Here is a 60,948-nt window from a genome sequence, read left to right as displayed (position 1 = left end):
TCTCACTGTTGTGGCCTCTCCCGTTGCGGAGCACAGGCTCCGGACGCACAGGCTCAGCAGCCATGGCTCACGGGCCCAGCCGCTCCGCAGCATGTGGGATCTTCCCGGACTGGGACACGAACCCACGTCCCCTAGCATCGGCAGGCGGACTCCCAACCACTGCGCCACCAGGGAAACCCTCTTATTTATTCTTTATAAGACATCTCAGTCATCATTTCTTCTAAGAAGCCTTCCTTGATCTCCCTCCCCAAGCTGGGTTAGCAGCCTCTCTAAGTGGTCCCATGGTTATGTGTATATATTTCTCATAATACTTAACCCTTAAAGCTACCTTGTTACATATGTGGCCCCCAAGTTTACAAGTGAACCTTTCAATGACCAGAACTTGTGTCTTTCATCTTTATATTTCTTAGCACATAATAGGAGCTCCAAAAATGTTTGTTAAACTAAAATAATTTCTTTCCTTCTCCAGTCAATTTGCAATATAGTTGCTAGTTTTCCCATCTGATTTTGTCCCTCTTCTCCTTAAAGATTTGCCAATAGCTTCTGGAGAATAAAGTCAACATAGAGGAAATCAGAGCCAAGAGATAGAGAAAAAGAGATGGAGGAGGAACATGCCTTGTCTGTGACTCGCCTACTTGCTAGCTACTCCCTGACACAGGAGTCATTATGTGACACATCCCCCAGGGACTGATTCAAGGATGGACATGAACAGGACACAAATGGAGCGGGAAGAAGTGTGAGGAAGGCCATTTGGACTCACTTGAAACACACAAAATAATGGGGTTCCCGTAAGAAAGAGGGATTCTATCACCCAAAGAAGTAGTAAAGGAAAGAATTGGAGTAGATAAAAATTATAGCTAATCTACTGTGAGGGAGCAGTGTGTCTAGAATCCCCTTGTTCCCCACTTATCCACCTGGCAAAGTCTGACTCGTGCTTCATGATCTATCCCAAAATTCTTGACTCTGTAGTGTTTCCTGACTCCCCATGACAAAAATTGTTTCCCTTTTTAAGTTCCTATAATTTCACCCTCAGTAGCAGGTATAATGAAGTTAGATAGGCCTGGCTTCAATTCTTCAAACTTTGACTCCTCATCTTTAAAACAGGGATACCACCATCAACCTCAAAGGACTGTGGCTGTGATTAACGATGTCAGTATAAAGTGACTGCATATATTAGGCACTCAGATGTTAATCTTGCTCCCTCCTCCTCCCCACCTTATGCCGTATTAGAATGAATTCTTTGGAGAATTAAGTTGGTTTTTTTTGTTTGTTTTTTTTTTTTTTGCGGTATGCGGGCCTCTCACTATTGTGGCCTCTCCCGTTGCGGAGCACAGGCTCCGGACGCGCAGGCTCAGCAGCCATGGCTCATGGGCCCAGCCGCTCTGCGGCATGTGGGATCCTCCCGGACCGGGGCACGAACCCGCGTCCCCTACATCGGCAGGCGGACTCTCAACCACTGCGCCACCAGGGAAGCCCCTGGAGAATTAAGTTTTTACTCTTCTGTATTCCCAGCACCTAGGCAGAGCTTGGCATATATTGGGTTCATGATAAATGTTTGATAATAGACAAATATGGACAGGGGGATACTGTACTGATGGAAAAAACAATTACCTGTGGTAAAGTTGGCTGTATGTAGGACTTGCTCCTCTGGTAAACTATAAATTCCCTGAGTATAAGGGCCACATTGTGCAAATCTCTGCATTATACTTGCCATGACTTAACAAAAGGGCTTTGCTAGTAAGAATTAAAAGACTTGAGATTGGATAGTCCCAGGATGGGTGAATTTGGGCAGCTCTTCCTCTGAAGAAGTCAGTCTTATAAAGTACGTAGCTATACTGCCCTCTGAAGACTACGGATTTTTCTCAGAACATCACTGAAATAGATCTCCCTATTAAGAGCTATACCCAGAACTCTGCTGAAGCTTTAAGTTTTCACATGTGAAATGTTGCAAGAAGCTCTTCTAAATTTCCCAAATAACAATTTCTAAAAATAGGGAGACCCAGGAGTTAAAAACACAGTTTTCTCATTGTTCTTCTTTCTCAAATTTCTTATACTGAGGAAACTGTTTTTAAAAAGCAAGCATGGGGAATTCCACGGTGGCCCAGTGGTTAGGACTCTGTGCTTTCACTGCCGAAGGTGTGGGTTCAATTCCTGGTTGAGAAACAAAGATCCCACAAGCTGTGCGGTGTGGCCAAAAAAAGTAACCATGTGTATTGCTATTATAGTATACGCTATATTTATTAGACAATTGACAAGAAAAACAATGTTTGGCACAAGAATGCCAATTTATTCTTTTATGGACACATGAACACAAAATATCCCTGCAGGCCAAAAAAAATTGCAAAATTTAAACAACCATCATCTTATCTCAACTCGGGGATACCACCCCTCCCTTAATAGTTTAGAAAGTACCTCGTATTGCTAGAGACGTACATCCAGTCCAAATTTAATAAAATACATTTTAGAACATTACAGGCCTAACAATATAGAAACAAAAATGACACCATTAGTCAAATGAACAAATGCAAACATTTTTCAGCTACTAGACATAGAAAGAGCATGAATATGTCAATAGCAAGGGGTAAGAAAATGGTTAATCGATAACAAGCTCTTCCCTTTAATTTTACAAGGAAAAATCCTTGGAGTTGAAGCAGTATTGATACAATGCCCTCGGCCTCCACTTTCTTAAAATGAAAGCAGAGCTACCACCTTGCTATTGAGCAAGAAAATCTTACAGCACATCCACAAAGGGTTGCTAGGGCAGGGCAGAGAGGGTGAGCCTGGTTAAACAGTGGATTACCTTTTCCCACAGGAAGGGTAGGTAGCTGAGCCAGGTAGGTAAGCTCTGATATAGGCAGGGCACCAGATCCTAAAATACAGACCATATAGAATATGTCTGCTTGTACATCATCACCTTTGGAAGCAGCAAATAGAATTTACAGTAAGAATGAGTATGTCCTGCCTGCCCAGACAGCTGGGCAGCTAGTTCACTCTACAGCTAACGACGACGACAGAACACAATTGGTTCAACATTTGGATTTTCACCACTCTTTTAATGTCCCCGTGCCTTATCCCAAAATTGTTAACTCTTTAGCATTGCTACATTTAAATCTTTCACACCACATGACAGTGCCTGAACAGGCTGCATTAAAAAAAAAACCAAACAGCCTACACCTACTTCTAGAGAATGCACACCTCCCATTGATTGACACATGCATAATGATTCAGTCAGTCCCAAGGGGTTAACGTGTTCAAATTGTCAAGCCGAATTAAAACTATGCATTCAGACCTGCTTGCAATAAGTATTGCTGCAACTCGGATTCTGCAGTAATTACCTCTTAAAGATTCACCGCTCAGCAAGTTTTTTCCAACAATCCTAATTCTTCTATATTTCTTTCCTTTTGTCCAAAACGGCAGCATTAAACCCTCAAAGGTACTGTTTTCCTATAAAAATAGGCCTCCCGGCTTTTCCTCCACCACGACACTGATTTGCCCCAGTGTACTAGGACTGACTGAGGTCTTACAAACTACAGTTCAAGGTCGAGTGTACAGCCCATCTGCAAGCACGTCAGGGCTTCCTGGCACTCCGCCTTGCTCCCTGCTCCATACATGCCAGGAGACGGTGAGAAGTGACGCTTCTTCTGTGCATTGTTAACAAGCAAGTCCGAGGCACTCTAGTGCAGATGGGGTGCCCACTGGCCAGCCAGCCAGCCACCAAGAGTTCTTCACATCCTGGACTCCAGCAAGTCATCCTTTTCCTAGAGGAAACTTCCGTTTTTCCTCCTCTTGTATCCAGGGTGGCCAAGCTGAAGGGTATTTTCTGTGCTCTCCCTGAACAAGTGTGAATAAAAAGCAGCAGCCAGCCCCTCACCAACGTGTCCCGATTTGTAGTGTCCAAGTGAGGTATTTGCAAAAAAGGAAAATCTTAAGAAATGAACATCTGCCATCTTCTTCACTCCTGCCTATGTTGTGCCTCAATTACAGACCTTGCTTTCATCCCACTCTATGGAGAGAACAAGGACGTCTGCACTTGTATCTTAATGAGCTTTAGGACTCCATATACATTATAAAACTCTCAGAGACCAGTCTCAGCAAACACGGGTGGCGCCGCTGATCAACAGCACATGGAAATGTAAACTTTAATGTATTTACAAGCTTGTTTAAAAGACTGAAGAAAAACAGTGCTTTATATTGCTGGGATTTTGAGAAGGCGGGTTTAAGAGATTTGGACCAGCTAACGAGTTCAAGCAACATCCTTCACCATTAGATCCAGCGTTTCCCCCACCAGCAGTTTCCAGACAGAGGTGGCAAAACCGTTTTACCACACTGCATCTATCTCTTGCCCCAGCACCTTCCTCAGCCACGTGGAGTGGCTCTGGGCCTTTTATCCCTCCTTTCAGCTCTCACTCCTGAGGTTCCAGGACAGAGAATTCCAAGTCAGTAAAATTTGGGCTGGGAAACACTGGCTGGAACTATCAAGACTCTATGTAACTGTTGTCCATTCACAAAGTATTATCTACACTAAATACAAAATACCTTTTCCCCCACATTTTAACTGATGCTTGCTTTAGATCAACTCCCTTTGTTTGGACAAGAAAGGAATCCTCTCTCCCTGTGAACGCAATCCAGAATCTATTAAGAAAAATCAACCTTTTCTATGCAGTTTTAGTTTAATAAAAGGAAGGAAACCCCACCAAATACATTTCAGGTTGAAAGAGAAGCAAAAAATTTCCATTACAAGTAATTGTGTGAGTAACCTTGATTCCCAGGGAATAAAGTTTTAAATGCTGGTACATTTTTGCAAGTTGCAGCATCACTCAAGGTACCTTAAGGACTAGCAAAGCCTATTCAATAAGGAAGCATCCTGGTTCTAGCTTAGTTTAAAACAAAGTGACAGGACACCAACTGTGACTATAAAACAGATAAAAAGAATTCTTTAAAAAGGCATGGAGGGCTTCCCTGGTAGCGCAGTGGTTGAGAGTCCGCCTGCCGATGCAGGGGATGCGGGTTCACGCCCCGGTCTGGGAAGATCCCACATGCCGCGGAGCGGCTGGGCCCGTGAGCCATGGCCGCTGAGCCTGTGCGTCCGGAGCCTGTGCTCCGCAACGGGAGAGGCCACAACAGTGAGAGGCCCGCGTACCGCAAAAAAAAAAAAAAAAAAAAAAAAAGGCATGGAAATATATGCCTTTTCTGACCAGTTTCAAAAATTGCCAGATTATGATCTATAAGAAATAGCTGATAAAAATCATACCGAAATCTCATCTAAAAAACTACACTGTCAGGGGGAGGAAGAGGAGGGACTTTAAAAAATGTTTATTGCCAAAGTTAACTTGCTATGAGAAAAGTTAAAAAATCATTTAGATCTAATAAACCACACAGCAGCATAAAATGGGCATTTTTGAAGACTCTGAAAAATACTAAAAGCTGATTTTTTTCAAAGGGGGGAAACACGAGTACTTTTTACCATGGCAGTGTTATCTGTCACCATGACATGCATCACATGTGTTACACATTCACAAAAGTCAACCAAATAAGAGAACTGCCTGTCTGAATCTGCAGCCAGATATAGTGCAATTGCCTGGCAGCCTGTACTTGCCCCAGCACAAGTCTGTAGAGATCAATACATAAAGTAGTAAAACTAATAAAACTCTGTAAAACTTTCAAAAATTAATGCTCGTTGAAGGCATTTACAGTGGCGAAGTCAGAAATCTCCATTAAAAAGCCTATTGACCCACACAATTAAATAGTTACACTGAACTGAAGTAGATTGGTTTTTCTCTCCCGTTTATGCATATACCCCACTCGACGAATACAGAAAAAAGGAATAAGCTTCTCTTGTAAGACTAGAGGGATGCGGTGAACACCACAGCTAGCAAAATAGTCCATAGACACCTTTCTCATAAAGTCCTTTAGAAAGTTCAGGCTGATTAGCCTTTGCATGATGAGGTAAAAATTCAGTCCAGTGCATCAGAAAAGATAATCAATGAGTATCTATTACTTTAAAAAAAATGGCTCAATTTTGTTGATGCATCAGACAGTGCTGCGAAGTATAGATTCAGTGCAACTATTCTGAGTTGCTGGTAGAGGACCACCTGAAGTCAACTTGGCTCTCTCTAGAGGCAGTAGGCGTTTGAAACATTTTGAGCCTGCATGGGGTGCCAAACTGGTTGAGTTCTTTTTCTGAGACTCTCAGGCAAAATACATCGTGTGCTGGGTATCATGGTGGATCTGCACAGCTTTAGCCAAGGCCTGAGGATCTCGGCCATTGCTCTGTCCTGACACATGACTGCCTTCCGCACTGTGAAGAAAAGAAAGCAGAAAAAACAAGAGTAACAAAAGACCACTTCAAACTCCACGTTTCAAGTAGCACGAATAGTACTAGATTCAAGACCTTGGGCTCAAGGTGTGGCTCCTTAAATAATTTGTAACGTCTCTCTAAACATCAGTTTGCTCAACTGAAAATGCAATCTAACTTATTTAATGGGCTGCTGCAATTAATTAGAATAATGTCTGCAAAGACCCAAATCTTCAACAGTGCCTACACAAGGACTTCCATGTGTCTGCTATGTCTGGCTAATGTCTACTTGTCCTTTAGCCTTCAATCAAATGTCATTTCCCCCAAAGAAATCTTCCCTGATTCTGAAGTTCAGGTCAGAGCCACCTGGAATATACTTTCTCAGAATCCTCTACATTTATTTTATTTGAAAGATTATTATTTGGATAATTATTTATTTCCCTTACTGGGATGTAACCTCCAAGAAAGCAGCAACTTTGTCTGTCTTACTCACCACTAAATCCCTAGTGCCTGCCACATAGCATTGCCTCAATAACCGTTTGTTGAATGGATGAATGAATGAATGTGCCCACCACAGTGCTGGAACATAACAGATACTCAGCAAATGTTACTATGCCACCAGCCTTTCTTGTCTTCCCCTCACTAGCTATATGACCCTGGACAAGTAACAACTCCTCTGAACTTGATCTTTTAGGGTAACAGTAACAACTTCGGAACATACCTTTTAAGGGCACCATGTGATAAAAGGCTTAGTAAATGGGAAATCACCATCCCTCTTCTGACTTCTCTACTTAAATTATTATTACCCTTATCATCTAGGCTCAAAATCTTAGTCATTTTTTACTTCATCCCCTTCTCTGTCACTCACATCCAATTAACTGTTGAGTAATGTCTATTTTATCCCAGGATTAGCCTTTTACGTTAAACAAAGGTAATCTTGCTCTAACATATTCTTCCAGCTTCATGCCTGCTATTCCCCTTTCAAATGCTCCAACCAAAGAAAACTTGCTATTGTTCAAACATGTCACTTGTCTTCTCTTCTTCGTGTCCATTATTCCCTCTGCCTGGAAAATTCTTTTCTCTTCTTTGTAGAGCCAAATCCTACCCATCCAGCTATGAAATCTCTAACAGACTTTCCTCTGATGTCCAATTGCACTTTCATCTATACTGCTATGGGCTAATTGTCAGTTTTATGTTTGCCTGTATTGTATCCCATACTGAAGCATAAAATCCCAGGAAACATGTCTTCCTCAACTTACAGTTTTTAGTACCTAGTACAGTGTTGGGCACACAGGCAATACCTAGTAAATGTGTTGAATGAATATGTATATTACAGAATGGAAGGTACAAAGCCACAGCTGGGCATTTTCCATCATAGCGTACTTTCAACCCGTACAGAAATAGACTTGTAGTGGAATGTCTACTATTTAGCAGCTGAATTCGGACTTGGGGAAGAGCCCAGAAACTGCTACACTTCACAGATGGTCATTTGGAAAAAAAAAATTTAACGCAGAAAGCTTGTTTAGTTATTTAAGAGTAGCTCAATAACAGGTCAATATGTCTGATTCTCCTGAGATCCTTATTTGGGGGTGAGAATGGTCTGGTACCCTACCTGTTCCCGACACAAACCCAGGTTCCCTCTGATACATCCTCCAAGATTGTACTGAAAGTAAAGTGAACTGGTCAGGACTTCCCCCTTGCATGAAGTGGAATCCACAGGCCTGTGACTGCTCTGACTGGAGCCAGGGCACTGGGCTGGACATCTTTTGAGGCTGCTTAGGACCTGAGCAGAACTGAAATGCATTTGGCTCTATGGGAAATCCACAGGCAGTTTCAAATGAGACTGCTTTTTGGGGCAGACTTTAGACACATCATACAAGTATGAACAAGCCTGGGCAATTTTTGGACCAAAAGTCACACTATCAGCTCTTAAAGGCACATGCAATTTTATCTGCTCCTTGAAATGTAAACCCTAAAAGGAAGTTTAACTCTTCCTAAAGGTTTTCTATAGTAGCTCATTTTTTTTTAATATGCTGCTAACACAGACAGAAAGATTTTATTTGCCTGAGAAACTTGCCTGTCATGATCTTTATCCACCAGATGATACCTTGCTCTGAATGCTACAAGGCGGGCATAATAGGCAGGGGCTGGAATAGAGACTGAGCGTGTACACCGCACATAGGTATGACATAGCTGGTAAGTTAGTAACTGGAGCTCATCTGCGGTGAAGCAGTTGTCATCCCACAAGACCTGGTAATGTGAAGGACGGCTGGTTCCCTGGAGAAAGAGTTTTATGATTAATGTCTCTGACATGGGTTGACGACCTGAGAGAATTGAAACCTACTTAAATTCAGAAATATTCCTGTCTAGCACATCTGCAAGCAGATACCTAGACCAAAAGATAACAGTTCTAGGATACAAGCATTAACAAAGTTATGTACAGTGTTTAATAACAAGTCTACTCAAGCTAGTTGCTGAATTTGCAAACACCTCCCTATCAAATCAAAGACCTGGACCAGCTTCCAAATTACCTGAATTCCTGCATGACTACAGAGGTAAAAGTCAAACTCAGATGGATGTGTGATGGTGCTATCCACGGTAGTGCCTGCTGGTACATTGCCACTTTTCCCCACCTTAAAAAAAAAAAAAAAAAAAAGTGTCATTAGTCATCAAAGTGCTAAATTGAACTCAAGCCATTAGTAACAAGTTAGTATACTGCTCTTAAGGGAACTCTTGAAAATCAGTTTAATTCAAGATGTTGAATTTTCTGTAACTTTCCGTTAGCCCAGCTATTTCAACCTTATTTTCTCAAATATACTCCACTGATTCTCTAAGGGAATCCAGACAAAGAATTATTTTACCTGTGGCTTTGGGCTACATTATTGTCATCTATTTTACAGATGACACTTCAGTGTGTTCACAGAGGGGGGAAAAAAAGACATTTAAGATGGATAAGCTTCCTGAGGGGAAAAAAAAATCAGTTTTATTCCTTATTTGGAGTAAAAAAAAAAAAACAACCTACAACTTTCAATAAAAGTTAAGATGAAGGGGCTTCCCTGGTGGCGCAGTGGTTGAGAGTCCGCCTGCCGATGCAGGGGACACGGGTTCGTGCCCCGGTCCGGGAGGATCCCACATGCTGCGGAGCAGCTGGGCCCGTGAGCCATGGCCGCTGAGCCTGCGCGTCCGCAACGGGAGAGGCCACAACAGTGAGAGGCCCGCATACCACAAAAAAAAAAAAAAAAGTTAAGATGAAGGAATCTGTGAACTGGTTCACCAGGTTCAACAAAATTAATACTTTTACAGGATCAATAAAAGAATTCACTGGCACATGTATTGTCAGGAAGAGTGCATTGAAATGAGAGTTAGGAAAGCCACAGTTTCTGTTCTAAGCCCAGCCTTGTAACTACATACCTTGAACAAAGCCTCAATCTAATCATCCATAAAATTAGGTGATGATCTCTGATACTTTTAAAATTCTAAAGTTCTTCTATAGCCAAATTCTAAAATCAAACTTCTAGAAAAGCAGAGAGGAGAACTTCAAGGAAAGGAATTAAATCTTGCTATTTGGTCAGTTTTCATCCACTTCTGCTGTACACGTGGGTTCCACACGAGGTAGTACATTTAGCATATTGGCACAAATTTGATGGGAATTTATTTGGCTCCATTCTAACTATTGTTAACTTCAGCTGAAGATCATGCCCCAATGCATGTAATAACAACATACATGAGTATAGAAAAGTCTCATTCCATGAAATTCATATGTGACCTGGGGTACTTAGCTGGACAAGAGGAAATGTAACTGAGCTACAATCATTCTAGTATTGTTTCCCAAAGTGTATGCTTTAGAAATATTAGTTCTGCAGGATGTGTTTAGGTGTTTTATGGTCAAATAAATTTGAGTGATATGGGGTTAAACCACAGCTGAAAGGTTTTTCTATTGTATGACTTCTCAGAACCTTTATCTGGTAATGTATAATCTTTAAGAGGGAGATGGAGTATACAGCATTTCCCAAACTTATTTGACCATAGAATCCCTTTTTAAAAATCTCTTGGGGGCTTCCCTGGTGGCGCAGTGGTTGAGAGTCCGCCTGCCGATGCAGAGGACGTGGGTTCGTGCCACGGTCCGGGAGGATCCCACATGCCGTGGAGCGGCTGGGCCCGTGAGCCATGGCCGCTGAGCCTGCGCGTCCGTAGCCTGTGCTCCGCAACGGGAGAGGCCACAAGAGTGAGAGGCCCGCGTACCGCAAAAAAAAAAAAAAACAAACAAACAAACAAACAAAAAAAAAAAAAAAAAAAAAATCTCTTGGAATCTACAGATGAGAACCTAAAGAGGTGCTGCCCTGGGGAAAAGGGGGTCCAGGCATGTTCATTTCAATAATTATTGCTTGAGCACCATGTGCAAGGCTCTGCAACAGATGTTGGGGATGAGAGACAGAGTCACAGAGAGAACTAAAGAACCTGCCCTCCTGCTCTTCATGAAAGTCACAGGCAATGCACTGCAATGCAATGTACTAAGGGCCTTATGGAAGGCACTGGGAAAAGCTGGTGGGAGGAAATGGTTGAGCCACGCCTTATAGGATAAGTACAGGTTGGATGCAGGCGATAGAATGAAAATGGAAACATTCCAATACCCCTTGCAGTCAGGAATGGATAAACAAACTGTGGTTCATCTACATCACAAAATACTACTCAGCAGTAAAAAAGGAACAAACTACTGATACACACAATAACGTGGATGAATCTCAAATGCATTATGCTAAGTAAAAGAAGCCAGACCAAAGGCTATGACTTCTTTTCATATGACATACCGGGAAAAGAATATACATCAGTGGTTGTCAGGGGCTGTAGGTAAGGGAAAGGGTTGACTACAAAAGGGCATAAGAGAGTTTTTATGTGTGACAGAATCATTCTAAATATTAAGGTGGTAGTTTTACATAACTGTATGCATTTGTCAAGACACGCAGAACAGTGTGCTAAAAACAGTGAATTTTACTGTGTCTACGTTATATCTTATTATAAAAATAATGGGGAAAAAAAGGTGGGATGGATGTGGTCATTCCAGGGATAAAAATACACAATGTATATGGGAAATGGAAACAGTCACATTGCTAATGGAAGGTGTATGGGGGCATGGTGAAAGAGATCAAACTAAATGTGCTTTGGCTACCGTGGTAAAACACTGAGCACCATAAGGAAGCATCTGGTAGGCAACAGGGGTAACATGAAGATTTTTGAGCAGTGGAGTGGCAGGATAAGATCTGTATTTTAAAAACCTAGCCCTCAGAGTGGCCATCATCAAAAAATCTACAAACAATAAATGCTGGAGAGGGTGTGGAGAAAAGGGAACCCTCTTGCACTGTTGGTGGGAATGTAAATTGATACAGCCACTGTGGAGAACAGTATGGAGGTTCCTTAAAAAACTACAAATAGAACTACCATACGACCCAGGAATCCCACTACTGGGCATACACCCTGAGAAAACCATAATTCAAAAAGACACATGTACCACAATGTTCATTGCAGCTCTATTTACAATAGCCCGGAGATGGAAACAACCTAAGTGTCCATCATCGGATGAATGGATAAATTAGATGTGGCACATATATACAATGGAATATTACTCAGCCATAAAAAGAAACGAAATTGAGCTATTTGTAATGAGGTGGATAGACCTAGAGTCTGTCATACAGAGTGAAGTAATCAGAAAGAGAGAGACAAGTACCGTATGCTAACACATATATATGGAATTTAAGAAAAAAAGATGTCATGAAGAACCTAGGGGTAAGACAGGAATAAAGACACAGACCTACTAGAGAATGGACTTGAGGATATGGGGAGGGGGAAGGGTAAGCTGTGACAAAGTGAGAGAGTGGCATGGACATATATACACTACCAAACGTAAGGCAGATAGCTAGTGGGAAGCGGCTGCATAGCACAGGGAGATCAGCTCGGTGCTTTGTGACCGCCTGGAGAGGTGGGATAGGAAGGGTGGGAGGAAGGGAGACGCAAGAGGGAAAAAAAAAAAAAAAAGAAAGATCTAATTTAAAACAAACAAACAAACAAAACCTAGCCCTGACAGTAGGTGGAGGATGCATTTGTGAAGGAGGAATGGAGACAGGGAGACTGCTAGGAGTCTCCTGCAATACTGAAGAGTTCTGCCTAGGGCAGATGGAACACACAAGACGAAGAGTTGAGCCAAGAGATTTCAGGGCAGAACACAGAGAATTGTTTGACCCACTGAACACGGGAAGTGGGGACAGGAGGAGAGGAGAAGAATTTAAAGACAACTCCAAAGTTTCTCACTTGGCTGACTAATATATAGTGATGCCAAGCAATAGAATAGTAAATTTGGGGGAGGAATAGCTTTTAGATGCGGATAAAACAATAAGGAGAAGGTTTAGATGTGCTTTGCTTGAAATGCCTGTGGTAGATTGTATCACTGGTGCCAAATATTCCCATGCCCCTCCCTGGGGGAGGATTATACATCCCTACCCAATTAACTCAGAAGTGGCCATGTAACTTCCTTTGGCTAATAAAATGTGATGTGAAATGTGCTACTTCTGGGCAGAAGCTTTAACAGCCAGCATATGGCTTGTCATGTATCTTTTTTCCCCTCTACTACAATGACTGGTGAAGTTCCAGACAGATGCTTCTTCTCTGTCAGCCTAGGTTCCAAAGGGAGGACAGCGAGGTCCCAGCCGTAACAGTGCCACAATGAATGTGTAATGTGAACAAGAAATAAATCTTATCAAGCCACTAAGACTTTGGAGTCTTTTGTTACCACAGCACAGCCTAGCCTATCTTGCCTGATACAATGCCTACAGAGCATCTAAGTAAACTGGTAGACAGTTAGAAGTGCAGATCAGGAGCTGCATAGAAAATCTGGGGCTGGAAATACAGATTTAGGAATCTATAAGCAAGTAAGTGAATCTGGAAAAGTAGGTGAGACTAAGGGAGTTGAAATTGAGAAGAGAAGAGAGAAATATGAAATGCCAGGAAGCATCAATGTTTAATGGACAGAGGAAGAAGAGGCGTCAAAGAAAGCCTAATTACAGAGGTAGGTAGTGAGCCTGGAAAATCATATTGCTAAGGCCAAAGAAGGCAAACATCCATACGTGCTTCAAAGAGGTCAGTGTGGGAATTTGACAAGATATCGCTGGATTCAAAATGAGCAAGTCATTGAGAGAACGACCTCAGTGGAGTCAGTGAAATAAAAGTCAGGCAACAGAGAACGGAAGTATTATGTGAGAAGATACAAAAAGAAAATCAAGTCTTTTTTTCCTATAAGTTTGGTCATGAAAGGGAGGAAAGAAAAAATGGCAGGTAGATTGAGGGAGAAGGGAAGTTTTGAGGAAGACTGAGGAAGAGTTGAGAAACTTTAAAAGGTGAGGAGAGGGAAGCAACGGCATGGGGAAAACTGAAATTTTGAAAAAAAATGCATAATTGATGAAGTGAGGCTCTAAAGAAGACAGAAAGCATTAAAAGCAAAAGCATAGGTGGAGGGAAAGAAAGCACAGGTGGAGAGATTAGCCTCTGAGATTCAAGGAAGAAGATAAGAAAACACAGATTTAGCTAAATTTGAAAGTAAAGGGGAGGAAGCTGAGAAAATTCATGCCTTCTCTATTTTGTTTTCTGGAGGAAACAGAAGGTTATTCTATTGTTGGCAATGTAAATTGTTGGCAACGAATGCTTCATGGATGGGGTTGGGGACTTGAGAAGAGTATAAAGGTTTAGAACAGATGTTATGGGGAATACGATAAATGAAAAGAAATTGCAGCATCAAAGGCCTGGCTGAGATTTGCTGTCAAGAACTTGTATTATGGTTCATTATTAAATAAATGACTTTTTTCCTCAGCAACCTCAATCAGCCTAAGACTAGCAGCAAAAGAAATGGGCAAGTACACTAATTCAGAGTTGGAGACTGGCAAGAGGCATGTTTAGAGAATTGAAGATGCTGGTGTCAGGGGTGCAAAGTAGACCAAGGATTGGGACTGTCAATCTTCAAAGGTCAGGAGTGACACTGGATGGTCAAGAACAAAGCTATGAGATAGCTTGGGGGTTTAGAAAGAGAGTCCAGGTCCTAAAGTTACATGAATAGCAAGTCAACAGCGGGATGGAGTGTGACTGTGCAGTTAGGGAGGGGATGGCAGGATGTTTTGTGTCCAGAGCTTGGTTAAGAGCTCAGAGAATTTGAATTAGCAGAATTTAATAAGTATTACCAAGTCAGAGTTTGGCAATTTGGAAGACAGTATTTTGAATCTGAGCTGATTGGTGGACCTGTGGCCCAAGGGTAAAACCTTAGTTCTCTAATGATTCAGAAAACAAGAAGAAACAGCTCAGCCTTGGATTAGAGACAGAAACTCTAATGTGGGAGCATGTGGGACTTCCCTGGTGGTGCAGTGGTTAAGAATCTGCCTGCCAATGCAGGGGACACAGGTTTGAGCCCTAGTCCAGGAAGATCCCACTTGCTGCGGAGCAACTAAGCCTGTGCGCCACAACTACTGAAGTCCGCGCACCTAGACCTCCTGTTCCGCAGCAAGAGAAGCCACGGCAATGAGAAGCCCTCGCACTGCCACGAAGAGTAGCCCCCGCTCACCGCAACTAGAGAAAAGCCGCGTGCAGCAACAAAGACCCAACGCAGCCAAAAAGTAATTAATTAATTAATTAAAAAGAAAAATCTAATCCTTAAAAAAATAAAACAAACTAAGCGTGTACTAGAAAACAGTGGGAGTGACCCACAAGACGACAAGATCAGGAAACAGAAAGAACTGGTCTCTCTGGGAGTGGATCAGGGAGGGCCTGAAAAAGTTGAAGTAATGTCATAGAAAAGATCATAGAAGTAAAGTCATCCAACACCGTGTACCTAAAATTTACCTAGTTTACACATTAATATCAGATTATAAAAAGGTTACACAAAATGCCTTTTATCAAATGCTGGAAATTGTACCCCAAATTAACATTCATTTACTAAGTTAATCCTTAACAACAACCTTGTGAAATAGGTATTGTTCTTACCACACTTTACAGTTAGAACATTATGGCTTAGAGAAGTTAACCTGCCCATGGTTAGTAAACGTGACATCACAGGCATTCAAAGTGTGTACCCTAAGAATCCCCTGCACTGATGTAAAATCATTTGAAAGAGAAATTTTCTTTATACCCTAGAACCATGCCTTAGGCGCTGGTAGCAAAAAATAGCAAATGGCAATAAAGTCCAAGTAGTAAACCTTCCCTTTGGAGGTTTCCTGTATCACCATAGTGTACATAGCTTTTTTTAACTTCTCCCTCTAAAAACTCTAGAAACCAGTATTGCTGTCACATAAGAGAAATATTCAGTCTTGAAACCTGTATCATTCAAAATTGCTCATCTAAGCTCAATTGGAGTTAGCATGCTTATTAAATTATTATTAGGCACTTCTGCTTTAAAAAAAAAAAAAAACTATATGTATGCCTACTCAAAAACACATTCACAGGACTTCCCTGGTGGTCCAGTCAGTAAGACTCTGCGCTCCCAATGCAGGGGGGCTGGGTTCGATCCCTGGACGGGGAACTAGATCCTGCATGCATGTGCAACTAAGAGCTTGCATGCTGCAGTGAAGATCCTGCATGCCGCAACAAAGACCCGGCACAGCCAAAATAAATAAATAAATATTTTTTAAAAACCGAAAACATAGTCACTTGCATCAGATAATAAAGCTTATCCTATGTGTTCTTACCCTCTCTGTTTTATCTGCACAGAAGAGTCGTGTGTGATGTCTTTTCTGCACCACAATATAGGTTATTCCTGGCCGGTAATCTTCTTCCAAACTAATACATGCCTTTCGAATTGCTATTAGTTCTGGCCAAGCTACCTAGGAGTTAGAAATAAAATGATGTATAATTGAGAACTTGCCAATCTCTCAGGCATCGCTCAGATCTGATGTACTTGGAGTGGCAGATGGGAGGAAACTCCATCAGATACCTAGAAGCCCCAGAAGGCAACTATGGGATTAAGAGAGTACCTGTTTCATCTGTCCCTCGGATACCCCTCCACGGTAATAGATGATTCGAGTGGGTTTGAAGCGTGTGGATTTGTAGAACTGGATCAGCAGCTCTCGAACCATGTTAGTAAGGTCCTGGATTACCTCCTGACTATAGAGGAGCTCCTGGGAGATCTCCTGGCGGGACGTCTGCACCCGAACAGTGGCACAGTACCGGCTGGGGTGGCCGTCCATACTGCCAACGACAGCAGCAATGGAAGGCTTCTTCCCGTCCCCTGCTGGGGGGTGCGTGACATCCGCTCCCAGGAAGATGACAGGCTGCTGGAACACCGAGGGCCTGCTCAGATTTAAGGAGACATTGCCACTCAGACATATGGATGAAAATGTTTTCGTTTAGCAAGATCACCAGACATAATCACAGGCATAATCTTATGAGAATAAAGACGTGCCCGTTGGGAGAGAACTCTAATGCCCACTGAGTATCTGTGCCACCCAGTACAATGAATCTGAACTGACTAAAGAAGACAACATGGTTCTTCTGCAATAGTGGGAAGGGTAGAGTCCAGAAGAGGACCCAACCCAAATTTAACAAAATCTCTATGTGTAAAGGGAAAACTTTCCCAGAACAGGCTTTCTTGGGATCCCGGGATTTCTACAATGGATACCGAATACATGGAACTGGGACAAACCCCCCAGTATATGAGACTTAGGGAAGAGAATAAAGTCTATCTCCTTCCCTATTTTATTTTCTCCATGTATTTATCACTTTTACCACATATTTTACTTATTTATTTTATTTATTGTATACACACACACACATACACACACGAATGTAAGCTCCATGAAGGCAGGAATTTTGTTTTGCTTTGTCTTGTTCACTGCTGTATCCCTAGTGCCTAAAACACTGCCTTGCTCACAGTTGGCACTCAACTAATATTTGCTAAAATAATGAATTCATTTATTTGGTACTAATTTATCTATGGAATTAAGGAGAAAAATATCATGCATATATTACTTCTCTGGTATATTCTTTTTTTTTTTCAGCGGCACGCGGGCCTCTCACTGTTGTGGCCTCTCCCGCTGCGGAGCACAGGCTCCGGACGCGCAGGCTCAGCAGTCATGGCTCCCGGGCCCAGCCGCTCCGCGGCATGTGGGATCTTCCCGGACCGGGACACGAACCCGTGTCCCCTGCATCGGCAGGCGGACTCTCAACCACTGCGCCACCAAGGAAGCCCGACTTTTAAAGTATATCTAGGAGGCATCCCAAATCTGACAATCTCATGTAATAGGTACTAAAGATGAGGTTCCACGTGGGCAGAGCCTGGGTTGTATTTCTCTCTATATATCATCATACAACATGGGTTTGGCATAGTAGGGTATAAGAGCAAATGTATATACATAAGATACATACACAGAACATAATAACAGCTTACATATATTATGTACCAACCACTGTGCTAAGGACTTTACACGTATGAATTCATTTAGTCCTCACAACAATTCTATGAGGGTAGTACAATTATTATCTCAGATTTCCAGGTTTACAAAATGAGATATAAGAGGATAAGGAACTTGCTCAAGATTACACAGTTAGGAAGTGATAAAGCTGGAATCCAAACCCAGGAAGCCTGACAAAAAGGTCTGTACTCGGGCTTCCCTGGTGGTGCATTGGTTGAGAGTCCGCCTGCCGATGCAGGGGACACGGGTTCGTGCCCCGGTTCGGGAGGATCCCGCATGCCGCGGAGCGGCTGGACCCGCGAGCCATGGCCGCTGAGCCTGTGCGTCCGGAGCCTGTGCTCCGCAACGGGAGAGGCCACAACGGTGAGAGGCCCCTGTACCGCAAAAAAAAAAAAAAAAAAAAGGTCTGTACTCTATGCCACTATGCTACATTGTTTGGGGTAAAATTAAATCATGCTTTAGGTTAACTTCCCCCATGGTCTGTATACCTCATCTACCAATGTTGCAGGAAGGATTTATTTACCTAGAAGTTTCATTCAAGGACAAAAATGAGAACTGTGATACAACTGTGTAAGAGTAAGGCACTCAAATTCACCTTCTTCTCAAGTATGAAAATGACTAATATCACAGACAAAATTTAACTTCCCAAATCACTTCCACATACAGGATTTCACATAAAAACATCGTAGAGTAGACAAGTCAGATATTACCTCAACAGACAAGGGAACTACAAATTAACAAGGAGCCGCCCAATCTAAGAAATGGGCAAAGGACTGAACAGGCCCATCACAAAAGAGGATGTCCACTTAGCCCATAAACATATGAAAATGTGCTTAACATGATTAGTCATCAGAGGATTGCAAATTAAAACCATCATGAGATACTATTACCCCCGGCCAAAATGGCTAAAATTAAAAGGACTGATACCACCAAGTGTTGGCAAGAATATGAGCAACTAGAGCTCTCAGTGGAAATATAAATTGGTACAACCACTTTGGAAAACTACAGGAGTCCCCCCTTACTGCAGAGGATGTGTTCCAAGATGCCCAATGGATGTACCAAATCCTATATCGACTGGTTTTCTTTCCTATACTAATGGATGGGTAGCATAAACAGCCTAAATACACTGGACAAAGGGATAATTCATGTCCAGGGCTGGATGGAGAGGAAGAGTTCGAGATTTCATCGGGCTACGCAGAATGGCATGCAATTTAAAACTTAAGAATTGGGACTTCCCTGGTGGTGCAGTGGTTAAGAATCCACCTGCCAATGCAGGGGACACGGGTTTGAACCCTGGTCCGGGAAGATCCCACATGCCGCGGAGCAACCAAGCCCACGTGCCACAACTACTGAGCCTGCGCTCTAGAGCCCACGAGCCACAACTACGGAGCCCACGTGCCACAACTACTGAAGCCCGTGCACCTAGACCTCGTGTTCCACAAGAGAAGCCACCGCGATGAGAAGCCCGCACACCACAATGAAGAGTAGCCCCTGCTCGCCGCAACTAGAGAAAGCCCATGCTCAGCAATGAAGACCCAACTCAGCCAAAAATAAATAAATAAATAAATTACAACTGAACAATTGTTTATTTATGGAATTTTTCCACTTAATATTTTCGGACAGAGGTTGACTGCAGGTAACTGAAACCAGGGAAAGTGAAACTGCAGATAAGGGGGGACTACTGTATTTGATAGTATCTATCAATGCTAAATACATATATTTTCTGTAAGTCAGCAATTCCACTCTTGCAAGAGAAAGAGTACTTAATTCCACCAAAAATGTAGAAGACTTCTATAATAAATGTATAAGAATATCTAAAATTTTGTAGTATATTCATAAAATGAAATAATACACAACAAAAAATAAACTTCTACTTAAAATAGCAACATGAATGAATCTCATAGACATGATATTCAGCAAAAGAAGACAGACACAAAATAGTATATACTGTATGGTTCCATTTATATGAAGTTCAAAAACAGGCAAAACTAGGGAACTCCCTGGCGGGCCAGTGGTTAGGACTCTGACCTTTCACTGCCAAGGGCGCAGGTTCAATCCCTGGTTGGGGGAACTAAGATCCCACAAGCCGCAGGGTGTGGCCAGAAGAAAAACAGGCAAAACTAATCTATGATGCTGGAAGTCAGAACAGTCAGAACCTTTGGGGGTTATCTATTGGGAAGGGCCACGAGGAAGCCTGATGAGGTGCTGGATGTGTTCTATATTTAACCTGGGTGGTGGTTACATGAGTGCATACATATATAAGAAAAGGTAACCAAGATGTATATTTGAGATTGGTGTGCTTTATTGTAAATTATGTAGGTTAGAGCTTAAGAAACAAACGGAAAAAGAGTTCAGGATCTTACCTTTGATGAGGTACAAGCACATTGTTAATTCCTCCGAGCTTTGCATTTATCTTCAGGCAAAGGTTGGAAAGGGTTTGAGGTGAGGTCTTCACTACATTTTTTACCTGGACACACTGTGTAGCCATACCCAGGAGGGTATCTCCAACACGTTTCACCTCCGCTACAAAAATAAGTTTATTAATTAATTTTAAAATGTTGATATATTCTCCTGATTACTAAAAGTAGAGGGGAACACCCCCCCACACACATTAACATTTACAGAGTGCCAACTATATACTGTACGTTGTGCTAGATGCTTTTCCTGTGTGGTCCTTTCATCTGCTAAACCCCCAGGGCAATTTTTTTGAGTTTGGAAGGCTCTCTCCCTACCCTTTTCTTCCCTCCTGCAGGCTTTGAAGCCAGTCCACTTCCTTTATTCTACCATGCAGTCTGCCACCACTCACCACTCACTCAAGTCCCTTGAGGTTCCTTTTCCAACAGGACTGGTCTGGCAAAGAAATCAATCTCCCCAGCTCCTCCCTCTCAGTACACACACCAGCCCTTTGAATTCTAAGGGATTTTTTTTCCTTCCTTCCCCTCCTCCGCCAAACACTACAGATAAAGAGAAGCTAACAAAAGAAACAAATATAGAGAGGGTTGAAGGCATTTTACAAAGTTCAAATGGTTGGTCTACATAGTTTCCAAATCCTTCACTTAGATGATGGCCAAAAGAACTTTGTATCATTCTTCTTATAAGAGATACAAACTATGCATCTCCTATTCTGGAAGTGGTAGGCTCCCCCCACTCTGATATTCCTAAATGCTTTTCACCAGACATTCCAGTTCTCCCCGTTTTGGGGACTATGGTAAAATGGCACTACCCTCATTACCACTGCATTTCCTGCCCACCATCCCACTTCCCCCACATAGGTTGAGTGGGCCATATAGCTGGTTGTGACCAAGAAATTGCAGAAGCTAAGAACCCTCCAGGCTCTTTTCTCTCTGCCATGGAGCCAGCAACATTCCAAATAGTGACTGGGTTCCAGAGTGAAAATGATATGATGACATGGGGCAGAGGCTGCAGTCCACCCTCAATGGACACATAGCAAAAGCAAAAAATAAAACTTTGTTGCTTTGAGCCACTGAGAGTTCGGGATTGTCTGTGACTGCAGCATAACCTAGTTTATCCTGACTGCTACAACTACTACTTGAAATCATCCCTCATTGAACATTAAAGGGGTCCATACCATATACTGGCGTCTTCCCAGGCAAGATAACCACTATCAGCTGTAGGCCCACATATGTCATTTTCAGGTGTTTAAACATGGGCTCCACGCTGTCTGCACCTTGTGCATACTTGCAAAAACATGGCTGACCCTGGATGGGCATTCCTGCATCCTTAGAGATTTTACGGAGCTGGTCAGTGAAACTCCTGTTAAAATAGAACCGGTGGCACAGTGCTTTCATTTCAGGGCACATTCTTAGCATGTATTTCCCTCTAAGATATTTCTTTCAGTTTGGTAAATTCTTAGCCAAATTTAGAAACAAATAAACAAACAAACAAAAAAACTCCCTCTTTAACTGGTTGCCAAAAATAGCCTGGAAGTTGTAATCATTGTAATTATAAGGCAGAAGACTCTGTATTATTAAACTATCAGATTATCATTTTGAATTTTTAAATAATTGTGCCTCAGCTGGGCCTCAGGGCCTAGAATAGCATTCCTGTTCAAAGATCTTTTTAAACCTTCAAGTCAGTAATTCCAGACCGAAGAAAAAAGCAAGGTCAAAATTTCAGGTAACGTGTATTTTGGTAAGCCAGGTACAAGAATAGTTGGGTAAGCTTGTGTTCAACTGAGAACACAGAAACACACTGTCACAAAATCACCATATTTAGGATGACATTCAAACTTGTAATAGATTTGATTCAAGAACAATGTCAAAAGAAATCATCACTTTAAGAAAAAGCAAAACTCATGGTCAAGTTTTAAATTTTGGATTTGTAGAAAGTTTTCAGAATGATTTGTTTTCTGCATTTGCCAATGTTTTGTAGGATTCCTTTCTTTCACCCCAGTTCCCTTTTCCTATAGTGATTTTTCCACCCTTTTCACTAACTTCCTGTATATAGATAACTGCATCTGTAAGATGTGAACCAATGATCTTAGTCAGTGACCCTGCAGTAAAACAAGCTCTCTAGTACACTGTAATGATTAAAAATGAACTAGTTTTTATCTTAGCTGAAAAGATACAATTAACCCCAAAGGAAGCTTCTCTAAGAACTCAAGAATTTGCCAATCGGCACTGCTTCAGCCTTGTTAGTCACAAATTTCTGCTCTAAATGTAGGAAGCTGAGTCAGATTCTTAACATAATTCCCAAGTCTGCGATTTACTATAAGAACAAGGTCTTTTTCCTATAGCCAGATGGTGTCACTATAGGAGTCTGGGATTCAGTGCCAGTGTACACAGCACATTCACATAAAGATGATATTTTCATATCTGGAAGGGATATTACTAAGCTGAAAATATGAAGATACTCACTTTAGTAAATCTTCCCTACATTGTTTCTGAGGCGCAAAACAAGCAACTGCCCAAACTTTAATTTCAATGCCAGCATAAAACTGCTTTCCTCGCATGTCCCAGACACCCTGGTTGGGTGTGGCTACCGTTTTATTCTTTAAAAAAAAAAAACACAAAAAAAGAAACAAAAGAAAAGAGAAAAGACATTACAATCTAAGGCCATTTTAAAGTTGATGAGGGGATAAACAAAACTCTATTTGATATTAGCCAAAAGACAAAAAGCAGTAATGAGCAAAGCTATGAGTAAATTCAGTGTGGTGTAGTGGAAAAACCCTGGATTCATCCCTTTTTGATTGGTTGTTGGAAGAAGCTTGCTGAATAAAATAAAAAGCTTACCCGGCCTCCGTATTGCAGCATTGGTGCTGGAAGTACCCTGCCTGTGAGCTCAGTCATTTCATTGTGGACAACAATACCAAATTCTTTAAGATATGGATCAGGTCCGCCCACCATGCTGTTACTCTTCACCTAAAGAACAGGAAAGCCTGCATATATAAAAACCAAAGAGTAACTATGCCCCATCAGGCATTTTCTATTGTTTTTTTTGTTTGTTTTTTGTGTTTTGTTTTTTTCCCATCTGAAAGCTAGCTTATCTTAAAGACCATGCCTTACTGACCAGTCTACTGATTTCTTCTTGTCTGTCAGGAGCAGATCTTGCTGTGGCTTTGATCATCGTGGAAGTCTGATTGTCTGTGAGCTTCTTTATACATCGTTGTCCTGCCACTATATTACAAACCTACCAAGAGGCAAAGAGGAATTAGTGTGTGTAATGGGCTTCTACATCTTAAGCCTTTGCTGAACTGTACCTTACATCTTCCATTTCCAAAAAAATGAAAATTCTGTTATATGGTGAAGTTATCTGTCCAAAGTATTTTAGAGATTAATATTAAATTCTATCACTAGTTTAGAACATTTCTTTTTTAAAAAACACATTCAAGAGATTGGCAGATTGGCAAAAGAAAATTTAGTTTAGCTTACCTCAAGCGGCAAGTATGTATGCTTTTGTTCTTGTCCCACCTGGAGACAGGGAAGATGGGGGTATTTCAGTTGCAGACTATACTTTTGCTTAAAATATTGAGCTACTGTACATTCCATTGCTTGCCCATTTTCTAGCTGTAAGGGAAAACTATAAAAGAGAATGTCTCTTTAGAAATTTCTTCAAGTTCTTTGTGTTTTTTTTCAAATAAGCAAACAAACAAAAGCCTACTAACATTTTCTACCTTGACCAGTCACTTAAAAAAAAAAGGTCAATCTTTATTTGGCCATTTTCACTTAAGCCATTTTAGGGTTTAATCAGGATAGCGATTTTGTTGGAATTTTACATGTTTGTTTGTTGAAGCTAAGATGAGAAAAATTTTAGTTAAAATGGAAAAAGAATTTAAATCAAGAAGAAGCCGCAGAACCAGAAAATACACAGACTTACTAGAGAGGTCAGTTAACACCTACAGATACAAATACAATCTCTTGCTGGCTTCTTAGAGATGAGTAAATTCAAATAAGGTCCTGGGTCATCCACAGATGATAACTTAAGATAACTTTTGATAAAATGAATGTAGCACAGTTACTGGGGCCACATCTTCAGATCCCCAAACCAGGACAAACATATGTGGATTTGGAGGCCACAAGACCAGGTACATGAACTTGAGACTGTGTCAAGATATTTGGTATAAACTGGGGAGCATGATTTAAGAGACTCTCCTGATTTCGCTCTTCCAGTGGACAAATTATCTCAAACACTTGGCACAATAATTACTTTAATCTTGCTTTCTTAGCTGTTAATGGCCCACAAAGTAATAATGCAGTGAGGATCACGTATGTGATATTTAAATCTATGTGCTTTTAATTTTCATGCAAAGATTATATAGTTCTATAAGTATAGTTATTCTTACAGGGTACTGTGAAGTAATTAAATAATGAGAAAGATAGTTCTTTTTGAAACAAATGCTATAATTCTCAACAGTGACTTCATTTTTTTCCTTAGAGAATGAAGTCAATGGTATAACATGAAGAGTATATGGAACACCACTTTACAAGTCAAGAAATTCATGTGATGTGTACATGAGTTCATACTGAAGAATTTATTCAAATCAGACTGAATTTATATACTACATTTATCCAGAGGCCACCCCAAAATTTCAGTTATCTAGAACAAAGCGCTCCAGGTGATTTTGATGTACACTTGTTTGAAAAAGTCTTCTGAGTGAGGAAAATAATGTAAAGTTAATGTAGTTAAGTTTATGCTCTTTACTTAGAAAAGCCAATATTCATATTTATGTCAGACATGAGTTTAATGATCTTGATTACAAGAATAAAACTTACATATATGGTAATTTAAAAAGCACTTTAATATATATTTTCTCATTAGGTATAGCTCACAGTGGACTAGAAGCTGGGTGATTAGAAAACTGAGATTGCGTAAGCATAAATGAATGTGCTGCTGGAGGCATAGCATACACACTGACAGCTGGAAGAAGTGACAGCTAGCTACAAAAGGGGGGAGAAAAATCCACATAAAGCACAAAGCAATATGTATCTTCGCGTGACAGCTTTTATGACTTACAAGCCTTAATAGATCCTTCAGGCCATGCATTGAGAATTACAACACTATAATAAATGATGTTCATAATGATGACTCAGCATCATTATATAAAAGTTGATCTATGAAAAAAAAAAAAAGTTGATCTATGTTTAGCATACTCTGTTTAATAGGTGAAATGACTTCCCTGGTGGCACAGTGGATAAGACTCTGTGCTCCCAATGCAGGGGGCCCAGCTTCGATCCTTGGTTAGGGAACTAGATCCCACATGCATGCCACAACTAAGAGTTCACAGGTCACAACTAAGGAGCCCGTGTGCCGCAACTAAAGAAGCCGGCGAGCTGCAACTGAGACCTGGTGCAACCAAATAGAGAAATAAATATTTTTTTAAAAAGAGAAAGAAAAACTGGCTGGATCATAATTACATTTACAAAAAAAAGAAAAAGAGGTGAAATGAATTAAAGGCATGAAATATGTTTTATAAATATTTCTATCAAAAATATTTAAAACATTTTCTATTTTTTTTATTTTTTATTTTTTTGACCGCGCTGTGTGTGGCATGTGGCATGCAGGATCTTAGTTCCTTGACCAGAGATTGAACCTGAGATCCCTGCAGTGGAAGCGTGGAGTCTTAACCAATGGACCACCAGGGAAGTCCCTTAAAACATTTTTAAAGCTTCGGTGCTTTAAAGTGAAGATCTAGGTGATTTTTAAAATTACAATATGGGATACCAATTTCTCAAATTATTATAGTAGCTTCCTTTGTTACAAAAAATATAATGGTACAATTTTAGATGTGGTTAACATACGTCTGATGACTGGCTGGCCGTCTAGTCACATTACACACTCGATATTTTCGTTTCATCTGTCCACAGTGGGTCACCTCAACTTTAAGACCTGAAGTCAAAACAGTCAAAAGAGCAGTATTAATTAAAATCACAGTGACAAGAAAATACTCGAAGGTTGTCTTCAGAAAGGCATAGCATTGTACAGGACAAAAGTTGCAAGGATATGGGAACAATTTCATCATGCATAGGCAAAAAAGCCTCAGCCAAGCACAAAAAATTAGAACCCAGACAACTTAAGACTTGCAACCTACTTTGATGTATTACTTCATTCAATAAGTATCTATCAAGCAACAACTATGTTTTGGTGCTTATTCTTGGGTCTGGAGATAGCCCTAATGAAGCTTATGGTATAATGAGAGAAGATAGCTAACAACAGGCAAAGAAGCAAAGAAATTCTGAGAATAAATGAACTTGTGTTATTTTATTAAAATGGAAGTTTTCAAGTAAGTAACAGTTACTAAGTTCCTGACATGTGCCAGGTACTGTGCTACTGTATAAAGAAGCTTTATACACTTAGTTGCATTTAATTCTCACAACAATCTTACAAGATACACATTATCTTTATCTTAGAGATGAATAAACTAAGGCTCACAGTGGTTAAATAACTTGCCCAAAGTCCCAATGATAGAATTGGCAGGAATGGGACGGAAGCCCAGGTGTGTCTGACTGCAAGACCGTGCTCCTTGCACCATGCTGAGCTGCCTCTCCAAGACCACAGTAATGCAAATACCTACCTCTGATTTCTTTGGTAAACTTGACACGCTGGGAGTCTGTTAGGGGTTTGGTCTGTTCATTGATGTTCTGAATGTCTAAAACCTCACACATGAACTCAATGATAGGCTGAGCCCGGTAGAAAGCAGTTGCAGATACTAACAAACAGAGAAGGATACTTAGCTTCAGGGAAAGAGGAAAGACCAAAAACCCAGCCAAAAGAGTAAAGGATAAAGAGAGTTCCATCTTACCATCAATATTCAGCATCATATTCCACATGGCAGGTCTCACAGACTGATGAAAGCCAAACCAAACCTCCCTGCCCCCTCCCAGAGGGTGATAGTAACCTTCAGGAGGTGAGAAAAAGGAGCGACCCACTGGAGTGTACCTGAAGAAACAAGAGTTTGCATGTTTCACAGTAAAAACTTGAGTCTTTCATTTCACTCTCAATTTTGTAAACTGAAACCAAGTTTGAACTATGACTTGTGCAGAAACCTTTCAATGTCTCCAATGCAACATAGCAAAAAAAGTCTGACATTTGTGGCAAAGAATTCAAACTAACCTCATGGAGGGAAGGTGTCTTGTGATAACATCAAGTGCTTGAACTGAGTCATCTGGGACTTCATTCAAGTGCCCGGCCAAAGCTTCTAAAAGCAACTGAAGGCTCACAACTGATACCCACTGAACAGACACTTTAAAGGTCTGGTCTTTACCCTCACCTGGAAGGGTCACTTCCATATCAACCTAAGGAAAAATACATAAAATACATACACATACATATTTACAAAGGCTGAGACATCCCAGGAATATTCATATAGTATATGCATAAGGATGTTTAACACTTTCTATAATTGCAAAACACTGGAAACAACCTATGTTCCATCAGTAGGGGAATAATTTAATATTGAATATTATGTAATAGTTAAAAATAAGGTAGATGCTACAACATGGATGAACCTTGAAAACATTATGCTAAGTGAAATAAATAGCCAGACATAAAATGACAAATACTATATGATTCCACTTATATGAGGTACCTAGAATAGTTAAATTCATAAATACAGAAAGTAGAATAGTGGTTACCAGGGATAGGGGAGGAGAAAATGGGGAGTTATTGTTTAATGGGCACAGAGTTTGAGTTTGGGATGATGAAAAGTTCTAGAGATGGCTAGTGGTCACAGTTGCATAACAATGTGAATATATTTAATGCCACTGAATTGTACACTTAAAAATGGTTAAGGGCTTCCCTGGTGGCGCAGTGGTTGAGAGTCTGCCTGCCGATGCAGGGGACACGGGTTTGTGTCCCGGTCCGGGAAGATCCCACATGCCGCGGAGCGGCTGGGCCCGTGAGCCATGGCCGCTGAGCCTGCGTTCCCCAACGGGAGAGGCCCGCAAACCGCAAAAAAAAAAAAAAAAAAAATGGTTAAAATAGTAAATTTTATGTTATATATATTTTACCACAATAAAAAAATTGAATTAAAAAAATAAGGTAGGGCTTCCCTGGTGGTGCAGTGGTTGAGAGTCCGCCTGCCGATGCACGGGACACAGGTTCGTGCCCTGGTCTGGGAAGATCCCACATGCCGCGGAGCAGCTAGGCCCGTGAGCCATGGCCGCTGAGCCTGCGCGTCCGGAGCCTGTGCTCCGCAATGGGAGAGGCCACAACAGCGAGAGGCCCGCGTAACACACATACACAAAAAAAATAAGGTACACTTAAATGTACAGAAATGGAAAGATCTCCCAGACATATTGTTAAATGAAAAAATAAATCATAGAACAATATCAAACAAATAAGAATATATATAGGGATTTCCCTGGTGGTGCAGTGGTTAAGAATCCGCCTGCCAATGCAGGGGACACGGGTTCGAGCCCTGGTCCGGGAAGCCCCCACATGCCACGGAGCAACTAAGCCCATGCGCCACAACTACTGAGCCTGCACTCTAGAGCCCGCAAGCCACAACTACTGAGCCCGAGTGCCACAACTACTGAAACCCACATGCCTAGCGCCCATGCTCCGCAACAAGAGAAGCCACCACAATGAGAAGCCCACGCACCGAAACGAAGAGTAGTCCCAGCTCACTGCAACTAGAGAAAGCCCGCGCGCAACCAAAAATATAAATAAATAAATAACTTTATTTTAAAAAATAAGAATATATATAAATATGCATAAATAGCTAAGGCACAAAAAAATATATGAAAGGATATATACTGAACTATTATAGCAGTTTCCTCTGAAAGTGAAAATGGGATTGAGGGTACAGGCAAGTTGGGAGGCGGGAAACCATAGCATTTCTAGATTGTTTGAATAAGGTTATAATGAGTATATATTTATGTATTGCTTTTAAATTTTTAAAACAAATATCTTAAGTTATTGTGGTATTAAAAATATTTTCATAAGTGGGTGTTATATAATATTCTACAAGTTGGCAGGCAGATTCTACAAGTTATAAAAATTCCACTCTTCAGATTCAGGTGGCACTTTAACACTGAGAAATCTGGAATATACGTAAAGATGACAAAATCAACCTAAATTCTAATGCTCAGTTATTGGTTAACTAAGGGACAAGAGAATATGGACAGAATAACAAATCTATCATCAGCATGAGAAACAACTTTAAGCGTTGAATTGTTATTAGAAAGGGAAACACTGTTGTCCTATGTAATTACTACTGAATGACATAAGTCTAATCAATATTTCTTGCCGTTAACACTTACCCTCTCCCGTCCAATTGGCAGTGGATGTGCTGTGTACATGTTTCTTTTGCCATCATAGCCAGGCTGCCGATCACCAAATACCTGCATCTTGAAGTGCCGCACCATTGTATCTACTACGTCCCTTAACAGTAATGGAGATAGTGTAGGTTAGCTCTGAGAAGCAGTGGTGAACAGTAAGGAAACTATCACCATACCTTAATCATCTAAATTCAGTTCAAAACTCCTTGGAAAAAGTAAGAGTTAAACTTACAACTGACTCAAGTAATTAGAAAAATAGTTAACTAAAGAAAGGTAGGCAAGTGAACAAAAGCAATCATGAGATGACAACAGAAAGGAGGGAATAAAAGGAAAAAGAGAATAAACTTTAGAGCATCCTCTCAAATTCTTGCTTTCCAAAATCCTCTCCTATGATAAATAGAGCCTTATAAGAATAACCTGTCTTAGGTATCTAAGTTTGGCATGTTCATCACTGAACAATGATAAGTGTGTTATCAAATAAGCACCCTTATTCAAGTATACTGGTTTTGGAAAAGAGAGTGAGCAGAATTCAGAAATCTGGGGATCAATAAATCTAAGATGCATCAAAATCAAAGGACTAAGTCAACCCCTTTGATAATGCTAGAAATTTATTATTCTTCATACTGTCTTGTTATATTCCAAACTGCTTCCAAGCAGTACAGAAAAGGGAATGTCGTAAAATGTCCTCATTCTGTAAAGATTACCAATGTAGTTTCTTTCTGTTTAGAAAGAAAGCCTTTCTCTCAGTAGAGCATGAATAGCTTTATTTAAATGTTTCTGCATATATGCCGGATCACTCTGTATGCAGGCTCTGAAACAAATGCAGCTGTGGGGGAAGCAGAGTCTACAGCTTAAGATGGACAGATCTGGGTCTGTGCAATTTTGGAATGCTAGCGTCAATGAAAACTCAGGTGCTATGTCTTACCAACATTAGTGAGCCCCACGTAGGGGAACTGTACCTTAAAATACATCACAACAAAGTTCTTTATCAAATAAATATACCCATGTTTCTATCAAAAAAAAATACATCACAACTAGCTAAGGCATTAATATTACTACAAATGAAATCTGTGGGAAAGTCATATGTTTTCAAACCAAATCATGCAACTGAAAAAAACTGATGGAGAAATATAGTCTCATACATTCCCAATTTTAAAAAGCTGACTTAAGAACAGTATATTTGGGGCTTCCCTGATGGCGCAGTGGTTGAGAGTCTGCCTGCCAATGTAGGGGAACGGGTTCGAGCCCTGGTCTGGGAAGATCCCACATGCCGCGAAGCAACTGGACCTGTGAGCCACAACTACTGAGCCTGCGCATCTGGAGCCTGTGGTCCGCAACAAGAGAGGCCGCGACAGTGAGAGGCCCGCGCACCACGATGAAGAGTGGCCCACACTCGCCGCAACTAGAGAAAGCCCTCGCACAGAAACAAAGACCCAATACAGCCAAAAATAATAAATAAATTTTAAAAATTTAATAAATAAATACGGGCTGTTGTTAACTGACAAGAGGCTTGTGCTTATTTATAAAAAAAAAAAAATGACAAGAGGCTTGTGCTTATTTATAAAAAAAAAAAAAAAGAACAGTATATTTTCAGACTGGAAGGGTAATTTCTTATCTTACTTTCTTAAAATGTAACCATAAAGTTTTACAGTAAAAAACATATTTTCACCTCTATTCTCATTTAACCTTCAAAACAACCTTGTGAGACAAGCAGGGCAATAATTATTGAATTCAGAATGGGCAAGTAAACTGCCCCTGATCACACAATGATTAAGTGGCAGAGCTGTATGACGTTGGACAAGTTACTTAATCTCTTACATCTGTTTCTTCATTTGTAAAATTATGGTAATCATAACACCCACCACAAAAGTTGTCGTATTAAGTGAATAAACAGACACAGAATATTTAGAACAGTGCTTGTCATGCAATAAGCCTACTGCTTGCAGGACATTTGGTCCTGTCCAAAACATTCATAAGACATTTGGTCCATCCTAAAAGGTCCTTGATATTTGGTCATATTTGGTCCTGTCCAAAATGTCCATGGAGACATTTGGTCCACACCAAAAGGTCCTTGATATTCACTTCTGTCCAAAACAAAAATTTGGCATGGGCCAAATACGCTCATGGACGTTTTGAATAGGACCAAATTTCAGGGACCTTTTTTGTTTTTTCAGGGACCTTTTGACTTAGACCAAATGTCTTGTGGATGCTCTGGACAAGACTAAATGGCTGCTGACTAGCCTACTTAACTCTGGTATGCTCAAGGATAACACTCCAGGAATCTTCCTCTCTCCTGAATCATCAAATTTTTCCACTCTACTGAATTACTGCCTTCAGCAAATAAATATGCTATAATTTCTTCATCTTAAAAAAAATGTGAAATTTCCTGATCCCACTTCCTCCTCGTCTGAACATTCCATTTCTCTGCTCCCCATTGCATCAAAATCCCTTGACAGAGATGTCTCTAATTGCTCTTCTCCTTTCTCTCTTCAGTCTTCTCTAGTGAGGCTTTTCCTCCACCAAAGCTACTCTTATCAAGGTCCCCAGTGAGCTCCACATTGTGAAATTCAATGCTCCTCGAACATTAGACGATCAACTCTTTCAGCTTAAAACATCTTCTTCCCTTGCCTCCTCACTCTGCCCTGGTTATCTCTCAACCCAGTGGCCTCTCCATGCCAGTCTCCTTGCTGATTCTTCCTCATCTCCCCATTTGTAAGTATTGAGTTACCTCAGGACTCAGTTTTGAAATCTTATTTTCTTTAACCACACTCACTTCCTACATGATCTCACCCGGTCTCATGGCTTTACCACCAATATGCTGATGACTTTCAAATGTTTGTCTCCAGCCTGGACTTTTCTGCTGAGTCCAACCTCATGTATCCAACTTCCTGCTCAACATCTTCACTGGGATGTCCAATAGACATCTCAATCCTAACATGGCCAAAAAACAGATCTCCTGATCTGTCAACCCTGTTGGCCTCTCCCATAGTTTTTCCCATCCTGATAAATGGCAACTCCATCTTTCCATCCACTCAGGACAAAAACCCTGGAATCAATGATGATTCATTTCTTTCATACCTCCTGTTCAATCCATCAACAAATCTTGCTGACACTACCTTTAAAATTTGTAGACTCTGACCAGTTGTTTTTTTGGTTTTTTTGGGGTTTTTTTTGCGGTACGCGGGCCTCTCACTGTGTGGCCTCTCCCGTTGCAGAGCACAGGCTCCGGACGCACTGGCTCAGTGGCCATGGCTCACGGGCCCAGCCGTTCTGCGGCATGTGGGATCTTCCCGGACCGGGGAACGAACCCACGTCCCCTGCATCGGCAGGCGGACTCTCAACCACTGCGTCACCAGGGAAGCCCTCTGACCAGTTTTTATCACTATCAGTTTTACTACCCAAGTTCAAGCCACCATCATTTTTCACCTGAATCATTACACATGCCTCCTAATTGATTTCCTTGCTTTTCACCCTTACCTGCTAGGGTTCGTTTTCAACACAGCAGCCAAAACGATCCATTAAAAATCTAAGTTAGTCATATCAAATGTCTACTCAAAACCCATCTAATCAGAGTAAACACTAAAGTTCTATGACCACCTACAAGACTCTGCATGATAGGGCCCTTTGGAGTTTCTCTATCACTCTCCCCCTCACTCACTCCAGCAATACAGGCTTTATCTGCTGTTCCTTGAATATACCATGCAAGCTGCTGCCTCTGCCTGGGACTCTTGTCATGTAGATATCCCTCACCTCCTCTAGGTTTCTCCTCAAATGTCACTTTTCAGTGAGCTCTTCCCTAACTATACTATTAAAAAATTACATTATGTGTGTGCACGTACCCATATATATACACACACGTGCGTTCACACAAACATCTTACATAATATATATGTAACATATACACAAAATATATACGTATTTACAGTATACATAAATACTACATACACTATATGTATGTGTGTGTGTGTGTGTGTGTATATATATATATATATATATATATATATATGTAAAATCAGTGGCCCATCCTCCATCCCTATCTTCCACCCCTCTTTTATTTTTCTTCACAACAGTTATCATCAACTAACAAATAATATGTTTTCTTTGCTTATTCATTTATTTTTGGACTTTTCCCCCATTAGAATATAAGTTCCTCAAGGGTAGGAACTTTTGCCTGTTTGTTCATGTTGTATTCCCAGAACATAGAACAATACCTGATATACAGTGAGCACCCAACAGAATATATGTCAAATGGATCAATATTAGCCATTGCCACCGCTTCTGTTATTATTGATTTCAGTTATACAACAGCCAAACAATTAAGGGCTTGCATGAGACTGAACTATACCAGAAAGCCAAATAATTGATCTATAATGAGAAAAAAAAACCAAGCCACAAAGAAATACTTCACTTTACAGCAAAAGCATCCTTGGAAAGGCAAGAACTATAATATTATGGACTGCCTGAATATCCCAGCGTGAAAACAGAGAAAAGTAAAGTGGGTGATCTCAGCACACTGTAAAAATATCTGCTATATATAGGGCTATATTCACTATTGGTAAATTCCTGTCATACAGACAACAATGCTTAAATCATCTTATCTAGACCCCTCCTGGATAATGCTAGAATTAAACAGAGCTTCTCAGTTTATGTTCTTCAATACTCCAAGATGATTCTTCTGTCTTTACACTTATATTTTTCTCATGTCCAATACCAACACATGATAATAAAATTTGAATTTCCACATAGTTCTATTTTCCATAGACACCAGTGGCTTCACCTATTTTTACAAATTTCTGCTACCTTTGGACAGTGAAAGAGTGACCTTTCTTCTTCATTCATTAAGTATTTACTGACTGAACAATGATGTATCCTGCATTCTGCTAGAATCTGTGGAGGACAACCAAGTATGAGACAGCAAACCTGCTATCAAGAAACTTAACATCTTAGAGAAAAAAAAAGCCTACATGTTAAAAGAGTTTAGAGAACAATACGATTCATGATAAATAAATTACATGTATTTAAATGTATAAGAGGGGACGAGGGGAAGATGGCGGAAGAGTAAGACGCGGAGATCACCTTCCTCCCAACAGATACACCAGAAATACATCTACACGTGGAACAACTCCTACAGAACACCTACTGAATGCTAGCAGAAGACCTCAGACCTCCCCAAAGGCAAGAAACTCCCCACGTACCTGGGTAGGGCAAAAGAAAAAAGAATAAACAGAGACAAAAGGATAGGGACGCATCCTGCACCAGTGGGAGGGAGCTGTGAAGGAGGAAAGGTTTCCACACACTAGGAAGCCCCTTTGCGGGCGGAGACTGCAGGTGGCGGAGGCGGGAAGCTTCGAAGCCGCGGAGGTGAACGCAGCCACTGGGGTGCGGAGCGCAAAGCGGAAAGATTCCCGCACAGAGGATCCGTGCCGACCGGCACTCACCAGCCCAAGAGGCTTGTCTGTTCACCCGCCAGGGCGGGCAGGGCTGGGAGCTGAAGCTCGGGCTTCGGTTGGAGCGCAGGGAGAGGACTTGGGGTTGGCGGCGTGAACACAGCCTGCAGAGGGTTAGTGCGCCACGGCTGGCCGGGAGCGAGTCCGGGAAAAGTCTGGACCTGCCGAAGAGGCAAGAGACTTTTTCTTCCCTCTTTGTTTCCTGGTGCGCGAGAAGAGGGCATTAAGAGCGCTGCTTAAAGGAGCTCCAGAGACGGGCGCGAGCCGCGGCTAAAAGCGCGGACCCCAAAGACGGGCATGAGACGCTAAAGCTGCTGCTGCCACCACCAAGAAGCCTGTGTGCGAGCACAGGTCACTATCCACACCCCCCTTCTGGGGAGCCTGTGTAGCCCGCCACTGCCAGGGTCCCAGGATCCAGGGACAACTTCCCCGGGAGAATGCACGGCGCACCTCAGGCTGGTGCAACGTCACGCCAGCCTCTGCCGCCGCAGGCTCACCCGGCACTCCATGCCCCTCCCTCCCCCCCACCCGCGGCCTGAGTTAGTCACAGTCCCCGAAGCAGCTGCTCCTTTAACCCCGTCCTGTCTGAGCGAACAACAGACGCCCTCCGGAGGCCTACACGCAGAGGCAGGGCCAAATCCAAAGCTGAGCCCCTGAGAGCTGTGAGAACAGAGAAAGGGAAATCTCTCCCAGCAGCCTCAGAAGCAGCGGATTAAAGCTCCACAATCAACTTGATGTACCCTGCATCTGTGGAATACATGAATAGACAACGAATCATCCCAAATTGAGGAGGTGGACTTTGAGAGCAAAATTTATGACTTTTTCCCCTTTTCCTCTTTTTGTGAGTGTGTATGTGTATGCTTCTGTGTGAGATTTTGTCTGTATAGCTTTGCTTCCACCATTTGTCCTGGGGCTCTATCCGTCGGTTTTTTTTTTTGTTTTTAATTTTTCTTTCTTAATAATTATTTTTCATTTTAATAACTTTATTATATTTTATCTTTATTTTACTTTATCTTCTTTCTTTCTTTTTTCCTTCCTTCCCTCCTTCCTTCCTTCCTCCCTCCCTCCCTTTCTTTCTTTCCACCTTTCTTTCTTTCTTTCTACTTCTACTAATTCTTTCTTTCTACTTTTTCTCCCTTTTATTCTGAGCCGTGTGGATGAAAGGCTCTTGGTGCTATAGCCAGGAGTCAGTGCTGTGCCTCTGAGGTGGGAGAGCCAACTTCAGGACACTGGTCCACAAGAGACCTCCCAGATCCACATAATATCAAATGGCAAAACTCTCCCAGAGATCTCCATCTCAACACCAGCACCCAGCTTCATTCAACGACCAGCAAGCTACAGTGCTGGACACCCTATGCCAAACAGCTAGCAAGACAGGAACACAACCCCACCCATTAGCAGAGAGGATGCCTAAAATCATAATAAGTCCACAACACCCCAAAACACCACCAGACGTGGACCTGCCCACCACAAAGACAAGATCTAGCCTCAACCACCAGAACACAGGCATTAGTCCCCTCCACCAGGAAGCCTACACAACCCACTGAACCAACCTTAGCCACTGGGGACAGACACCAAAAACAACGGGAACTACGAACCTGCAGCCTGCAAAAAGGAGACCCCAAACACAGTAAGATAAGCAAAATGAGAAGACAGAAACACACACAGCAGATGAAGGAGCAAGATAAAAACCCACCAGACCTAACAAATGAAGAGGAAATAGGCAGTCTACCTGAAAAAGAATTCAGAATAATGATAGTAAAGATGATCCAAAATCTTGGAAATAGAATAGACAAAATGCAAGAAACATTTAACAAGGACCTAGAAGAACTAAAGATGAAACAAACAACGATGAACAACACAATAAATGAAATTAAAAATACTCTAGATGGGATCAATAGCAGAATAACTGAGGCAGAAGAACGGATAAGTGACCTGGAAGATAAAATAGTGGAAATAACTACTGCAGAGCAGAATAAAGAAAAAAGAATGAAAAGAACTGAGGACAGTCTCAGAGACCTCTGGGACAACATTAAACGCACCAACATTCGAATTATAGGGGTTTCAGAAGAAGAAGAGAAAAAGAAAGGGACTGAGAAAATATTTGAAGAGATTATAGTTGAAAACTTCCCTAATATGGGAAAGGAAATAGTTAATCAAGTCCAGGAAGCACAGAGAGTCCCATACAGGATAAATCAAAGGAGAAATATGCCAAGACACATATTAATCAAACTGTCAAAAATTAAATACAAAGAAAACATATTAAAAGCAGCAAGGGAAAAACAACAAATAACACACAAGGGAATCCCCATAAGGTTAACAGCTGATCTTTCAGCAGAAACTCTGCAAGCCAGAAGTGACTGGCAGGACATATTTAAAGTGCTGAAGGAGAAAAATCTGCAACCAAGATTACTCTACCCAGCAAGGATCTCATTCAGATTTGATGGAGAAATTAAAACCTTTACAGACAAGCAAAAGCTAAGAGAGTTCAGCACCACCAAACCAGCTTTACAACAAATGCTAAAGGAACTTCTCTAGTCAAGAAACACAAGAGAAGGAAAAGACCTACAATAACAAACCCAAAACAATTAAGAAAATGGGAATAGGAACATACATATCGATAATTACCTTAAATGTAAATGGACTAAATGCTCCCACCAAAAGACACAGATTGGCTGAATGGATACAAAAACAAGACCAATATATATGCTGTCTACAAGAGACCCACTTCGGATCTAGAGACACATACAGACTGAAAGTAAGGGGATGGAAAAAGATATTCCATGCAAATGGAAACCAAAAGAAAGCTGGAGTAGCAATTCTCATATCAGACAAAGTAGACTTTAAAATAAAGACTATTAGAAGAGACAAAGAAGGACACTACATAATGATCAAGGGATCGATCCAAGAAGAATATATAACAATTGTAAATATTTATGCACCCAACATAGGAGCACCTCAATACATAAGGCAAATACTAACAGCCATAAAAGGGGAAATCAACAGTAACACATTCATAGTAGGGGACTTTAACACCCCACTTTCACCAATGGACAGATCATCCAAAATGAAAATAAATAAGGAAACACAAGCTTTAAATGATACATTAAACAAGATGGACTTAATTGATATTTATAGGACATTCCATCCAAAACAACAGAATACACATTTTTCTCAAGTGCTCATGGAACATTCTCCAGGATAGATCATATCTTGGGTCACAAATCAAGCCTTGGTAAATTTAAGACAATTGAAAGTGTATCAAGTATCTTTTCCGACCACAACGCTATGTGACTAGATATCGATTACAGGAAAAGATCTGTAAAAAATACAAACACATGGAGGCTAAACAATACACTACTTAATAACGAAGTGATCACTGAAGAAATCAAAGAGGAAATAAAAAATACCTAGAAACAAATGACAATGGAGACACGACGACCCAAAATCTATGGGATGCAGCAAAAGCAGTTCTAAGAGGGAAGTTTATAGCAATACAATCCTACCTTAAGAAACAGGAACATCTCGAATAAACAACCTAACCTTGCACCCAAAGCAATTAGAGAAAGAAGAACAAACAAAACCCAAAGTTAGCAGAAGGAAAGAAATCATAAAAATCAGATCAGAAATAAATGAAAAAGAAATGAAGGAAATGATAGCAAAGATCAATAAAACTTAAAGCTGGTTCTTTGAGAAGATAAACAAAATTGATAAACCATTACCCAGACTCATCAAGAAAAAAAGGGAGAAGACTCAAATCAATAGAATTAGAAATGAAAAAGGAGAGGTAACAACTGACACTGCAGAAATACAAAAGATCATGAGCGATTACTACAAGCAACTCTATGCCAATAAAATGGACAACCTGGAAGAAATGGACAAATTCTTAGAAATGCACAACCTGCCAAGACTGAATCAGGAAGAAATAGAAAATATGAACAGATCAATCACAAGCACTGAAATTGAAACTGTGATTAAAAATCTTCCAACAAACAAAAGCCCAGGACCAGATGGCTTCACAGGCGAATTCTATCAAACATTTAGAGAAGAGGTAACATCTATCCTTCTCAAACTCTTCCAAAATATAGCTGAGGGAGGAACACTCCCAAACTCATTCTATGAGGCCGCCATCACCCTGATACCAAAACCAGGCAAGGATGTCACAAAGAAAGAAAACTACAGGCCAATATCACTGATGAACATAGATGCAAAAATCCTCAACAAAATACTAGCAAACAGAATCCAACAGCACATTAAAAGGATCATACACCATGATCAAGTGGGGTTTATTCCAGGAATGCAAGGATTCTTCAATATACGCAAATCAATCAACGTGATACACCATATTAACAAATTGAAGGAGAAAAACCATATGATCATCTCAATACATGCAGAGAAAGCTTTCGACAAAATTCAACACCCATTTATGATAAAAACCCTGCAGAAAGTAGGCATAGAGGGAACTTTCCTCAACATAATAAAGGCCATATATGACAAACCCACAGCCAACATTGTCCTCAATGGTGAAAAACTGAAAGCATTTCCATTAAGATCAGGAACAAGACAAGGTTGCCCACTTTCACCACTCTTATTCAACATAGTTTTGGAAGTTTTAGCCACAGCAATCAGAGAACAAAAGGAAATAAAAGGAATCCAAATCGGAAAAGAAGAAGTAACGCTGTCACTGTTTGCAGATGACATGATACTATACATAGAGAATCCTAAAGATGCTACCAGAAAACTACTAGAGCTAATCAATGAATTTGGTAAAGTAGCAGGATACAAAATTAATGCACAGAAATCTCTGACATTCCTATACACTATCGATGAAAAATCTGAAAATGAAATCAAGAAAACACTCCCATTTACCATTGCAACAAAAAGAATAAAATATCTAGGAATAAACCTACCTAAGGAGACAAAAGACCTGTATGCAGAAAATTATAAGACACTGATGAAAGAAATTAAAGATGATACAAATAGATGGAGAGATATACCATGTTCTTGGATTGGAAGAATCAACATTGTGAAAAAGACTCTACTACCCAAAGCAATCTACAGATTCAATGCAATCCCTATCAAACTACCACTGGCATTTTTCACAGAACTAGAACAAAAAATTTCACAATTTGTATGGAAACACAAAAGACCCCGAATAGCCAAAGCAATCTTGAGAACGAAAAACAGAGCTGGAGGAATCAGGCTCCCTGACTTCAGACTATACTACAAAGTTACAGTAATCAAGACAGTATGGTACTGGCACAAAAACAGAAAGATAGATCAATGGAACAGGATAGAAAGCCCAGAGATAAACCCATGCACATATGGTCACCTTATCTTTGATAAAGGTGGCAGGAATGTACAGTGGAGAAAGGACAGCCTCTTCAATAAGTGGTGCTGGGAAAACTGGACAGGTACATGTAAAAGTATGAGATAGATCACTCCCTAACACCATACACAAAAATAAGCTCAAAATGGATTAAAGACCTAAATGTAAGGCCAGAAACTATCAAACTCTTAGAGGAAAAAAGGCAGAACACTCTATGACATAAATCACAGCAAGATCCTTTTTGACCCACCTCCTAGAGAAATGGAAATAAAAACAAAAATAAACAAATGGGACCTAATGAAACTTCAAAGCTTTCGCACAGCAAAGGAGACCATAAACAAGACCAAAAGACAACCCTCAGAATGGGAGAAAATAATTGCAAATGAAGCAACTGACAAAGGATTAATCTCCAAAATTTATAAGCAGCTCATGCAACCCAATCCAAAAATGGGCAGAAGACCTAAATAGGCATTTCTCCAAAGAAGATATACAGACTGCCAACAAACACATGAAAGAATGCTCAACATCATTAATCATTAGAGAAATGCAAATCAAAACTACAATGAGATATCATCTCACACCAGTCAGAATGGCCATCATCAAAAAATCTAGAAACAATAAATGCTGGAGAGGGTGTGGAGAAAAGGGAACACTCTTGCACTGCTGGTGGGAATGTGAATTGGTACAGCCACTATGGAGAACAGTATGGAGGTTCCATAAAAAACTACAAATAGAACTACCATATGACCCAGCAATCCCACTATTGGGCATATACCCTGAGAAAACCATAATTCAAAAAGAGTCATATACCAAAATGTTCACTGCAGCTCTATTTACAAATGCCCGGAGATGGAAACAACCTAAGTGTCCATCATCGGATGAATGGATAAAGAAGATGTGGCACATATATACAATGCAATATTACTCAGCCATAAAAAAAAAACGAAATTGAGCTATTTGTAATGAGGTGTGTAGACCTAGAGTCTGTCATACAGAGTGAAGTAAGTCAAAAAGAGAAAGACAAATACCATATGCTAACACATATATATGGAATTTAAGAAAAAAAATGTCATGAAGAACCTAGCGGTAAGACAGGAATAAAGACACAGACCTACTAGAGAATGGACTTCAGGATATGAGGAGGGGGAAGGGTAAGCTGTGACAAAGTGAGAGAGAGGCATGGACATATATACACTACCAAACGTAAGGTAGATAGCTAGTGGGAAGCAGCCGCATAGCACAGGGAGATCAGCTCAGTGCTTTGTGACCGCCTGGAGGGGTGGGATAGGGAGGGTGGGAGGGAGGGAGATGCAAGAGGGAAGAGATATGGGAACATATGTATATGTAAAACTGATTCACTTTGTTATAAAGCAGAAACTAACACACCATTGTAAAGCAATTATACTCCAATAAAGATGTAAAAAAAAAATTATAAGAAGCCTACTCTTTCTAATCCTTACCTGTTGACTCTACGAGGCCGTTTTTCTGGTTTAATATCCACGTCATAGTGATACACATCTATTTTAGGAATCTGAACCTGAAAATGATTGGCTAACAGTCGAATTGGTTTTCCAACAGTTCCAAGGCCAGGACGACGAGGCGGCTGAAACAGGCTGGTTGGAGGTCCTGAAGAGAATGAAAGATATTGGATGTGCTATTTGTTTGTGAAGGATAATATTCCCCTCATGATCATGATGATGATGATAATAGCTACAATTGGAAATTCCCTGGTGGTCCAGTGGTTAGGACTCTGCACTCTTACTGCCAAGAACCCGTGTTCAATCCCTGGTCCAGGAACTAAATTCCCACAAGCCACATGGCACAACCAAAACAAAACAAAAATAGCTACAATTATTGAGATCTTATTATTCACTGAACATACTCTGACATACAAAGATCAAAAGTTTTTTGACCTAAGACTCTCTAGATTTCTAAATATTTTGCCATGTTGCTATTATTCTTAATATGGGGGATGTCAACATTAGACACAGTATGATGAACCCTCAGAGGCAATCTACTGTCTAAAACCTTTTATCAGCATCAGTAGATCTACAGCTAGGCTTACAAAATTATATGCATTTTAAAATAAAACCATCTCGGACTTCCCTGGTGGCGTGGTGATTAAGAATCCGCCTGCCAATGCAGGGGACACGGGTTGGAGCCCTGGTCCGGGAAGATCCCACATGCAGTGGAGCAACTAAGCCCGTGCACCACAACTGAGGCTGCACTCTGGAGCCCATGTGCCACAACTACTGAAGCCCGCATGCCTAGAGCCCGTGCTCTGCAACAAGAGAAGCCACCACAATAAGTAGCCTGCGCACCGCAATGAAGAGTAGCCCCCGCTCGCCACAAGTAGAGAAAGCCCATGCGCAGCAAAGAAGACCCAACACAGCCAAAAATAAATAAATTTTAAAAAATAAAATAAAAAAAAATAACAGTACTGAGGCTGAGAAACCTTGGTCTAGATACGGCAGTCATTCCAAATTATTCCATTGATGGTTCACAAGATATTCCATAAAAAGAAAGGATTCCATAAGCTAAAGAAACTGCATATTCCCTCCCCTGCTTAAAATTCCAATGTATATTATCGTGTTAAATTCTCTAAGAAGTCATGTAATAAATAAACCTGTTAAATTTTAACTCATCATTTACCTAACTTGTTTTTCCCTAGAACACACCCGCACACACACACTCTTTCTCTCTGTTTTTATTTATTTTTTTAGATTTTTTTTGATGTGGACCATTTTTTTAAATATAATTTTATTTATTTAATTTATTTATTTGTGGCTGTGTTGGGTCTTCATTGCTGTGCGCAGGCTTTCTCTAGTTGCAGCGAGCAGGGGCTACTCTTCGTTGCGGTGCACAGGCTTCTCGTTGTGGCGGCTTCTCTTGTTGCGGATCACGGGCTCTAGGTGCGCAGGCTTCAGTAGTTGTGGCTCGCGAGCTCTAGAGCGCAGGCTCAGTAGTTGTGGCACATGGGCTTAGTTGCTCCGCAGCATGTAGGATCTTCCTCGATGAGGGCTCGAACCCGTGTCCCCTGCATCGGCAGGTGGATTCTTAACCACTGCGCCACCAGGGAAGCCCCTGATGTGGGCCATTTTTTAAGTCTTTATTGAATTTGTTACAATATTGCTTCTGTTTTATGTTTTGGTTTTTTGGCCGCTAGGCATGTGGGATCCTAGCTCCCGACCAGGGATCAAAGCCGCACCCCCTGCACTGGAAGGCGAAGTCTTAACCACTGGACCACCAGGGAAGTCCCTCTCTCTGTTTTTAAAATCAAACATCTATCAGTACTCAGTAGATAAGGATTTAGGGAAACACGGTCTGGGAAATATCTGTCTACAGAAAATCTTACTCCTTTTTGATTATAATGTCAAATGGACACTGGCCTAAAAAACAAACATCTTTTCTGCTATGAATAGGTGTTGAGTAAAGTGAGCTGTGTTTACAAAGGAAAGTTACAACAGGTTTTCTTGTTGCAATGGTATTTCACCAAGAACAAAGACAATTCACTAAGGAGAGAAAACTCTGCAGCAAGAAGCTGTTCTGGTCCAACGTCACTTAGGAAAATCAAAGCAAAGACTTTAATGAAATTTGTGTTGACAGATCACCACATACTAATTTTTAAAGGACTGAAAATCTTTTCATGTATTAAATTCACTGTTCCTTCTTCCCCTAAATTATACTCATCCTTCGAAACTCAGGTTGAGTGCAACCTCCTTGGAAAGCCTTTCCAGGATCTCCCAGGCTAGAGGATGCATCTTCTGTGTTCCCAAGAACTTCTGTATAAGGGAGCACTTAGGACAAGTACCTAGAAACAACTTGTTAAATTACTGTCTCCTTCACTAGACTGTAAACTCTTAGAAGAAAGGCACTTCCAGTTCGTTGTTATCTCAATACCTAATTCAATGATGAGCACATTGTAGGAATTCAATAAATGTTGAACTGAACAGTACCAATAATCCCTGTAGCAGATCCAGGTAGAAACTAAACAGAAACCTAGTCATTTCTAAAACAAAAGAATTGACGATTATCTTTTCATTAAAACAAAAAAAGCACTTAATTTATACTAAAAATATTATTATTCCTTGGAGTTGAGTTCCACTTCTGGTGAACAAGGGGATCTACTCTTGGTGTGATACGGCATTTATAAACAAGGTAAGAAGTAGATAATAAATAATATCAGAGGTAGACAGGCATACTAGATTAACCCAATTAAATCACATAAAAAAGTCAGCCCTGCATATTCCGAGATATGCTTAAACAATCTTTGTATCGCAAATCCAGCTTTATGACAGAAATTTGCAAACAGAAATTTGGATCAAGTGACTTGCCCAAGGATGTATGACTAGACTAGGTCTCCTTACTCCCAGTTCAGGGCTTTTTCTTCTCCAATTTACTTCACAATCCTATGGCATCTATACCTCTCTAAAGTACTTGATGCCCTTTAAAGAGGCAGAGGCAGAAGAAATGAAGGAAAGGGATTAAGAAGTGGAGAAAAGCAGAGTGTGTGTCTTTTCCATGGCAAGAGAGAAAAGTTAGAAGGTGAGTGATCATTCCTTTTAATAAGTTTAGAAGACTTATTTAGAAAGATATATTCTAAAATTGTTCATCCCCAAAGCTGGTTTCTTTGAATTTATCAAACGACTTACAAAGAAATAAATCACAGTGCCTAAGGCTCTGGAACTCCTGGTTTTACCCCTCCCTAACTGCACGACTAGGGCCAGTTTCTTAGCCAATCGGTGCATCAATTTCCTTATCTATAAAATGGAGGAGGTATGATAATAATAGCATCCATCTCATAAGGCTGCTGTGAGGATCTCATGAGACAATGTATATAAAAGGCTTAACACGGTGCCTCACAATGGTAAGCACTCGACAAATGTTAGCTATTATGACTGAGCTTGCATAAATATTATAGTTATTGCTCAAAGGACTTCATGTGGGGAGCATCTCCAAAATTTAGTGACAAAGTCAGAGAATGACATCTTCCAAAAAGGTAACAAATATGACTCAATACAGATTAGATGAAGTCAGCTTAATAGAAGAGGAGGGCATTAGACAAGGAGTCAGGTGACCCAGACTCATCCTCACCACTCAGCCTTGAGACCTTGATAAAGTCACTTAAGCTCTCTGAACCTATTTTCTCATCTGTAAAATGGGGATCATACCTGCCTTGCCTACCTCACAGAGAATTAAGTGAGCTAACAGCTAAGAAAGCACTTTCCAAACTGTAAAGCACTGTAAAAATCAATATTACTATTAATATAAGCAAAATAAATGGTAATATTATTAAATATATTTATTTCCAAGTTATTGTTGTCAGAAATCGAAATTGGGTGAGGGAGAGCAGAGCAAGACTAAACATGCTTCAATGATTGTTCAAGCTAGGAGGGAACAGAGCACTAGATCCATGTGCTTTAACAAAGAAGCAGGAAAGCTTCTCTAGGTTCTTAGCCTGGGTGAAACATCCCACAAGACTATCAACTCCCTTTGCTCTAATTCCATGCTCAGCAAGCAGCTTCTTGTTATTAATTGGGTTTCCAAGGTACTGTGATACCAGAAAAGGAGTTTGTTAGACAGCAGGCAAGAAAATATTCCAGTCAACAGAAAAGATCTGTGTGACATTGTGGCTTATTCATTAGTGTCTTATGAATGTGGTTAGTGAGAATTAATTTTCCTCAATCCTGAGTGAAATGATAAGTCCTGCAAAATCTAAAATCAAACCAAAAAGAGAGTCCCTGGGATGTTCCTAACACTGCCAGGTTGATCTTTTCCATGAAATTTGGTTTGTATACACAGTTACATAGTCTCTTTCAATATCAGCTCATAAATGCAACAGTTGATTCAATTATGACTTTCTAGCAGGGGAGGGAGGGAAGAAACATTTGTTGAGTATCTCCAATGCATGCTGTCTACAACAAGGCTTCCCACATACATTACCTTATTTCATTCTCACAACAATCTTGCAGCACATAATTATTATTACCCTTTTTTATAGATGCGGAAATGAAAGTTCAAAGGAATTAAGTAATTTGCCCAAGGTTATACAACTATTAAATTACTAGATTGGATGTGAACAGAAGTCTGTTACATTCCTAAAGACCTGATCATGCCTTTAGCCGGGGGACATAGCTGAAGTAACCCTGTGTAATACACTGAGGTTTATCAAATAATATTAATGTGATAAAACCAGTTTATTTTTAAAAGGCATATGAAATTTGACTACGAAGTCCTTTAAAAAATACTCTAAGGGGCTTCTCTGGTGGCGCAGTGGTTAAGAATCCGCCCGCCAATGCAGGGGACACGGGTTCGAGCCCTGGTACGGGAAGATCCTACATGCCTCGGAGCAACTAAGCCCGTGCACCATGACTACTGAGCCTGTGCTCTAGAGCCCGCGAGCCACAACTACTGAAGCCCGAGTGCCTAGAGCCCGTGTTCCACAACAAGAGAAGCCACCGCAACGAGAAGCCTACATACCACAACGAAGAGTAGCCCCTGCTCGCTGCAACTAGAGAAAGCCATGCACAGCAACGAAGAACCAAAGCAGCCAAAATAAATTAATTAATTAAAAAGAATCCCAAAACTCTAGGGACTTCCCAGGTGGTCCAGTGGTTAAGACTTCGCCTTCCAGTGCAGGGGGTGGGGGGTTGGATCCCTGGTCCAGGAGCTAAGATCCCACATGCCTCGTGGCCAAAAAAAAAAACAAAACATAAAACAAAAGCAATACTGTAATAAAATCAATAAAGACTTTAAAAAAAATACTCCAAGCAGCAAATTAAAGTGGAGTTGAATCATTCAGCTATGTAAACAAGTTTCAAGTAAACAAACTTGCAAACTTTCCAAACTCAAATGGTAGACTGAGTTTTCTATGCACTAAAAAAATGAAATGCTCTACAACTAAGACTACTATGTAGATAAGGTATGATATTAAAGTTAATTCTAACACAGCCCCTAAACCCTGCCCTACTTAGCCAAGACATCAGAAACTTGTTGGGGTTCCAGATGGGAGCAGCAGACTCCAATCTGCAGGGCATTTGTTACAACTTGGAATGGTTCTTCTTGTTTGGGCAGAGTCGAGGAGATAACCAGAGGCCATTCATAATACAGTTTCCAAAGCACTTTCTCCTTCATTTGATCCTCACAACTACTTCTAACCCAATTAGAAGATACTCAGAGTATTAAAGCCGGAGCTGGAGCCTCTGGCTGGTAACTCGCCTGTCACTGAGGAGCCACGACAGACCACTCTGGGTCTCTTGCACAGACTGACAGGTAGACAGAGGCCGAAGGCCACATTCCCCGAGACTTCAGGGCCTTTGAGAAAGGGTGGTCACTTTGCCCCTTGGCCTTGGGGGCTAATGAGAAGTGTTTTGGGGAAGTTCTCTTTCTTCCTTATCTGAGGGCTCTGGACTGTCAGTGCAAAGAAAAATAGGGGTGCGGCCCCAAGCCAAGAATACCCCTGGCAGTAGATGGTGGAGTCCTTCCTGGTCCGGTCCGGTCAGGGCCAGGCCTCCGCTGCGCACCTGGCACAGATCGCGTCCCTTCTGAAGCCCAAACTGGCCTCGCCTCCACCCTGGAGCACAAACCAACTCCCTGAGGTTGGGTCAGGTCTCCCTTAGACCTGGGGACGCGGGTCACCTTCCTCCGTGACCTCGTTCCTTCCTTAGACCTCGAGAACTGGCTCAGATCTCCAGGCTGGGGCGCGGAACCCGCCCCCCCCACCCCACCCCCGCCGAGGCCAGGGTCAGCTCCCTCCGCCTTGTGCAATGGGTCCCCCTCCCCCAGGCCTGACGGCCCAACCCAGGTACGCACAAGCCGATGGGGGCCACGGGGAGCTGCCAGCCCGTCCGCCCGCCCACCCGTCCCCGGGTCCGGTCCTGGTCCCGGCCCGAGCGTCCTCCTCACCGGGTCCCAGCGCCTCCATGGCGGCGGCGGGGGCCGCCTCGCCGCGGTCCCCGGCGCCTCCCGCTCCGGGCCCCGCCGCCGCCGCCGCCGCCGCCGCGTAACGCTTGATCTCCGGAATATTGGCGCTATGGGGGCGCCGCGGAGACGCGGGCGCTGAGCAAGGGGCGGCGGCGGCGCCCGGCCCGGGGACAGGGACCCGGCTCCCGCGGCTCTTCCGGCCTCAGCGACAACAAAAACAATCCCCGCCGCCGCCGCCAGCGGGAGCGGGAGCGGGAGCCAGCGCGCGCGCCCGTCGGGCGGGGAGAGGGCGCGGGGCGCGCGCGGCCAGGGGTCCCGGCTCACGGAGGGGGCGTGCACAGCCCTGGAAGCCGGGTCCACCCGGCCCGAGGCGGGGTGGGGCGGGGGTGGGCGCGCGCGCCCTGAGGGGGCAGCGCCCAGAGGACGTGTCGGGGGCGCGCCCGCCCGCCCGCCCGCACTGCCCTGTAGCCGAGGGAGGCCTTCCCAGGCGAAGGGCTCTGGGGGGTCTACATGCTGTCCTCCCAGAGAATTCCAATACACAAGTGCCCGGAGAAAGATCGGGATTGCAGACCCCACTGATCCAGACACAGCACTCCACTTCCGCCCGTGGAAAGTGTCCTAAGATGCACGTCGGACACCTCTCCTCCTTCCTCCCACCTCAGACCACTTCTTTCTCCTCTGTCTCCTCTTTCTCCACTGTCCTGGGACTGAGAACACTGGGGTCACCACGGACGCAGCATTTTCCTTCCACTTCTTCATCCAAGACTGTACACCCAGGTGCTCTTCCCAACCCATGCAGCCGAAAGCACCATGGGAATGGACTATGATGAATGATGTGTTCTCTCTGTCTATGACCTCTGCTCAGCAAGTCACCAGTCACTTCAAAGAGAAAAGTTTTGCTTTCTTGGAAGACTTCACTGTAGCAGCCAAGAGCCAAAGGAGCAACACCCCACTCCAGGGTGGTGCGGTCAGCCCAGTAGACCCAGCATCCTCGGGGCTTTCAGTTGGGACTTTGAGTTGGAGAACATAGGCCAAGAAGGAGTTTCTGGTCTTCAGAATGAGGCAGCTCTGTGCCCACCAGTTAAAAAGGGACAATGTGTATATGTTGTACTCGTCTGCTAGAGCTGCCATTACAGAGTGCCACAGATTGAGTGGTTTAAACAACAGAAATTACTTTTATTACAGTTATGGAGGATAAACATCCAAGATCAAGGATTGGTTTCTTCTGAGATCTCTCTCTTTTGCTTGTAGATGGCATCTTCTCCCTGTGTCTTCACATGATTTTTTCTCTATACACATCTGTGTCCAAATGTCCTCTTCTTATAAGGACATTAGTCATCCTGGATTAAGGCCCACCTTACAGACTTCATTTTAATTTAATTGCCTGTCTAAAGACCCTGTCTCCAAATACAGTGAATTCTGAAGTAATGAGGCTTAGGATTTCAAGGTGTGAATTTTGAGGGGACACAATTCAGCCCATAACACGTGTAGTGCGATAGTTATTTGAGCACCTACAATGTGCAGCCATAGAGCCAAATAATTTTTGTATCATAAAAATGATTTTAAAAAATATTTGGGGTGCACCATGGCCAGGCACTTTGTTATGGGCTTCACATGTCATCTAATCTTCACAACCACCTATAAGGTAGATATTATTAAGAAAGGTATTTGTGTAGATGAGGAAACAACCTCAGAGGAGCTAAGAAAATCAGGCTCTGCATTATATGGTATGGCTGAGAAGCATGGAAAAATTGGAGTTCTAAATCCTGCATTCTAGTCCTGGCTGATTCCATCCCCGCCTGGCTATAGAACTGAGACTTTTAATCAAGTAACTGGACTCTAGTCTACTGATGACATACTCCAAGTTCTTTCCGTAGTGCCATGCTGCTTCTCCGTTAAGCCAGATATTCACTGGAAACAATGATAGGGGACAGAAAGTTTGAAGGGGAGGAAGTATTCACTAAAAGAACAGACTGGTTGACAGTTAAGAGGATAAGAGGATAAGGAAAGCCAACTAAAGGCCAAGTTTTTTTTTTTAATTTTTTATAAATTTATTTATTTTTGGCTGTGTTGGGTCTTTGTTGCTGCGTGCGGGCTTTCTCCAGCCGTGGCGAACAGTGGCTACTCTTCGTTGCGGTGCGTGGGCTTCTCATTGCGGTGGCTTCTCTTGTTGCGGAGCACGGGCTCTAGGAGCGCAGGCTTCAGTAGTTGTGGCTCGCGGGCTCTAGAGCGCAGGCTCAGTAGTTGTGGTGCGCAGGCTTAGTTGCCCTGCGGCATGTGGGATCTTCCCGGACCAGGGCCCGACCCGTGTCCCCTGCATTGACAGGTGGATTCCTAACCACTGTGCCACCAGGGAAGCCCCCAAAGGTCAAGTTTTGAGTTAAGCCTAGTAGCCACCTCCCTTCTCCACTCCAGGCTAAATTCTTCCCATTCACACAGTGCTGGTGGCTTCCAGCCTGGTTTGAGGCTGACTTTCCCCCTCTCACTTTCTAACAGATTTCCCCCCATATTTTATTTGGTACACTGAGCAGAAACCATAGCTTGTTTCCTGTACTGAAAATAGCTTCAGAAACCTGAGTATGAAGTGTATTTAGGCCATAGTCATGACTGTAACGCCTCAATTCCTCAATCTCTCACCCCTGCCGTTCTCGACTGCTCTGATGATCTACATTTTTCCAAAACTCACTCCCACTCAGGCACCCACTGCCCCCTTTCCAACTGAGCCCTTCTGAGCCCTGCCAAACCAATGTTCTATAGTCGATAAACTCTCCTAAACCTCAGTCTGTTGGACAAGCTCTCCTTCCACTTCCTGCTGTGTCTGAGAGGAAGCTCTGCCCCAGAATACCACTTCCCCCTCAGCTCTCTCTGATGGTGTCTGCCCATTCTCCCACAGCCCACACATCTACAGGACAGCGCTGGGGAATGGACAGAGAATTGGCAATCTATTTGCACCCCCATGACACCAAACCTTGAATCCTCATTCTCATGTTAAAACTACTTGCCCTCTGGCCAGACTACCACAGGGCCTCCCTTGGTGGTATAATTAGCTCAGCTCCTGGTCTTCTGTCTCAGTTCAGGCCTGGCTCCCATTACATTTTAAATCCTTGAAAGCAGGGCTTATGCCTTATTCAGGAATTCAGGCTTCGTGTTTCTGTTGCCTAACATGTTACTTGGCACCAAATGCCTACTCAGGGAAATGTATGGAATGAATGAGCAATTAATGTGTAAACCATGGGAACTAGAAATGGTCCAGTGGAGGGGCCTAGGTAAAAAGCTCTGGGTGAATCCCCAGCTTCTCCAGAGTGCAGACTTTCCAATCAGGTGGTCCTGGGTTCAAATCCCAGTTCCACAACATACTAGCTCTAAGGACCTGGGACCAGTCCCTTCACCTACTGCTCAAGGATGTTGTGAGGAGGAAGTTAAACCATATATGTGCATGTTCCTGCATGTCTGGCACAGAGTAAGTGCCCAATAGTAAATAATTCTCCTCCCTTCCCTCCTTTCCCCCAGCTAAAAGCTGCTCCCCTGCTGCTGTCTTGCTGTCCTTTGAGAGACAGAGAGCTCATGATCTCGGCTTAGTCCAAGAGAGGGAAGCAGAGTTGTCAGGGACCAAGCACGTTTACACAGCCTTTGTCTGAGCCACCTGAGGACAGGGACTTGGCGCACTCATCTGAGGGTGAGAGCCAGAACACGCTCAGTCGAGGTTTATGAATGGAACTGGACTTTTTGAATGTGTCGATGCTCCCCTGAGACCAGATTGTGCCAGAGGGAGCCTTGCTAGTGGACCTTGTGCCAGATGGCAGGGCTCCAGCCACCCATGCTGCTTGTGACACTCCAACCCTTGTGTGGGCTGCTGGTCTCTGTTGGTGTTTTGACTTCCCAGCCTCTCCTCATACAATCTTTCCACAAGTCTGGAGCTTAGAAGTCGAGGACGAACTTCTTTGCAGTCGATCAGCTGGGCTAGGGACTTAAACTCTTCTTTAGCTGGGGACCCCCTTATTCAAACAAAAATCTTAAGTGGGAGCTGAAGTGGAGCCACTCTGTCTGAGGAAAGAGACCTGCATTGCATACTACTGAACTAGACTAGCTTGCCAAGAGACACCACCTGGCATCCCAACGGAATTTCTGCCCCCTTCCTCCTACTCCATCAGCAGCCTTGCTCCTTTACAATTTTTTAAAATAAATTTATTTATTTATTTTTGGCTGCGTTGGGTCTTCATTGCTGCGCGCGGGCTTTCTCTAGTTGCAGCAAGCGGGGGCTACTCTTCATTGTGGTGCGCGGGCTTCTCATTGCAGTAGCTTCTCTTGTTGCAGAGCACAGGCTCTAGGCGCACGGGCTTCATTAGTTGTGGCATGTGGGCTCAGTAGCTGTGGTGCATGGGCTCAGTTGCTCCATGGAATGTGGGATCCTCCCGGACTAGGGCTTGAACCCATGTCCCCTGCATTGGCAGGAGGATTCTTAACCACTGCGCCACAAGGGGAGTCCCAGGAAGGCATTCTTAACAAGACATAAAATTTAGAAACCACAAAGAAAACTACTGTTAGATTTAATTACATGAAAAATTAAAACGTCTCACAAAAACCACCATAAAATTAAATATAAAGAGTTCCTACAGGGCTTTCCTGGTGGCGCAGTTGTTAAGAATCCACCTGCCAATGCAGGAGACATGGATTCGGTCCCTGGTCCGGGGAGATCCCACTTGCCATGGAGCAACTGAGCCCATGCGCCACAACTTCTGAGCCTGCGCTCTAGAGCCCGCGAGCCACAACTACTGAGCCCGCGTGCCACAACTACTGAAGTCCGCACACCTAGAGCCCGTGCTCCACAACAAGAGAAGCCACCACAATGAGAAGCCCGTGCACTGCAACAGAGCAGCCCTGCTGGCCGCAACTAGAGAAAGCCCACGCACAGCAACGAAGACCCAACGCAGCCAAAGATAAATACATAAATAAACTTATATTTAGAAAAAGACTTCCTACAAATTCATAAGTAGAAAAATTGGCAATTCACAGACAAAATACAAATGGTAACAAACATGAAAAGGTGTGCAATCATTAACAATCAGAAAAGCAAAGTACAAAAATGAGCTATTTTAAAAATTCATTGCTTGAAAAATATTTTTAAATTGAGTAAATCCAGATGGTAAAGATGAGGGAAATTAATACTCTCACACAGTATTGGTGGGATTGTAAATTGGGACGACTTTCTTTGAAAATAGTCTGTCAGTGTCTATCAAAAATTTAACTGTGCCTCCCTTCAAACCCTTAATTCCATTCTTGGTCTCTGTCTTAAGAATCTTGGACTTCTGTACACACATAACATATAACAAGGACGTTTGTTCATTATAGCATTGATTGCAATAGGAAAAAAATAGAAATGACCTTAACATTCATCAAAAGGGAGTGGTTTAAAAAGTAGATTACATTCATATTATGGAATAATAAGTAAAATGTATGTATTAAATGTATGAGATGCTTCTCTATGTACTGACATGGAAAGATCCCTAAAATACACTGTTAAATTGAAAAAAAAAAATCCAGTACAATAGAATAAGATGCACAGTGATCTCACTGAAATTGTGTATCAAGTAGATAAAATGTATAGTTCTCTTTAGGCTGCCTCCCAATTCCCTCATTAGAGGTGACTACTATTAATATTTTATATGTATAATCCCTAATTTTTTTCTGTGCATTTATAGTTGCACATATATAAGTCCATACCATATGATCTCATACACAGACATGCACAGAGGAAAGACTATGTAAATTGATACAGGGAAAACACCATGTAAAGATGGAGGATGGGAGTGTTGCATCCACAAGCTAAGGAACACCAAAGATTGCCCACAAACCACCTGAAGCTAGGAAGAGGCAATGATGGATTTCCCCTACAGGTTTCAGAGGGAGCATAGCCCTGCCAATACCTTGATTTTTGGACGTCTATCCTCTAGAACTGCAAGATGATAAATTTCTATTGTTTTAATCACCCAGTTTTTGGTATTTTGTTATAGCTGCCCTAGGAAACTAAAATAAGGAGTAAAGGTGGAAATAGGGAGACCAAGAAGTGAACTATTGCAATGATGCAGGTGAATGTTGATGGTGGCTTGAGTCAAGGTGGTAGCTGTGGATGCTGGATATGTTTTGAAGACAGACTTTGCTGATGGACTGAGTATGAGGTATAAAAAAAAGGAGAGGCATTAAGGATAATTCTAAAGTTTCAGTGCTGTTAGTACCCCAGGTGTCTGCATCTTTGTACCTGAGGCCTTTCCCAGAAGTGCAAAAGGAAAGCCAATCTAACAATTCCTACCTTAGACTGGAAGTGCTGGGAAACTAACCCCACCTAGGGGAAGCCCTCAACCAGTGATTCTCAGGAGTTGGTGTATAAATATCCCAGCTCCTTTGCCCCTCAGACGGGATAATTTTGACACGTGTGTTTTACACTATTTCCCACAAGATTAAGCTCCAATCAATCAGTGGTAGCTGGCTTACCAGCACATCTTTATTGGCTGCCTTCTCTTCCATGTATCTCTCCTACTGGTGACCCTTGTTTCTCTAAAATAAATTATTTGCACTTGAATCTTTATCTCAGAGTCTGCTTTTGGAGAAACCCAGACTAATACACAAGATTTTCAGCTTGAGCAACTGGGAAGATATTTATTCATATTTATTAATTAATAAATTGACATTTATGAAGATGGAGAAGACTTTGACAGGGACAGATTCTTGGAGGGGGGAAGATCAGTAGAACATTTTGAACACAATAGTTTTGAGGTGCTTGTTAGGTCACCAGATGGAGAGGTTGAATAGGCTTAGAGATATACAGTCTGGAGTCAGGAGAGAGATTGGTCTAGAGATATACATTTGGGAGTCAACAACATAGAGATAATATTTAAAGAAAGCCATGAGTCTGGATGAAATCACTAAAGGAGTTAGTGTAGCTAGAGAAGAAAAGAGGTCCCAGGATTAGTAGGGTTCTTGGCGCTGTAACATTTAAAGGTCAAGGAAATGAGGAAGATCCCGCAAAGCAGATTGAGAAGGAATGGCCAGTGAAGTTGGAGGAAAAGAAGAGTGTGTGAAATCCCAGAAACCAAGGGAGGCAAGTGTAATATCAGTCCCTTCTTTTGGTTTGTTTTAATATCCTTCATTTATTTTGGAGGCTTTCCTCAAACGTCTGGTGGTCATATTTTGTCTTTTCACATTGAAGAGTCGGGTTTTAAAAGATTGATTTGAATTCTTGATCCATGTATGGGTTTTGTCTTTTGGTGGCTTTCACAGTAGAAGCTGGAACTCTAGGTCATTTCTCTGAGGCTGTTCAGTTTCTCCAGAGAATTTCCCGTTTTCAAGCCGAGGGAGGGAATACGCTAGTCACCAGATAAGGAGATCATGGGGTGGGGGAGGGAGTGAGAGTGGATAGAGAAGTGTGTGGCCTCTTCGTTCGGTACGTAGACTTCCAATGACTCTCCCTTTTTCTAGTAAGGTACCTCTCTGTCTCAATTACTGCACAGACTAAGCCTCCAGATTCCTGCCAGGGAGGAGTAGTAGTCATCTGACAGGTGCAGGATTAAAGAAGGGACCTGAAGGCTAATGGATCCTTACAGAGACTTTCATCCAATCCTCTTGTCTTGAACCCATTCTTCTCCCTGGTTCTTTCTTCCTGGGTTTCTGGGTCCTCTAGTACTTGAGCTTAGCTGGAGTTCTGTGGCAGGAAATGGCTTGCTTCTCATTAGCACCACCTCTGTAGACAGTTGGTATGTAGCTTTTTCAGCCCTGCTAATTTTTCCACTTGGATTTCCACCTTCTCATCCTCTCATGTCTCCTCTCCCACTCTCTTTATCCTTGTGGGTTTATTTTGGTCTTATTCACTTGCTTTCATTTCTGTGGGGCTCGAAGAACTAGAAGAGATAAACACATGTGTTCATTTTTCCTTCTCAACAACGGTATTTTTTTTTTTTTTTTGGCGGCGCGGGCCTCTCACTGCTGCAACCTCTCCCGCCGCGGAGCACAGGCTCCGGACGCGCAGGCTCAGCGGCCATGGCTCACAGGCCCAGCCGCTCCGCGGCACGCGGGATCCCCCCGGACCGGGGCACGAACCCGTGTCCCCTGAATCGGCAGGCGGACTCCCAACCACTGTGCCACCAGGGAAGCCCTCAACAACAGTATTTTGAGGTCATCAAATGTAGAGCAATTTTCTAGTGTCTGGGGCCAGAAATTCAAGAGAGACGTGAGTTCTTCCCTGGAGAAGCCACATTCCTTGAATTCTTGGTGCCTCTGGTCTTCCAGAGTATCTCTTATTTTCTTTTTCCCAGAGGCTAGAACTCGGCCAGAAGTATTTCTGCCTGGTCAATTCATCTATTTTCCAGTTACCTAACTGTGGAGGTATTTCCTACTTGCCAAGGAGCCAACTCAGGTTGACTCCTTCCTTTTGTCTATCCTTCTATGTCCATAATATCCACACAGGAGGAATATATATGCATAACTCGACTAAGTCCGGAAAGTAATGGTAAGTTATGAAAGGGAATCTCCAAGTTATGTGGGGAAAATGTTTGGAAACTTTGGGCCGAGAGAATGTATGTGGAGTGGGTGGGGGTGATTTAGACCATAAATTTTATTTTATTTCACTATCCACACATCCCGGTGTTTCTGAATATGCCAAAGTTAATGCTAATAATAGTTGGAAACCTTTCTATAATGCTTGTTATAAGTCAGTACTATTCTAAATGTTGATCTCTTAACTTGTAAAATAAACCATTATATATTAACTACATAATTGTCAACAACCCTATGAGGTAGATACTACCATTATCTCCAGTTTACCACTAAAGAAACTAAAGTACACAGGAGTTAAATACAAGGCTATGGTGAAGGAACTGAACCTAGGTGTTCAAACTCCAGAGCTCAGATGCTTAACCGCTAGCTTAACCACTAGCTTATGCTTCTTCGGGCTAGGTCATATTTTGCTTCCTTTAACTCATTAGATGAAAATTGTAGGATACCAAGTGTCAGGAACCAGTCAGAGTTTTCCCATACCATTTATTTATAATTACACTTAACACCTAGACCACATCTTGATGGTACCCTCTCTAATTTTGCCCTTCTGTTTTTAATTGGGATTCTTCAACCATCTGGATACTTCTGGCCCCCAGAGGTGGTATTGCTTCCCTATAGTTGGAGTCAGTGATGGAATGGATGTCTGCAACCTTACAACAGAGTCTCTCAGTACTTAAGCGCTTGGTCTGGGTTGCAGTTCCAACAAGAAGGGTCATTCTGATCATTTTTATTATTTTCCCAGGGGCAAGTTTGGGCTCATACTAAAATTCGATTACAGTTCCTTTTTTTCTTATTTGAGATATAAAAGGAAAAATCTTTTCTTCATCTATTTATGGATGCATGCATTGGAGGAGGAGGAAGGATGAGCTGGGTCACTGCAGGCTCAGCCAAGGACACCACAGTCATTTTGCAAAAGCTGGAAGCAGAGCAGCAGGGTGGAAAGAGATATCCTGGGGGACAGAAAACCAGGCATGAGACTAAATATCCAGTAACTCCCAAAGCTAACATCTAAACTGTGAAGTAGAAAGAGATGGGAGCATGTTTCAGAAAGCCGGGAACTGGCTTAAAGCATAAAGAGTTTACTAAAATATTGCTGATACTCAAGAGTCCAAGTCTTACTGAAGGGAAAGCCCTGATCCACCTTCAAAATATTTGAAAACAGTAGTGAACTGAATGTAATTAGAGCTGAAGCAAAGCTGAGATCCAGCTCAACTACAGGTTAGATTGACTAATTTCCCCATACTAGTGACCTGACAAAAAGGGGCTTGCCCTTTTTAATCTGTGATGGTTTCTACAGTCCTTTTTCACAAAAACATATAATTAAAAACTATCAGATACACAATGAACCAAAAAAAAGACCCATGTTCAATAGTGGAAATAGTGCTAGAAGCAGATGAAGTGATAGCTCAGATTTTAAATGATCAGACAAGGACTTTAAAATAGTTATGATAAATATGTAAATGCTCTAGTGGAAAGGTGGATAAAATGCATGAACAGATGGAGAATTTTAGTAGAGAAGTGTAAACTATAAAAACAGAATCAAATGGAAGTGCTAGAAATAAAAAATAAGATATAAGAACTGAAGAATGTTTTTTGATGGGCTTAACAGCCGACTGAACACAGCAGAGGAAAGAATCAGATGCTTGAAGACAGGTCAGTATAAATTATCCAAACTAAAATACAAACAGGAAAAAAGAAAAAGGAGCAAAAAGTATGGAACAGAGTGCCCAAAAACAGAGACAAAATGAAATGTTCTAACATATGTGTAATTGGAGTCTCAGACAAAGAGGGGAGAGAAAATCAACAACAACCAAAAAGTATTTGAGGAGATAATAGCTGAGATTTTTCTAAAATAGATGAGAGGTAAAAAGTACAGATCCAAGAAGTTTAGCAAATCCTAAGCAGAATAAATACATATAAAACCACACCTAGACATATCCTACTCAGATGACTGAAAACCAAAGATAAAGATAACATTTTAAAAGGAGCCAGAGGAGGGAAAAGACATATTACATACAGGGGAGTAATGATACAAAGAATGGGGCTTCCCTGATGGCGCAGTGGTTGAGAGTCCGCCTGCCGATGCAGGGGACACGGGTTCGTGCCCCGGTCCGGGAAGATCCCACATGCCGCAGAGCGGCTGCGCCCGTGAGCCATGGCCGCTGAGCCTGCGCGTCTGGAGCCTGTTGCTCCACAACGGGAGAGGCCACAGCAGTGAGAGGCCCACGTACCGCAAAAAAAAAAAAAAAAAAATGGATGACTTATCAGAAATGAAAGCAGAAGACAATGTGTGACATCTTTAAAGTACTAGAAACAAAAACCATAAATATCCTTCAAAAAAGAAAATGAAATAAAAACATTTGCAAGTAGACAAAGCTGAGATAGTTTGTTTCAGACAGACCTGCATTATAAGAAATGCTAAAAGAAGTTCTAGAAGCTGATAAAATTCGGATCTGCAGGGAAAAATGAAGAGTACCAGAAATGGTAAATATATGGATAAATATAGAAGACCTTTTCAAAAATAATATCTAATTTTATTTATATATAATGTATATATATAAAATGTATATATATTATAATGTGTGTATAATATATTGTGGGATGTATAAATATACAACAAGGACTCAAAGGGCAAAGGTGGGTAAATGAAATTATACTATTGTAAGATTTCTTACATTATTCATAAAAGAGTACAATATCATTTGAAGGTTAGATTGTGCTAAGTAAAAAATTTATGTTAAAAGAATTATAGCTAACAGTAGAGGAAATAAATGGGATAATAAATTCACCCAAGAGAAAGCAGGAAATGAGGAACAAGTGAGACCAAGAGAAAACAAGTATCAAGATGAAAAACTCAAACCCAAGCACACCAACAATTATATTAAATGTAAACGGATCAAGCGCTCCAATTAAAACATTTTCCATATTGGAGAAAAAAATAACAAGCAGGGAATTCCCTGGCGGTCCAGTGGTTAGGACTCCGCGCTCTCACTGCAGAGGGCCTGGATTCAATCCCTGGTTGGAACTAAGGTCCCATAAACCGCGTGGCAAGGCCAAACAAACAAAAAACCAAGCAAAGATTTGTAAATAAAGGAGCTTTAAGAAGGGTATTTGTATTTGTTCATCTTTTTTCTCTTAGTTCAAACATGCAGCTGTCTTGTAAGGAATGGCAGAGGGGTTGTGATAGCCATACCTTGATCAATGGTCATAATGTACGTCTCACTTCTTCCACGAGAAGAAAAAATTATAGCATTGCTGTGCCAGACATTTCATTTGGTGATTTAGTCAATTGTTACTAGTAGTATCTGGCCTTATTGATCAAACACATATCCTTATATTGAGAACTTATATCTAAGAGCCTCCTAAAAACTTGACATTTCTAACAGAGTTGATATCTGACTTTTAATAAGATATCGAGGTCATGCTTCTGTAAATACAGAAAAGAAACATCCTGGAGCCATGGAAAGAGCATTGGACTTGGAGTTAGAGGGACTAGATTCAAATCCTAGCTAGATTAAAATCCTAATCCTACATGTTAATGAACTATGTGACCCTGGATAATAAACCCTCTTTCATTCTCTGGATCTTAGTTTCTATCTATAAAAATAGGGATAATAGGGCTTCCCTGGCGGCGCAGTGGTTGAGAGTCCGCCTGCCGATGCAGGGGACACGGGTTCGTACCTCGGTCTGGGAAGATCCCACATGCCGCGGAGCGGCTGCGCCCGTGAGCCATGGCCGCTGAGCCTGCGCATCCGGAGCCTGTGCTCCACAACGGGAGAGGCCACAACAGTAAGAGGCCTGCGTACCGCAAAAAAAAAAAAAAAAAAAAAAGGGATAATAATAATAATACAGGCCTTATAGGTTTGTTGTGTTGATTAAACAATATATAGGAAGGGTCTAGTCTAGTGCCTGGCACATCAGTTCCTTCTAAAAAATAATAGTTGAATCTAATGTCACAGAATTTGGAAAGCTAGTGGTAGCTCAAATGGGAGAAATTAAAGCATTAATAGACAGAAAGAGAATATTAAGACTAGAAGCTCTTTCAAAGCAGATGTCTTTAGTTCTTTATCTTCTCTGTACTTTGAATAAGACTAAGTGCTCTGCTTATTTGAAAAGTTTGCTTACTTGAAATGATCCTGTCAAGCAAGAAGAGCAAGAGAGTTCTAGCAGGTTATAGCCCCCATTTTTTTTTTTTTTGGCCACGTCATGCGGCTTGTGAATCTTAGTTCCC

The 60,948-nt window shown here is 41.8% G+C and overlaps 1 protein-coding gene across 2 annotated transcripts; it reads right to left on the bottom strand.

Annotated features, from left to right (window-relative positions):
* Positions 1-5,178: 5,178 nt before the first annotated feature.
* AGO4 (argonaute RISC component 4) lies at positions 5,179-48,391 on the bottom strand. 2 transcript variants are annotated; one of them, XM_032646638.1, is made up of 18 exons: positions 48,153-48,391; positions 41,708-41,873; positions 29,454-29,574; positions 27,304-27,485; positions 26,993-27,129; positions 26,765-26,899; positions 25,992-26,079; positions 23,625-23,772; positions 23,263-23,382; positions 22,986-23,114; positions 22,611-22,744; positions 21,323-21,507; positions 20,097-20,256; positions 16,297-16,612; positions 16,012-16,146; positions 8,827-8,928; positions 8,373-8,572; positions 5,179-6,298 (listed from the first exon to the last, which is right to left on the bottom strand). In XM_032646638.1, exons 1-18 carry the CDS (start codon positions 48,169-48,171, stop codon positions 6,190-6,192), a joined length of 2,586 nt encoding a protein of 861 aa, XP_032502529.1. In that variant the 5' UTR covers positions 48,172-48,391; the 3' UTR covers positions 5,179-6,189. The 2 variants fall into 2 exon arrangements, with proteins under 2 accessions (XP_032502529.1, XP_032502537.1); XM_032646646.1 differs by lacking the exon at positions 48,153-48,391 and adding an exon at positions 48,060-48,089.
* Between the last annotated feature and the right edge of the window lie 12,557 nt (positions 48,392-60,948).

Source organism: Phocoena sinus, chromosome 1 (genome assembly GCF_008692025.1).
Source record: "Phocoena sinus isolate mPhoSin1 chromosome 1, mPhoSin1.pri, whole genome shotgun sequence".
Classification (NCBI taxonomy): domain Eukaryota; kingdom Metazoa; phylum Chordata; class Mammalia; order Artiodactyla; family Phocoenidae; genus Phocoena; species Phocoena sinus.
The sequence above is the reverse complement of the archived record's forward strand: the minus strand, read 5'-3'. Positions and strand labels throughout refer to the sequence as shown.

Bases quoted from the DNA above. Each gene is read 5' to 3' on its own strand.
- AGO4 (XM_032646638.1), bottom strand. The intron at 29,575-41,707 runs GTAAGGATTAGA...ATTACTGTTAAG, and splicing joins CGGCCTCGTAGAGTCAACAG to GGACGTAGTAGATACAATGG. The intron at 21,508-22,610 runs GTGAGTATCTTC...CTATTTTAACAG, and splicing joins TGTAGGGAAGATTTACTAAA to GAGTTTCACTGACCAGCTCC.